Raw genomic sequence first — 69,373 nt, 5'->3', positions numbered from 1 at the left:
ACAGACCTTTGAGTATCGGAATTGGGATGTCATGTTGTGGTTGTACAGGACATTGGTGAGACATCTGTGTCCAGTCTGGTCATCCTGCCCGCTTACTCCATAAGCACACCACCCTCTGGGTGAAAAAGCTGCCCCTTAGGTTACTTTTAAATGTTTCCCGTCTCAGCTTAAGCCTATGTCCTCTAGTTTTGGACTCCCCGTACCCTTAGAAAATACCTTGACTATTCACTTTGATATTACTGACGTTGATATCATTAAACTGGAGAGGATTGAGAAGAGATTAACCTGATTATTGCTGGGAAAGGAGGGAGTGAGCTATAAGGAGAGGCTGGATAGGCTGGGACTTTTTTCATTGAAGAATATGAGATTAAGCAGTAACTTTACAGAGGTTTATAAAATAATGAGAGTTACAGAGATGCTGAAGGGCTGATGACTTTTCTCTAGATTTGGGGATTCAAAACTGAGGGATTCTTAAGGTGCAAGGAAAAAGATTTACAAAAGACATGAGAGGTAATTATTTTAGACAGAAGCTGGCTTGTGTGTGGAATGAACTTCCAGAGGAAGTGGTGAAAGTAGGGACAGTTACAACATTTAAAGGACATTTTGATCAGTACATGGATAAGACATCAGTTTGGATGGTGCTGTGAGCAGCTGCCCTCTCCCTCCCCCTCTCTGAATGAATCCCTGTTGGTTTTCACCCTTTGCCAATGCCTGTGCAGTGGCGTGTGGAGGCCAGCAGAGGGTGGCATTGCATCACTTTAAGCACCACAGAGACTGCCAGACCTGCCCCACACAGAGACACACAGATACACACACGGGGATGGTTAGGACACGGCGTGAAGCTCATCTGGTAACTTAAATGAAACATAAAGAAATGCTCAATTCGCCTCGTAAACTGTTAAAATATGTGGGACAGAGAACTCCCAAATTCCACTGTTTAAATAAAAACATCAATTTATTTTTTTCACTCTGAAAGTGAACAGTTGACATCAACTATTCACAACTCTGGGACCCTCTTTCTCTTTACTGCTTATTACCTGACTCCAGTTCTATAGCAATATACTGTTTCAGGGTCTGCCATCCTCTCGTATCACAGATGCTTGTAAGCTCTCAGTTCAGAACAGCATTCTCTCTTTCTTAAAGGTATAGTACACCCATTCAACTTCATCACATGATACCCTGATGAATATCGATAAGTGGGACCTATCCGGATTTCTCTTGCTCTGTGGTTTGTCAATATTTCATTCGCTCCGTCTGGTGTGTGTCAGGACTGCTGTTGTTCCATTGACAGCATGTCAATTCGACTCAGTCCGTGGGAATATATCAGTATTTCACTTGCTCACACTCGTGGATGTGGGGCAGGATTTCAGTTGTTCCATGGGGACTGTGACACTATCGCAATCTCAATGTTGGTAGGTGGCACCAAACTTGGAAGAACTCTGAAATCTATGGAGGAGAGTATGGAACTCTAACAGGACAATCACACATTGGTGTAGTGTTCAGGAGTAAGGCAGGTGGGGATCAATGCAGAGCAGTGTGAGGTGATGCACTTTGGTAGGAAGGACAATGAAAGACAGTTCAAAACAGGCTGTACCATTATAAAGGGGCTGCAGGAGCAGAGAGCGCTGGGTGTATATGAGCACAGATTGTTGAAGATGTCAGGACAAGTGGGGAGAGCAGTAACTATCACAGATTAGTTTCAGTATCTGAGCTGTTTACAGGGGGAGGTGTAGGAGGGAGTCTCCGTGCTCCCTTCCTGGGAGGTGGTGGTGATGACGTGTTGTGAGCCCACCCTCCTGCCCACCGAGACCGTGGGGATTCCATTTGTACCAGCTCGACACAAAAGGGAGATGGCATCAAGGCCACGGCTTCTAAGTTGTGCCGGGGGGAAACAGAGCTGCCAGTGGGTTTAAAGTGAGAATTGCCCTTCACTGAACATTGCTCCTTACTCGGTCGGTGGGACGTGGATGTTTCAGAATCTCCACACGAGGCGTCCTGGTCCTCTCCGGCTCCTACCAGGGTCCTCCCCACATGGCGGGGGGAGGGGGGTGAGGGAACGGATATCGGACACTCCACCACCCGGATAGGCCCTTTCTGTCCTATTCCAGGCTGTTTCTCCTGGAATGGGAGGAAGAGAGGGAGGAAGTGAGGGAGGGAGTGGTTGTGGTCCTACTGTTAGTGTTAGTGTAGGTGGGGAGGGGGTCATGGTGAGGGATCCAGAGAGAGTCAGTCCACAGTGTTGTATCCATGCAGTGTTATTAGTGTGGGGGTGAAGTGGAGGGAGGGAGGGAGAGTGGGAGAGACAGAGAGACAGAGACAGACGGACAGAGACAGAGAGAGAAGGTGCTGGATGCAGCAGTAAGAGTGGTGGACCATGAGCCTTGTTCGGGGGTCGGTGCTATAACAGATATACAGTGAGTGTGAGGGAGCAAAGAGAATACGGTGACCCTTATCCTGACAGAGCGGGGAAGGTTATTGATGCTTGTGCTGTATTGCTGGGCATTTCTTCAGACCACAGTTACTGCACTGAGCTGGGTGGTGAGCTCAGACCATGCTCGGTGGGTCTGGTGGTGTCGCCCTCTCTGGGAAGAGAATGGTCCCCCTCTGTACTAGCCCATCCACCAGGACCTCCGTACCCCTGTTGACAAACCGTGGAGTAATTGCCCCTTATCTGCCATGCTTGGGGTGAACTGTGCAGGGCAGCTCCAAACTGAGAAAACTCAACCGTGTGCCCATTGGGCTTTTAAAGATATCAGGGATCACGGAATATCCAGGGGCATCTGGGCGATGGAGTGTACCTCCAGCCATGAAGGACTCCATTTACAAAGCTGGAGAACAAATGCTCATCCAAAACTCTCCATCATCTGACCTCAAACCAATATCCCATTTTCCCATTTTTCCTGGGAAGACTGGCTCATGTTACAGGATGTTATCGAAGAGTCTAGCTTTCAGTATTCTGCAACCTGGGAACACATCCTTCCCTGACACTGTCTCTCAGTCTCCCCATCTCTGTCTATACCCCAAACCCCTCCCATGTGATGATATTAAACTGATTCCCCCACTATCTCTCTCTGGCAGTGATGTTCACACCCACAGCACCCCCTTGTCAGTGCACAATGGAGAGATGGAGCTGTAAATGGGTGGGAGCAACACATCCTGTCACTTATAGCTGCAACTTTCCCCACACTGGACAGGGGTCTAATACAGTGTAAGTGAGCAATACACTGGGGTGGTGTACACAGTCCTACCTACTGGGAGGGTAACTGCTACTGGGTTACAGATCAATGCACTGGGGTGGGGTATACAGTCCTACATGCTGGGAGGGTAACTGCTCCTGGGTTACAGATCAATGTACAGGGGTGGTGTACGCAGTCCTACATGCTGGGAGGGTAACTGCTCCTGGTTTACAGATCAATGTACTGGGGTGGTGTACACAGTCCTACATGCTGGGAGGGTAACTGCTCCTGGGTTACAGATCAATGCACTGGGGTAGTGTACACAGTCCTACATGCTGGGAGGGTAACTGCTCCTGGTTTACAGATCAATGTACTGGGGTGGTGTACACAGTCCTACATGCTGGGAGGGTAACTGCTCCTGGTGTACAGATCAATGTACTGGGGTGGTGTACACAGTCCTACATGCTGGGAGGGTAACTTCTCCTGGTGTACACAGTCCTACATTCTGGGAGGGTAACTGCTCCTGGGTTACAGATCAATGCACTGGGGTGGTGTACACAGTCCTACATGTTGGGAGGGTAACTGCTCCTGGGTTACAGATCAATGCACTGGGGTAGTGTACACAGTCCTACATGCTGCGAGGGTAACTGCCCCTGGGTTACAGATCAATGCACTGGGGTTGGGTACACAGTGCTACATGCTGGGAGGGTAACTGCTCCTGGGTTACAGATCAATGCACTGGGGTGGGGTACACAGTCCTACATGCTGGGAGGGTAACTGCTCCTGGGTTACAGATTAATTCACGGGTAATCACTGCACAGGTCGCTGAGCTGGTCAGACTATCTGGTTGAGGTTCATAGATTCTGCAATGATGTGGTCTGTGCAGCTCTCCATGCGGGATGGATATTTGTTTCAGGTTCACACATTTGTGCCCTGCTGTGGTCTGCACAGCTCCCCGTCCTGGACAGTTATCTAGTCCGGGTTTATAGATCAATGCACTGCTGTGGTCTGCACAGCTCCCCGTCCTGGACAGTTATCTAGTCCGGGTTTATAGATCAATGCACTGCTGTGGTCTGCACAGCTCCCCGTCCTGGACAGTTATCTAGTCCGGGTTTATAGATCAATGCACTGCTGTGGTCTGCCCAGCTCCCCGTCCTGGACAGTTATCTAGTCCGGGTTTATAGATCAATGCACTGCTGTGGACTGCACAGCTCCCCGTCCTGGACAGATATCTAGTCCGGGTTTATAGATCAATGCACTGCTGTGGTCTGCACAGCTCCCCGCCCTGGACAGATATCTAGCCCGGGTTTATAGATCAAAACACTGCTGTGGTCTGCACAGCTCCCCGTCCTGGACAGTTATCTAGTCCGGGTTTATAGATCAATGCACTGCTGTGGTCTGGGCAGTGTTCCACTCTGGACAGATTGCTGGATTGTATTGACCAGTGTAATGGATGAATATGCACAGATTGCTGGGTTGAACTGAGCAGTACACTGGCCTGGTCTGTACAGTTTTCCACAGTGAACAGATATCTCCTCTGGGTGTATGGTGTCTGGGCTGGTTCTGGGAGGTGGATTGAGAATGTGGTATTTCTAACCATTTCAGTTGATCTGGCAATGCCTTTAGTTCCCATTCCTGTGATGGGACCCTCTGTCTCTCACCCCATTAGTGTTACAGTGTGTCCAGGCACAGTACATCATGGTGGTGGGGTGGGTAAGGGAGAAAGGTCATGGACAGGTCAAGGAGTTCCCCGGAACGTTCTGTCCCTGACATTCTATAACCGACATTCCCCGGAACGTTCTGTCCCTGACATTGTTTGTGAACGGCCGGACGTCAGTGAATTGAACAAACGATACGATCCCGAGGGAAGAGATCCCGTTCCAGGGAGAAGGAGACACTGTTCCGAAGGCCCTTCAGGCAGTTAAAGGGGTGAATACGTTTTCCCTGCGTTTACATTTCTCCACGACACAGGATCGACCACCATTTTGACCAAAATACAGGAATTCCCAAACTCCGTTTGTCTTCAGGAAACTGGGAGAGAATCCTTCAGGACAGCAACGTTCCCACCCTCCGTATTAGGAACTGGGAAGGAGTGACCTGTGGCTGCTCTCGAGAGATCGAGTATGTGGGAATGTTCTAGAAACCATCTGTCCTTATGGATGTGTCTCTGTGTGTTTGGGGAGGGAGGGTTTCTTGTGGTTTATGTCCCATTTTTATCAGTAATTCCGACCTTCCCAATTGTTATTCCAGCTCCAATTATTTTAATAAATCCCTGAATACAGGGACACATTTGAAAATCTCACTGGGTCCCCGATCAAACGGGTCCCTTTGCCTCCAGGCTGATGGATAATGGGTTTGTTTTCCTTCCTCACAGTTAACGTAGTGACCATCTACGTCCTGCTTTATAAAGATTGTGGATTGTCTCCATGTGTCAGACGTTACCTGGGGGCCATGGCAGCGGCGGATGTCCTGGTCATTATCCTCGACCTGATCCTGAGACACATTCCCATTGTTTATTGGGAACAGTTTTATTTCCTGATGTACTCCGTCCCCGTGTGTAATATCCACGCCGTCCTGCTTTATGCAGCCACCGACTGCTCTGTCTGGTTTACCGTCACTTTCACCTTTGATCGGTTTGTGGCCATTTGTTGCCAGAAGCTGAAAAGTAAATATTGCAGCGAGAAAACGGCGGCTGTGGTTCTGGGAGCAGTGACTGTGCTGAGCTGTTTAAAGAACATTTTCTGGTATTTTATTCTCACGGCTTGGTATGGGCTGGAGAACAACCCCTGGTTTTGTGATGTAACACTCGCTGTTCAATTCTCCAGTGTCTGGGTCACAATCGAGTTCCTCCACCACATTCTAACCCCGGGTGTCCCATTTCTCCTGATTCTGCTGCTCAATGTTCTCACCGTCAGACACATTTTAGTGACCAGCAGAGCCCGCAGGAGACTCCGCGCTCACACCAATGGGGACGCTCAGTCTGACACTGAAATGAGAAACCGAAAAAAATCCATCATTTTACTGTTTGTGATCTCGGCCAATTTCATCCTGTTATGGTCAACGTTAATGTTATATTCTATATGGTACCGGATGTGGTATGTTGGGTATTACTCTGTGTATCTCCATGATTTTGTGCGGGAATTGGGCTTCATGCTGCAGCTCCTCAGTTGCTGCACAAACACCGCAATTTATGCCGTGACCCAGACTAAGTTCAGGCAGCAGCTGAAGAATGTGCTGAAATATCCCTTCACCCAAATCCATCCATCCATCAAATTCCCTCATTAATCAATCAATCCGGGATTTTCTCATTTCAGTTCAGTGTTTCAGCGATGGAGCAGCCTGTCGCTATGGTAACGCGCTGAGGGTAGCGCTGGTTTGTCCATCCTTATCCCACAGGGGGGTTAAAGGGAAACATTTCAATGTTTCTCACAACTCAGGGGCCAGTGAGAAAAGGCACCATCCCACTGACTGTATCCATCACTTCCATTTGTAACCAATAAAACTGTTGATTAAAGCATGCCGAGCAGCAGATTGACCGATTTTGTTGTGTGTCTTTGTGTTGGAGAATCTGAGCTGGAGAGAGACAGACTCAGCCCCAAGTCCTGGTCCTCAGGGGATTGGAGGGCACCGCGCCCTGAGCTCAGGAGCTGGGTTTAACTCCCTCTGTCCGCCCACTCCAACCTGCACTCCTCATTTCATCTTCCCCCCACTTTCTACTAAAATCTCTCCCTCTTTCTCACCACCTCTCCTCTTCACACTGCCTCTCTCCCCTCTCTCACACACACACCCAACCCCGGTTTCTCCACCTGCCTCCACTCTTCCCTTTCCCCTCACCCTCACTCTCTCTCTCCTGCCGTCTCTGCCTCCCTCCAGCAGTTCCATCTATACCCCATTATCCTCTTCTCCTAACTCCCACATCTACCACCACCCACCACAGGCAGCCTCACGACCAATCACCCCCCCATCCCCCAGTCTCTGGGTCAGAGGAAGAGGGAAGGACCAGGAAAACAGATTGTGACTGAGAGAGAGGGAGGGAGGGAGAGAGATTCAGTCAGAGACAAACAGAGGGAGGTGGGGACAGAGAGAGACACTGATTGAGGGGGTCAAGTGTGAGAGGGTGGAGCGAGAGTGAAGGAGCGGGGGAGAGAGAGAGGGGGCAAGGGAGAGATAGGTTTAGATACTGGATGGCGAGAGAGGGGAGGGAGGGAGGGGAGCGAGAGAGAGAGGGAGGGAGAGGGCGAGAGAGGGGATGGGAGAGAGGGGAGGGAGGGAGAGAGGGAGGGATGGGAGGGAGGGGAGGGAGAGAGAGGGAGAGAGAGGGAGGGAGGGGAGGGAGGGAGGGGAGGGAGAGAGAGAGGGAGGGAGAGTGTGAGAGAGGGGATGGGAGAGAGGGGAGGGAGGGAGGGAGACGGTGACAGAGGGGATGGGAGAGAGGGGGAGCGCGAGAGAGGGGAGAGTGGGAGGGAGAGAGAGAGGGAGGGAGAGGGCAAGAGAGGGGATGGGGAGAGGGGAGGGAGGGAGGGGAGGGCGAGAGAGCGGGAGGGAGAGGAGGGAGGGAGGTGAGGGAGAGTGCGAGGGATGGAGAAGGCGAGAGAAGGGATGGGAGAGAGGGGAGGGAGGGAGGGGAGGGAGAGAGAGAGGGAGAGAGAGGGCGAGAGAGGGGATGGGAGAGAGGGGAGGGAGGGAGGGGAGAGAGGGCAGAGAGTGGAAGGGAGAGGACGAGAGAGGGGAGGGAGGGTGGAAAGAGCAAGAGAGGGGAGAGGTTGAGAGAGGGGAGGACGAGGTAGGGGAGGGAAGGAGGGGAGGGCGAGAGAGGGGAGCATGAGAGAGGAGGAGGGTGAGAGAGAGGAGGGCGAGAGAGGGGAGTGTGATAGACGGTAGGGCGAGAGAGGGGAGGACGAGAGAGGGGAGACCGAGAGAGGAGAGGGAAGGGAGGGGAGGGCGAGACAGGGAGGAGGGCGAGAAAGGTGGAGGGAAAGAAAGGGGGAGGGTGAGAGACGTAGGTGCGAGAGGGGGGGATGGTGGGAGAGGTGGGGTGCAAGAGAGGGGGATCGAGTTGAAGGCGAGAGGAATGGAGAGGGCGAATGAGGGGGAGGGCGAGAGAGGGGAGGGAGGGGAGGGCAAGAGAAGGGTGAGGGTGAAGGGGGAGTGTGAGAGAGGGGGATGGCGAGAGAGGGGAGAGAAGGATGTGAGGGCGAGAGGGAAGGAGAGGGCGAGAGAAGGGAGGGTGAGACAGCAGGGAGGGTGTGAGAGATGAGGGATGGAGGGGAGGGCGAGAGGGAGGGAGCAAGAGAGAGTAGGGAGGGAGGGGAGGGCGAGAGAAGGGTGGGGTTGAGAGAGGGGAGGATGAGATAGGGGAGGGTGAGAGAGGGGGAGAGGGAGGGGAGGCGAGAGTGAGGGAGAGGGTGAGAGAGTGGAGTGAAGCAAGGGTGAGAGGAGGGGAGAGGGCGAGAGACGAGGGCGAGTGAGGGGAGGGAGAGGGTGGAGGGCAAGAGGGGGATGGAGGCAGGGGAGGGCGAGCGAAGGGTGGGAAGGGAGGGTGAGAGGAAGGGAGAGGGTGAGAAAGGTGAGGGAGCACAAGTGAGGGTGAAGGCAAGAGAGGGGGAGGGCGAGAGAGGTGGAGAGGGAGGCGAGGGCGAGAGGGAGGGAGAGTGCAAGAGAGGTGGGGGAAGGTGTGGAGTGCGAGAGAGGCAAGAGGGAGGGTGTGGAGGGCGAGAGAGGTGGAGCGGGAGGGGCGAGAGAGAGAGGGGAGAGGTTGAGGGAGGGGAGGATGAGACAGGGGCGGTAGGGAGGGGAGCGTGAGAGAGAGGGACAGGGTAAGAGGGAAGTCTAATAGAGGGGAGTGCGCGAGAGGAGGAGGGCGAGAGAGAGGAGGACCAGAGAGGGGAGGGCAAGAGAGAGGGGAGAACGAGAGAGGGGGACTGAGAGAGGGGGCACAGAGAGAGGGGGGACAGAGAAAGGGGGACAGAGAGAAGGGGTACAGAGAGAGAGGGATAAAGAAAGAAGGGGGACAGAGAGAAGGGGACAGAGAGACGGGGGACAGAGAGGAAGGGGGACGAGAGAAGGGGGACAGAGAGAAGGGGGACAGAGAGAAGGGGGACAGAGAGTGGGGACAGAGCGAGGGGGGGACAGAGAGAGAGGGGGACAGAGCGAGGTGGGCACAGAGCGAGGGGGGACAGAGCGAGGGGGGGACAGAGCGAGTGGGGGACAGAGAGAGGAGGACAGAGAGAAGGGGGCAGAGAGAGAGAGAGGGGGCTCAGAGAGAGGGGGACAGAGCGAGGGGGAAAGAGCGAGGGGGACAGAGCGGGGGGGACAGAGCGGGGGGGACAGAGCGAGGGGGGGGACAGAGCGAGGGGGGACAGAAAGAGGGGGGGACAGAGCGAGGGGGGACAGAAAGAGGGGGTCAGAGAGAAGGGGGTCAGAGAGAGGGGGACAGAGAGATGGGGGTACAGAGCGAGGGGGGCACAGAGCGAGGGAGGGACAGAGCGAGGGGGGGACAGAGCGAGGGGGGGACAGAGCGAGGGGGGAACAGAGCGAGGGGGGACAGAGCGAGGGGGGGAAAGAGCGAGGGGGGAAAGAGAGAGGGGGGACAGAGAGAGGGGGGACAGAGCGAGGGGGGACAGAGCGAGGGGGGACAGAGAGAGGGGGGACAGAGCGAGGGGGGCACAGAGCGAGGGTGGCACAGAGCGAGGGGGGCACAGAGCGAGGGGGTACAGAGCGAAGGGGGACAGAGAGAAGGTGGACAGAGACAGGGTGGTCAGACAGAGGGAGTCAGAGTGAGTGGGGTCAGAGAGGGGGGTCAGAGAGAGGGTGGACAGAGAGAGGGGTGACGGTGAGAGGCGGGACAGTGGGGGGTAGAGGGGGGATAGAGAGAGGGGAACAAAGAGGGGGTCAGAGAGAGGGGACAGAGAGAGAGGGGCCAGAGAGAGAGGGGGGAGAGAGAGAGGAGGGGACAGAGAGAGAGGGAGACAGATCGAGGGGGGCACAGAGCAAGGGGGGCACAGAGCGAGGGGGGGACAGAGCGAGGGGGGGACAGAGCGAGGGGGGACAGAGCGAGGGGGGGACAGAGCGAGGGGGGGACAGAGCGAGGGCGGACTGAGAGAGGGGAACACAGAGAGCGTGGACAGACAGAGGGGGTCAGAGAGAGGGTGGCAGAGTGAGAGGGGCAGAGAGAGAGGTTAGACAGAGAGAGACGGGGACAGAAAGAGGGGGGCCAGTGAGAGGGGGGACAGAGAGAAGGGGACAGAGGGGGGAACAGAGAGGGGGGTATAGAGAGAGGGGATAGAGAGGTGGGGGACAAAGAGTTAGGGACAGAAAGAGGGGTCAGAGAGAGGGGGGTTAGAGAGAGGGGGGTCAGAGAGTGGGGACAGAGAGAGGGCGACAGAGAGAGTGGGGTCCGAGAGAGGGGGACAGTGAGAGGGGGGACAGAGAGGGAGGGGACAGAGGGGTACAGAGAAGAGGGGGACAGGTGGGGAACAGAGAGTGGGGGACAGAGAGGTGGGGGACAAAGAGGTAGGGACAGAGACAGGGGTCAGAGAGAGGGGGGTTAGAGAGAAGGTGTCAGAGAGTGGGGGTCAGAGAGCGGGGGACAGAGAGAGGGGGATAGAGAGAGTGGGGTCAGAGAGAGTGGGGTCCGAGAGAGTGGGGTCCGAGAGAGTGGGGTCCGAGAGAGGGGGACAGAGAGAGGGGGACAGAGAGAGGGGGAACACAGAGAGTGGGGTCAGCGAGAGTGGGGTCAGAGAGAGGGTGGACAGGGAGAGGGTGGACAGGGAGATGGTGGACCGGGAGAGGGTGGACAGGGAGAGGGTGGACAGAGAGAGGGTGGACAGGGAGAGGGTGGACAGACAGAGGGGGACAGAGAGAGGGGCAGAGAGAAGGGGACAAGATGATTAGGGTACAAGATGATTAGGGGTTTAGATAGCGTTGACCATGAGAACCTTTTTCCATGTATGGAGTCAGCTATTACGAGGGGGCATAGCTTTAAATTAAGGGGTGGTAGGTATAGGACAGATGTTAGGGGTAGATTCTTTACTCAGCGACTCGTGAGTTCATGGAATGCCCTGCCGGTACCAGTGGTGGACAATCCCTCTTTATGGGCATTTAAACGGGCATTGGATAGGCATATGGAGGATAGTGGGCTAATGTAGGTTAGGTGGGCTTGCATCGGTGCAACATCGAGGGCCAAAGGGCCTGTACGGCGCTGTATTCTTCTATGTTCTATGTTCTATGGGACAGACAGCGCGTGAACAGAGAGAGGGGGTGCAGAGTTGGGGGAAAGAGAGATGGGGGACAGAGAGAGAGGGAGGGGGGCGCAGAGAGAGAGGAACAGAGAGAGGGGGATAGAGAGAGAGGGCTGACAGAGAGATGGGGGTCAGAGAGAGACGGACGGGGGGCAGAGAGCGCGGGACAGAGAGAGGGGGGATAGAGAGACGGGGAACAGTGAGAAGGGGGAGAGAGAGAGGGGGACAGGGAGAGAGAGATAGAGAGAGGGGGAACAGAGAGAAGGGGGACCGAGAGTAGGGTACAGAGAGAGGGTCGACAGAGAGAGGGGACAGAGAGAGGGGGCCGGGTGGTGGAGTGAGGGGGACAGTGAGGGGGGGACAGAGAAAGGGGTACAGTGAGTCGGGGAACAAATAGGCGGGACAGAGAGGTGTACAGAGAGTGGGGGGACAGAGAATTTTGGACAGAGACAGGAGAGACATTGAGAGGGGGGACAGAGGGGAGGAACAGAGAGGGGAAAAGGGAGGGGGACAGAGATGGGGTACAGAGAGATAGGGACATAGAGAGCGGTGACGGTGAGAGGCGGGACAGTGGGGGGCAGAGGGGGGATAGAGAGAGGGGAACAAAGAGGGGGCACAGAGAGTGGGGGACAGAGAGAGGGGTGACAGAGAAAAGGGGGAAGAGAGAGACGGACAGAGAGAGGGGGACAGAGAATTGGGACACAGGTAGGGGGACAGAGAGAGGGGGCAGAGAGAGGGGGATGCAGAGAGAGTGGGCAGAGAGAGACGGGGCAGAGAGAGAGGGGGCAGAGAGAGGGGGAACACAGAGAGTGGGGTCAGAGAGAGTGGGGTCAGAGAGAGGGTGGACAGGGAGAGGGTGGACAGGGAGATGGTGGACAGGGAGAGGGTGGACAGGGAGAGGGTGGACAGAGAGAGGGTGGACAGGGAGAGGGTGGACAGACAGAGGGGGACAGAGAGAGGGGCAGAGAGAAGGGGACAAGATGATTAGGGTACAAGATGATTAGGGGTTTAGATAGCGTTGACCATGAGAACCTTTTTCCATGTATGGAGTCAGCTATTACGAGGGGGCATAGCTTTAAATTAAGGGGTGGTAGGTATAGGACAGATGTTAGGGGTAGATTCTTTACTCAGCGACTCGTGAGTTCATGGAATGCCCTGCCGGTACCAGTGGTGGACAATCCCTCTTTATGGGCATTTAAACGGGCATTGGATAGGCATATGGAGGATAGTGGGCTAATGTAGGTTAGGTGGGCTTGCATCGGTGCAACATCGAGGGCCAAAGGGCCTGTACGGCGCTGTATTCTTCTATGTTCTATGTTCTATGGGACAGACAGCGCGTGAACAGAGAGAGGGGGTGCAGAGTTGGGGGAAAGAGAGATGGGGGACAGAGAGAGAGGGAGGGGGGCGCAGAGAGAGAGGAACAGAGAGAGGGGGATAGAGAGAGAGGGCTGACAGAGAGATGGGGGTCAGAGAGAGACGGACGGGGGGCAGAGAGCGCGGGACAGAGAGAGGGGGGATAGAGAGACGGGGAACAGTGAGAAGGGGGAGAGAGAGAGGGGGACAGGGAGAGAGAGATAGAGAGAGGGGGAACAGAGAGAAGGGGGACCGAGAGTAGGGTACAGAGAGAGGGTCGACAGAGAGAGGGGACAGAGAGAGGGGGCAGGGTGGTGGAGTGAGGGGGACAGTGAGGGGGGGGACAGAGAAAGGGGTACAGTGAGTCGGGGAACAAATAGGCGGGACAGAGAGGTGTACAGAGAGTGGGGGGACAGAGAATTTTGGACAGAGACAGGAGAGACATTGAGAGGGGGGACAGAGGGGAGGAACAGAGAGGGGAAAAGGGAGGGGGACAGAGATGGGGTACAGAGAGATAGGGACATAGAGAGCGGTGACGGTGAGAGGCGGGACAGTGGGGGGCAGAGGGGGGATAGAGAGAGGGGAACAAAGAGGGGGCACAGAGAGTGGGGGACAGAGAGAGGGGTGACAGAGAAAGGGGGACTGAGAGGGGGGTACAGAGAGGGAGGGGACAGAGAGACGGGGACAGATAGCGGGGGACTTGGGATGGAGACGGAGCGAGCGGTGGACAGAGAGGAGAGGGACAGAGAAAAGGGGGAAGAGAGAGACGGACAGAGAGAGGGGGACAGAGAATTGGGACACAGGTAGGGGGACAGAGAGAGGGGGCAGAGAGAGGGGGCTGCAGAGAGAGTGGGCAGAGAGAGACGGGGCAGAGAGAGAGGGGGCAGAGAGCAAGGAGTGACAAAACGAGGGGGGACAGAGACGGGGGGTACAGAGACATGGGGGGATAGAGAGAGGGGGGACAGAGAGGGGGGGCAGAGCAAGGGGGGTGCAGAGAGAGTGGGGTCAGAGAGGGAGGGGACAGAGGGGGGGCAGAGAAGAGGGGGACGGGGTGACAGAGAGGGGGTACAGAGAGAGGGGGACAGAGAGAGGGGGGGACGGAGCGAGGGGTGGACAGAGAGAGAGGGACAGATAGGAGGGGGACAGAGAGGAGTGGGAGAGAGAGAGGGGCAGAGAGAGGGAGGCAGAGAGACGGGGCAGAGAGTGGGGTCAAAGAGAGTGGGGACAGAGAGAGGGGGCAGAGAGAGAGGGGGCAGAGGAGGGGGCAGAGAGAGGAGGGGCAGGGAGAGAGAAGGGAACAGTGAGCATGGGACACTGAGTGTGTACAGAGAGAGGGGGACGGGGGGGGCAGAGAGAGGTGTTCAGGGAGACAGAGTGAGGGAGACAGAGAGGGGGGACAGAGAGATCGTGGACAGAGAGAGGGGACAGAGATGGGGGACAGAGAGAAAGGGACAGAGGGGGGGCAGAGAGACTGGGGACAGAGAGAGTGGGGACCGTGAGAGGGGGGACCCGGGTGTGGGCGACAGAGAGAGGGGCGACAGAGAGAGGGGGGACTGTGAGAGGCTGGACAGTGAGTGGGGGAACCGAGGGGGGGGGGCAAAGGGGGGAGCAGTGAGAGGGCGGACAGAGAAGGGGGGAACAGAGAGGCGGGACAGAGAGGCGGGACGGGGGGGGGGACAGAAAGTCGGGGACAGAGAGAGGGGAGACAGTGAGGGGGACAGAGGGGGGAACAGAGAAGGGGGACAGAGAGGGGGGGACAGATGGGGGGGACAGATAGGGGGGACAGAGAGAGTGGGACAGAGACACGGGGACAGAGAGGAGGGGGACAGAGAGTAGGGGGACAGAGAGGGGGACAGCGAGGGGGACACCGAGAGGGGGACAGTGAGAGGTAGACAGTGAGAGTGGGGACAGAGACAGGGGGACAGAGAGGGGGGACAGAGAGAGGGGGCACAGAGAGGGTGTACAGAGAGATGAGGGACATAGAGAGGGGGTCGTAGAAGGGCAGAGAGAGGGTTTCAGGGTAGGGACAGAGAGAGGGGCAAAGAGAGAGGGGGTACTGAGGGGGTATCAGAGAGAGGGCAGACAGAGAGGGGGAGACAGAGAGAGGGGGTCATGGTGGGCAGGGAGAGTGGTAACAGAGTGAGGGTCACAGAGAGGGTGGGGACAGAGAGAGGGGCACAGAGACGGGCACAGAGAGAAGGTCACAGAGAAAGTGGGGACAGAGAGAGGGGGAAAGAGAGAAGGGGACAGAGAGAGAAGGACAGATGGGGGGGCAAAGAAATGGGTAACAGAGCGAGTGGGGCCAGAAAGAGAGGGAACAGAGAGAGTTGGGAAAGAGAGAGTGGGGACAGAGGGGGGGGGTGAAGAGAGTTGGGGGACAGAGAGAGGGGGTCATGGGGGGCAGAGAGAGGGGGCACAGAGAGAAGGTCACAGAGAGAGGGGGACAGAGAAAGTGGGGACAGAGAGAGGGGGGCAGAGACAGGGGGGGAGAGAGCGAGGGGCACAGAGAGAGGGGGACAGATGGGGTGAGAGACTTGGGTTTCAGAGAGAGTGGGGACAGAGCAAGGGGGGACATTGGGAGGGGGACAGAGGGAGGGGGAACAGAGGGAGGGGGTTCAGAGAGAGGGGGTACAGAGAGAGAAGGGACAGAGAAGGGGGCAGAGAGAGGGGGGACAGAGAGAGGGGGACTGAGGGAGGTGGACAGGGAGGGTGGGATCAGAGAGGGGGGACAGAGAGCGTGGGAACAGAGAGATGGGAACAGAGAGACGGGGTACAGAGAGAGATGGGGTACAGAGCGAAGGGGGCAGAGAGAGAGGGGGGCAGAGAGTGGGGGACAGAGGGAGGGGGGGCAGAGACAGTAGGGGACTGAGGGACAGGGCCAAAGAGAGAGTGGGGCAGTGAGCGATGGACAGAGAGAGAGGGACAGAGAGAGCGGGGACGGGGGTGGGGGAGACAGAGAGGGGGGTCAGAGAAAGGGGGTACAAAGGGAGGGGGACAGGGAGAGGGCAGAGAGATGGCCGACAGAGAGCACGGGGACAGATAGCGTGGGGACGGGGGGGAGGACAGAGAGGGGGGGACAGAGAGGGGAGGACGGGGGGGTGCAGAGAAGCGGGACAGAGAGAGGAGGGACAGAGAGGTGGGGAGAGAGAGGGGGACAGAGAGACGGGGGACAGTGAGGGGAGGGATAGAGAGAGAAGTGTACAGTGAGAGGTGGACAGAGAGAGTGGGGACAGAGAGAGGGGGGACAGAGAGAGGGGGGACAGAGAGAGGGGGGACAGAGAGGGGCTGAAGAGAGAGGGGGGACAGAGAGGGGGGACAGTGAGTGGGGTTCAGGGGGGACAGAGAGGGGGGAAGGGGGGGCAGAGAGATTGGGGACAGAGAGATTGGGGACAGAGAGAGGGGGCACAGAGAGAGGAGAACACAGAGATGGGGACAGAGAGATGGGAACAGAGAGAGTGGGGGATAGAGAGAGGGTGACAGAGAGAAGGGGGACAGACTTAGTGGGACAGAAAAAGGTGGACAGAGAGAGCGGGGCAGAGTGAGGGGGGACAGAGAGATGGGGGACAGAGAGACAGGGTACAGAGAGACGGGGACTGAGGGACAGGGCCAAAGAGAGAGTGAGGCAGTGAGCGATGGACAGAGAGAGAGGGGTTGAGATAGAGGGGACAGAGAGTGGGCACAGAGAGAGGGGGTTGAGAGAGAAGGGGGACAGAGAGCGGGAGAGATGGAGGGGTACAGAGAGAGTGGGGACAGAGAGAGGGGGGCAGAGAGAGTGGGTACAGAGAGATGGGGGACAGAGAGAGTAGAGACAGAGAGAGTGGGGACAGAGAGGGGGGTAAAGAGAGAAGGGGGACAGAGAGAGGGCGGACCGAGAGGGCAGGACCAGAGAGAGGGGGACAGAGAGAGTGGGGACAGAGAAAGTCGGACAGAGAGAGGAGGGAAAGAGAGAGGAGGGACAGAGAGAGTGGGGACAGAGAGAGTGGGGACGGGGGGACAGAGAGAGGGGGACATAAAGAGGGGGAGAGAGAGAGGGGAGCAGAGAGAGGGGGGAACAGAGAGATGAGTGACAATGAGAGGAGGTCATCGGGGGCAGAGATAGGGTTTCAGGAAGGGGGATGAGAGAGGGTCACAGAGAGAGGGGCGGAGAGTTGGGGGGACAGAGAGAGGGGGGCACAGAGAGGGGGCAGTGAGAGGGAGTGCAGAGAGAGGGGGGAAGAGAGGGGTGTCAGAGAGAGGGAGGCAGAGAGAGGGGTGGCAGAGAGAGAGGAGCAGTGAGAGGGGGCAGAGAGGGGGGGTCAGAGAGAGGGAGGCAGAGAGAGGGGTGGCAGAGAGAGGGGGGGCGAGAGAGGGCGGGCAGAGAGAGGGCGGGAAGAGAGAGGGGCAGAGAGGGGGTGCATAGAGATATGGACAGAGAGAGAGGTGGACCGAGAGAGGGGGGTCAGGGAGAGGGGGGACAGAGAGAGAAGGGACAGAGAGAGGCGGAGAGTGAGAGGGGGACAGACAGAGTGGGGACAGAGAGAGTGGGGACAGAGAGAGCGGGACGGAGAGAGAGGTGGACAGCGGGTGAGGTGGACAGAGAGAGAGGGGGACAGAGCGAGTGGGGACAGAGAGAGGGGGGCAGAGGGAGACAGGGACAGAGAGTGAGGGACAGAGAGAGGGGAATAGAGGGGGACAGAGAGAGACGACAGAGAGACAGTGGGCCAGGAAGGGTGGACAGAGCGAGGGGGCAGAGATCGGGTGGCACAGAGAGAGGGATGGCAGAGAGAGAGGGGACAGACTTAGGGGGACAGAGAAACGTGAGGACGGGGGGCTGAGAGGGGAGACAGAGAGGTGGGGACAGAGAGAGTGGGACACAGAGGGGGACAGGGAGAGGGCGGAAGAGAGAGGGGGATAGAGAGAGGGGGGATAGAGAGCGCAGGGACAGAGAGAGTGGGTCAGAGATTGGGGAGACAGAGAGATGGGGGTCAGAGCGACGGGGACAGAGAGACGGGGGACAGAGAGAGGGAGGACAGAGAGTGGAGGGGACAGAGAGAGTACGGACAGAGAGAGGGGGTCAGAGAGAGGGGACAGAAGGAGGGGACAGAAAGAGGGTGCAGAAAGAGGGTGCAGAAAGAGGGGGCAGAAAGAGGGGGCAGAAAGAGGGGGCAGAAAGAGGGGGCAGAAAGATTGGTCAGAGATGTGGGGCAGACAGAGTGGCAGAGAGAGGGGCAGAGAGAGGGGGATATAGAGAGGAGAGACAGAGAGGGGGACAGAGAAACGGGGGACAGAGAGCGCGGGAACAGAGAGATGGGGATAGAGAGACGGGGACAGAGAGAGGGGTGCAGAGAGGGGGCAGAGAGAGGGGGGACAGATAGAGATTGACAGAGAGAGGAGGGACAGAGAGGGGGACAGAGAGAGGGTGGACATAGAGCGCGGGAACATAGAGATGGGGATATAGAAAGGGGGGCAGAGAGAAAGAGGGACAGAGAGCGGGGGACAGAGAGGAGCTGGACAGATAGAGGGGGACAGAGTGAGGGGGGCAGAGAGAGGGGTGCAGTGAGAGGGGGAAATAGAGAGGCGGAAATTGAGAGGGGGACAGAGAGGGGGGTCAGAGGAGTGTTGCGGAGAGGAGGGGACAGAGGGGGGACAGAGAGCGGGGGACAGAGAGGAGGGGGTCAGAGAGTAGCTGGACAGATAGAGGGGGACAGAGTGAGGGGGGCAGAGAGAGGGGGTCAGAGAGATGGGGCAGAGAGAGGGGGAAATAGGGAGGGAGAAATAGAGACGGGGACATAGAGAGGGGGATAGAGAGACGGGGGACAGAGAGAGGGAGGACAGAGAGTGGAGGGGACAGAGAGAGTACGGACAGAGAGAGGGGCGACAGAGAGCGGGGGATAGAGAGGAGCGATGGTGGGGATAGTGAAAGGGGGACAGAGAGAAAGGAGGGGCAGAGATAGGGGGACAGAGAGAGGGGGGACAGAGAGGGGTGTGGATGGGCGGCAGCGAGAGGGGGAACAGAGAGAGCGGGGGCAGAGAAAGGCCGACAGAGAGAGGGGACAGTGAGAGGTTGGTCAGAGAGAGGAGGGTCAGAGAGAGGGGGGACAGAAAGAGGGGGACAGAGAGAGGGGAACTGAGAGAGGGGGATATTGAAAGGGGGACAGAGAGAGAGGAGGAGCAGAGATAGGGGGACAGAGAGACGGGGACAGAGCAAGGGGTGGACAGAGAGGGGGTGGACGGGCGGACAGAGAGAGGGCGGACAGAGAGAGTGGGACAGAGAAAGGGGGACAGAAAGGGGTGGCAGAGAGGAGGGAACAGAGAGCATGGGAACAGAGAGATGGGAAGAGAGAGACGGGGTACAGAGAGACGGGGTACAGAGAGACAGAGGCAGAGAGAGAAGTTGGAAGAGAGAGGGAGACAGAGACGGGGACAGAGAGAGGGGGGACAGAGAGAGGGTAACAGAGAGGGGGGGAAGAGGGGGGGACAGAGAGAGGAGGGACAAAGAGAGGGTCACAGAGAGGGGGGACAGAGAGAGGGGGGATAGAGAGAGGGGGGATAGAGAGAGGGGGGACAGATGGGGGGACCGAGGGGGGACAGAGAGAGGGGGGACATATAAAGTGGGGACAGAGAGAGGGAGATGGGGGGGACAGAGAGAGGAGGGACAGAGAGAGGGGGCAGAGAGAGGGGGGCAGACAGAGGGGGACAGAGAGAATGGGCAGGGAGAGGTGGGCGGTGGGGGGGTCAGCGAGAGGGGGTGACAGAGAGGGGATGGTGAAAGGGGGACAGAGAGAGAGGAGGAGCAGGGATAGCAGGACATCGAGAAGGGGACAGAGCGAGGGGTGGATAGAGAGAGAGAGAGAGAGTGGGATGTCAGAGTGAGGGGGTCAGAGAAAGGGGGTTGAGAGAGGGAGACAGCGAGAGGGGGACAGCGAGAGGGGGCAGAGTGAGGGTGGACAGGCGGACAGAGGGAGGAATGATCAGAAACTGGGGGACAGAGAGAGGGGGCAAAGAGAGTGGGACAGCGAGAGGGGGGATGGGGAGAGTGAAAGTGGGACAGAGAGAGAGGAGGAGCAGAGATAGGGGGACAGAGAGAGCGGGGTCAGAGTGACAGGGTCAGAAAGAGGGGGTCAGAGAGTGCGGGACAGCGAGAGGGGGCAGCGAGAGGGGAACAGAATAAGCGGCACAGAGATAGTGGGTCAGAGAGAGGGAGTCAGAGAGAGGGGGACAGAGAGCAGGGGACAGAGAGAGGCGGGCAGAGAGAAGGGGACAGAGAGGTGTGGTCAGAGAGAGTGGGGGACAGAGAGGGGGTCAGAGAGAAAGGGACAGAGCGATAGAGAGAGGGGGGACAGAGAGAGGGGGACAGACAGTGGGAGACAGAGAGTGAGGGACAGAAACAGGGGGAGAGAGAGGGGGGAGAGAGAGGGTGGGCAGAGAGGGGGGGAACAGAGAGGGGGGGTCAGAGAGCGGGGACAGTGAGGGAGGTCAGGGGGGACAGAGAGGGGGGAATGAGATGGGGGGACAGAGAGATTGGGGACAGGGAGATAGGGAACAGAGAGAGGGGGCACAGAGAGAGGAGAACAGAGAGATGGGGACAGAGAGATGGGAACAGAGAGAGTGGGGGATAGAGAGAGAGGTGGCAGAGAGAGTTGGGAGGATAGAGAGAGGGTGACAGAGAGAAGGGGACAGACTTAGTGGGACAGAAAAAGGTGGACAGAGAGAGGGGGCAGAGAGAGGGGGACAGAGAGACAGGGTACAGAGAGACGGGGACAGAAGGACAGGGCCAAAGAGAGAGTGGGGCAGTGAGTGATGGACAGAGAGAGGGGGACAGAGTGAGAGGGGACAGAGAGAGTGGGCAAAGAGAGAGGGGGTAGAGAGAGAAGGGGGACAGAGAGGGGGATAGATGGAGGGGACAGAGAGAGTGGGGGCAGAGAGAGTGGGTACAGAGAGATGGGGACAGAGAGAGAAGGGACAGAGAGAGTGGGGACAGGGGGAGGGGCGACAGAGAGAGTGGGGACAGAGAGGGGGGTAGAGAGAGAAGGGGCACAGAGAGAGTAGGGACACAGAGAGTGGGGACAGGGGGAGGGGCGACAGAGAGAGTGGGCACAGAGAGAGGGGGTAGATAGAGAAGGGAGACAGAGAGGGGGACAGATGGAGGGGGACAGAGAGAGTGGGGACAGAGAGAGGGGGGACAGAGAGAGTGGGAACAGAGAGATGGGGGACAGAGAGATGGGGGACAGAGAGAGTGGGGACAGAGAGAGTGGGACAGGGAGAGGGGGGACAGCGAGAGTGGGGACAGAGAGGGGGAGAAGAGAGAAGTGGGGCAGAGAGAGGGCGGACAGAGAGAGAGGGACAGAGAGAGGGGGACAGAAAGATGGGGACAGAGAGAGGGGGGACGGGGGGGGACAGAGAGAAGGGGACAGAAAGAGGGGGATAGAGAGAGGGGGACAGAGAGAAGAGGGACAGAGAGAGTGGGGACAGAGTGAGTGGGGACGGGGGGACAGAGAGAGGGGGACATAAAGAAGGGAACAGGGAGAGGGGAACAGAGAGAGGGGGGGAACAGAGAGATGAGTGACAAAGAGAGGAGGTCATGCGGGCAGAGAGAGTGTTTCAGGGAGGGGGCAGAGAGAGGGTCACAGAGAGAGGGGCGGAGAGACGGGGGACAGAGAGAGGAGGGCAGTGAGAGGGAGGGCAGAGAGATGGAGGGCAGAGAGAAGGGGCAGAGAGAGGGGTGACCGAGAGAGGGGGGCAGAGAGAGCGCGGGCAAAGAGAGGGGGCAGAGAGAGGGGGTGTAGAGAGATGAGGCACTGAGTGAGACAGGGACAGAGAGAGGGGGACAGTGAGAGCGGGACAGAGAGAGTAGGGACAGAGAGTGGGGAGACAGAGAGACGGGGGTCAGAGAGACGGGGACAGAGATACGGGGACAGAGAGACGGGGACAGAGAGACGGGGGACAGACAGTGGGGACAGAAAGAGGGGATAGAAAGAGGGTGCAGAAAGAGGGGGCAGAAAGAAGGGACAGAAAGATGGGTCAGAGATGTGGGGTAGACAGAGGGGCACAGAGAGGGGCAGAGAGAGGTGGATTTTGAGAGGAGAGACAGAGAGGGGGACAGAGAAACGGGGCACAGAGAGCGCGGGAACAGAGAGATGTGGATAGAGAGACGGGGGACAGAGAGAGGGGTACAGAGAGGGAGACAGAGAGAGAAGAGACTGAGAGGAGGAGAGAGAGAGCAGGAATAGAGAGAGGGACAAAGAGAGGGGAGACAGAAAGAAGGGCGACAGAGAGGGGGGACAGAGAGAGGAGGGGCAGAGAGAGTTTGGACAGATGTGGAGGCAGAGAGATGGGTGACAGAGAGAGGGGGGACAGAGAGAGGGGGGAGAAAGAGAGAGGGGGCAGAGAGAGGGGGGACAGAGAGAGGGGCACATAGAGAGGGGGACAGATGTGGGGGCAGAGAGATGGGTGACAGAGAGAGGGGGGACAGAGAGAGGGGGGAGAAAGAGAGAGGGGGCAGAGAGAGGGGGGACAGAGCGGGTGGCAGAGTGAGTGTCACAGAGAGTGGGGACAGAGAGAGTGGGGACAGAGAGAGGGGGGACGGACAGAGGGCAGAGTGATGGCCGATAGAGAGAGCAGGGACAGAGAGCGGGGACGGGGGGGAGACCGGGGTGGGGGGGACAGAGAAAGGGGGGACAAAGAGAGGGAGACAGGGAGAGGGCAAAGAGATGGCCGACAGAGAGCACGGGGACAGAGAGCGTGGGGACGGTGGGGGAGGACAGAGAGGTGGGGACAGAGAGGGGGACAGAGAGACGGGGGAGAGAGAGAGGGGAGACAGAGAGAGAATTGGACAGTGAGAGATGGACAGAGAGAGTGGGGACAGAGAGAGGGGGACAGAGAGACGGGGGACAGAGAGACGGGGGACAGAGAGACGGGGGACAGAGAGACGGGGGACAGAGAGAGAAGGGAACAGAGAGAGGAGAACAGAGAGAGTGGGGACAGAGAGACAGGGGACAGAGAGTGGGGGACAGAGAGAGGGGGGCAGAGAGAGGAGGAGCAGAGATAGGGAGACCGAGAGAGGGGGGAACAGAGCGAGGGGTGGACAGAGAGCGGCTGGACGGGCCGACGGAGAGAGGATGGTCAGAGACTGGGGGACAGAGGGAGGGGGGGCAGAGACAGTAGGGGACTGAGGGACAGGGCCAAAGAGAGAGTGGGGCAGTGAGCGATGGACAGAGAGAGAGGGACAGAGAGAGCGGGGACGGGGGTGGGGGAGACAGAGAGGGGGGTCAGAGAAAGGGAGTACAAAGGGAGGGGGACAGGGAGAGGGCAGAGAGATGGCCGACAGAGAGCACGGGGACAGATAGCGTGGGGACGGGGGGGAGGACAGAGAGGGGGGGACAGAGAGGGGAGGACGGGGGGCGGGGCAGAGAAGCGGGGACAGAGAGAGGAGGGAAAGAGAGAAGAGGGACAGAGTGGTGGGGAGAGAGAGGGGACAGAGAGACGGGGACAGTGAGGGGAGGGATAGAGAGAGAAGTGTACAGTGAGAGGTGGACAGAGAGAGTGGGGACAGAGAGAGGGGGGACAGAGAGAGAGGGGACAGAGAGAGGGGGGACAGAGAGAGGGGGGACAGAGAGGGGCTGAAGAGAGAGGGGGGACAGAGAGGGGGGACAGTGAGTGGGGTTCAGGGGGGACAGAGAGGGGGGAAGGGGGGGCAGAGAGATTGGGGACAGAGAGATTGGGGACAGAGAGAGGGGGCACAGAGAGAGGAGAACACAGAGATGGGGACAGAGAGATGGGAACAGAGAGAGTGGGGGATAGAGAGAGGGTGACAGAGAGAAGGGGGACAGACTTAGTGGGACAGAAAAAGGTGGACAGAGAGAGAGGGGCAGAGTGAGGGAGGACAGAGAGATGGGGGACAGAGAGACAGGGTACAGAGAGACGGGGACTGAGGGACAGGGCCAAAGAGAGAGTGAGGCAGTGAGCGATGGACAGAGAGAGAGGGACTGAGAGAGAGGGGACAGAGAGTGGGCACAGAGAGAGGGGGTTGAGAGAGAAGGGGGACAGAGAGCGGGAGAGATGGAGGGGTACAGCGAGAGTGGGGACAGAGAGATGGGGGACAGAGAGAGTAGGGACAGAGAGAGTGGGGACACAGAGGGGGGTAAAGAGAGAAGGGGGACAGAGAGAGGGCGGACCGAGAGGGCAGGACCAGAGAGAGGGTGACAGAGAGAAGGGGGACAGACTTAGTGGGACAGAAAAAGGTGGACAGAGAGAGCGGGGCAGAGTGAGGGAGGACAGAGAGATGGGGGACAGAGAGACAGGGTACAGAGAGACGGGGACTGAGGGACAGGGCCAAAGAGAGAGTGAGGCAGTGAGCGATGGACAGAGAGAGAGGGACTGAGAGAGAGGGGACAGAGAGTGGGCACAGAGAGAGGGGGTTGAGAGAGAAGGGGGACAGAGAGCGGGAGAGATGGAGGGGTACAGAGAGAGTGGGGACAGAGAGATGGGGGACAGAGAGAGTAGGGACAGAGAGAGTGGGGACAGAGAGGGGGGTAAAGAGAGAAGGGGGACAGAGAGAGGGCGGACCGAGAGGGCAGGACCAGAGAGAGGGGGACAGAGAGAGTGGGGACAGAGAGAGTCGGACAGAGAGAGGAGGGAAAGAGAGAGGAGGGACAGAGAGAGTGGGGACAGAGAGAGTGGGGACGGGAGGACAGAGAGAGGGGGACATAAAGAGGGGGAGAGAGAGAGGGGAGCAGAGAGAGGGGGGAACAGAGAGATGAGTGACAATGAGAGGAGGTCATCGGGGGCAGAGATAGGGTTTCAGGAAGGGGGATGAGAGAGAGGCACAGAGAGAGGGGCGGAGAGATGGGGGGACAGAGAGAGGGGGGCACAGAGAGGGGGCAGTGAGAGGGAGTGCAGAGAGAGGGGGGAAGAGAGGGGTGTCAGAGAGAGGGAGGCAGAGAGAGGGGTGGAAGAGAGAGAGGAGCAGTGAGAGGGGGCAGAGAGGGGGGGTCAGAGAGAGGGAGGCAGAGAGAGGGGAGGCAGAGAGAGGGGGGATAGAGAGGGCGGGCAGAGAGAGGGCGGGCAGAGAGAGTGGCAGAGAGGGGGTGCATAGAGATATGGACAGAGAGAGAGGTGGACCGAGAGAGGGGGGTCAGGGAGAGGGGGGACAGAGAGAGAAGGGATAGAGAGAGCGGGACGGAGAGAGAGGTGGACAGAGAGTGAGGTGGACAGAGAGAGAGGGGGACAGAGAGAGTGGGGACAGAGAGAGGGGGGCAGAGGGAGACAGGGACAGAGAGTGAGGGACAGAGAGAGGGGAATAGAGGGGGACAGAGAGAGGCGACAGAGAGACAGTGGGCCAGGAAGGGTGGACAGAGCGAGGGGGCAGAGATCGGGTGTCACAGAGAGAGGGATGGCAGAGAGAGAGGGGACAGACTTAGGGGGACAGAGAAACGTGAGGACGGGGGCTGAGAGGGGAGACAGAGAGGTGGGGACAGAGAGAGTGGGACACAGAGGGGGACAGGGAGAGGGCGGAAGAGAGAGGGGGATAGAGAGAGGGGGGATAGAGAGCGCAGGGTCAGAGAGAGTGGGTCAGAGATTGGGGAGACAGAGAGATGGGGTTCAGAGCGACGGGGACAGAGAGACGGGGGACAGAGAGAGGGAGGACAGAGAGTGGAGGGGACAGAGAGAGTACGGACAGAGAGAGGGGGTCAGAGAGAGGGGACAGAAGGAGGGGACAGAAAGAGGGTGCAGAAAGAGGGGGCAGAAAGAGGGGGCAGAAAGAGGGAGCAGAAAGAGGGGGCAGAAAGATGGGTCAGAGATGTGGGGCAGACAGAGTGGCAGAGAGAGGGGCAGAGAGAGGGGGATATGGAGAGGAGAGACAGAGAGGGGGACAGAGAAACGGGGGACAGAGAGCGCGGGAACAGAAAGATGGGGATAGAGAGACGGGGACAGAGAGAGGGGTGCAGAGAGGGGGCAGAGAGAGAGGGGACAGATAGAGATTGACAGAGAGAGGAGGGACAGAGAGGGGGACAGAGAGAGGGTGGACATAGAGCGCGGGAACATAGAGATGGGGATATAGAAAGGGGGGCAGAGAGAAAGAGGGACAGAGAGCGGGGGACAGAGAGGAGGGGGCCAGAGAGGAGCTGGACAGATAGAGGGGGACAGAGTGAGGGGGGGAGAGAGAGGGGTGCAGTGAGAGGGGGAAATAGAGAGGCGGAAATTGAGAGGGGGACAGAGAGGGGGGTCAGAGGAGTGTTGCGGAGAGGAGGGGACAGAGGGGGGACAGAGAGCGGGGGACAGAGAGGAGGGGGTCAGAGAGTAGCTGGACAGATAGAGGGGGACAGAGTGAGGGGGGCAGAGAGAGGGGGTCAGAGAGATGGGGCAGAGAGAGGGGGATAGAGAGACGGGGGACAGAGAGGGGGAACAGAGAGGGGCGACAGAGAGAGGTGGACAGAGAGAGGGGGACAGAGAGAGAAGGGACTCAGAGAGAAGGGACAGAGAGAGGAGGAGAGAGAGAGCAGGAATAGAGAGAGGGACAAAGAGAGGGGAGACAGAAAGAGGGGCAGCAGAGAGGGGGGATAGAGAGAGGGGGACAGAGAGAGGTGGACAGAGAGAGGAGAGACAGAGAGAGTGGGGAAAGAGAGGGGGACAGAGAGGGGGCAGAGAGAACGGAGACAGGAAGAGCGGTAGCAGAGAGTGGGGGACAGAGACGGGGGCGGGACAGAGAGGGGGGACAGAGAGAGGGTGGCAGAGAGTTGGGGGGACATATAAAGTGAGGACAGAGAGAGTGGGACAGAGAGGGGTGACAGAGAGAGGGGGAACGGAGAGAGGGGGACAGATGTGGGGGCAGAGAGATGGGTGACAGAGAGAAGGGTGACAGAGAAAGGGGGACAGAGAGAGGTGGAGAGAGAGAGAGGGGGATAGAGAGAGGGGCACATAAAGAGGGGGACAGATGTGCGGGCAGAGAGACGGGTGACAGAGAGAGGGGGGACAGAGAGAGAGGGAAAGAGAGAGGGGGGCAGAGAGAGGGGGACAGAGAGAGGGGGGACAGAGAGAGGGCAGCGGGCAGAGAGATGGCCGACAGAGAGAGCGGGGACGGGGGTGGGAGACAGAGAGGGGGGGCAGAGAAAGGGGGTACAAAGGGAGGGGGACAGGGAGAGGGCAGAGAGATGGCCGACAGAGAGCACGGGGACAGAGAGCGTGGGGACGGGGGGGAGGACAGAGAGGGGGGTCGGAGAGGGGAGGCCGGGGGGGGCAGAGAAGGGGGGACAGATAGAGGAGGGACAGAGCGAGGAGGGACAGAGAGGTGGGGAGAGAGAGGGGGACAGAGAGACGGGGGACAGTAAGGGGAGGGACAGAGAGAGAAGTGTACAGTGAGAGGTGGACAGAGAGAGTGGGGACAGAGAGAGGAGGACAGAGAGAGGGGGGACAGAGGGGGGGGGGGGGGGGGGGGGGGGGGGGGGGGGGGGGGGGGGAGGGGGCGGGGGAGAGAGAGGTGGGGACAGAGAGAGTGGGACAGAGAGAGGGGGACAGAGAGACAGGGGACAGAGAGAGGGGGACAGGGAGACAGGGGACAGAGAGGAGGGGACAGAGAGGAGGGGGACAGAGAGAGTGGGGACAGAGAGAGTGGGGACAGAGAGGGGGGTAGACAGAGAAGGGGGACAGAGAGAGACAAGTGGACAGAGAGAGGAGAACAGAGAGAATGGGGACAGAGACAGAGGCACAGAGAGAGAAGGGGACAGTGAGAGGTTAACAGAGAGAGTGGGGACAGAGATTGGGGGACAGAGAACAGGAATAGAGAGAGGGACAAAGAAAGGGGCGACAGACAGAGGGGCGACAGAGAGCGGTGGACAGAGAGGGGGACGGGGGGATAGTGAAAAGGGACAGAGAGAAAGGAGGGGCAGAGAGGGGGGGACAGAGAGAGAGGGACAGAGCGCGGGGTGGACAGAGAGAGGGGTGGACAGGCGGACAGAGAGAGGGATGGGCAGAGACTGGGGGACGGGGAGGCAGCGAGAGGGGGGACAGAGAGGTGGGGGGACAGAGAAAGGCCGACAGAGAGAGGGGGACAGTGAGAGGGCGGTCAGAGAGAGAGGGGGGACAGAGAGAGGAGGACAGAGAGAGAGGGGTCAGAGAGAGAGGGGGTACAGAGAGAGGAGGACAGAGAGTGGGGGTCAGAGAGAGGGGGACATAGAGGAGGGGACAGAGAGGAGGGGACAGAAAGAGGGGGACAGAGAGAATGGGGCAGACTGAGGAAGGCAGGGAGAGGTGGATGGTGGGGGGAACAGCGAGGGGGGGACAGAGAGGAGGATGGTGAAAGGGGGACAGAGAGAGAAGAGGAGCAGAGATAGCGGGACATAGAGAGGGGGACAGAGCAAGGGGTGGACTGAAGAGAGAGAGTGGGGTGTCAGAGTGAGGGGGTCAGAGAGAGAGGGTCAGAGAGAGCTGGACAGCGAGACGGGGACAACGAGAGGGGAGCAGAGTGAGGGGTGGACAGAGAGGGGGTGGACGGGCGGACAGAGGGAGGAATGGTCAGAAACAGAGAGATGGGGGCAAAGAGAGTGGGACAGGGAGACGGGGAGAGTGAAAGGGGAACAGAGAGAGGAGGAGGAGCAGAGATAGGGGACAGAGAGGGGGGACCAGAGGGACAGGGTCAGAGAGAGAGGGTCAGAGAGTGGGGGACAGCAAGAGCGGGACAGAGTGAGGTGGTCAGAGAGAGAGGGTCAGAGAGAGGGGGACAGAGAGCGGGGGACAGAGAGGGGGGACAGAGAGAAGGGGACAGAGAGGTGTGGTCAGAGAGAGTGGGGGACAGAGAGGGGGGACAGAGAGAAAGGGACAGAGAGCTACAGAGAGAGGGGGAACAGAGAGAGAGGGGGACAGACAGAGGGGGGACAGAGAGAGGGGAACAGAGAGAGGGAGAGAGGGAGGGGGAAAGAGGGGGGGACAGAGAGGGGGGTTAGTGAGGGGATGACGGGGGGGACAGAGAAGTGGGAAAGAGAGGGGGTGACAGAGAGATTGGGTACAGAATGATAGGGGACAGAGAGAGGGGGCACAGAGAGCGTAGAACAAAGAGATGGGGACAGAGAGATGGGAACAGAGAGAGTAGGGGACAGAGAAACAGGTGGCAGAGAGAGTTGGGAGGATAGAGAGAGGGTGACAGAGAGAAGGGGGACAGAATTAGTGGGACAGAAAAAGGTGTACAGAGAGAGCGGGGCATAGAGAGGGGGAACAGAGAGAAGGGGGGGGGACAGAGAGACAGGGTACAGAGAGACGGGGACAGAGGGACAGGGCCAAAGAGAGAGTGGGGCAGTGAGCGATGGACAGAGAGAGGGGGACTGATAGAGAGGGGACAGAGAGAGTGGGCACAGAGAGAGGGGGTAGAGAGAGAAGGGGGACAGAGAGGGGGAAAGATGGAGGGTTACAGAGAGAGTGGGGACAGAGAGAGGGTGCAGAGAGAGTGGGTACAGAGAGATGGGGGACAGAGAGATGGGGGACAGAGAGAGTAGGGACAGAGAGAGTAGGGACAGAGAGAGTGGGGACAGGGGGAGGGGCGACAGAGAGAGTGGGGACAGAGAGGGGGGTAGACAGAGAAGGGGGACAGAGAGATGGCGGACAGAAAGAGGTGGGGCCAGAGAGAGCGGGACAGAAAGAAGGGGATAGAGCAAGGGGTGGACTGAAGAGAGACAGTGGGGTGTCAGAGTGAGGGGGTCAGAGAGAGAGGGTCAGAGAGAGGTGGACAGCGAGAGGGGGACAGAGTGAGCGGGACGGAGTGAGGGGGGACAGAGAGAGGGGGCAGAGAGAGGGGGACAGAGAGAGGGGGACAGAGAGAGGGTGTGAGAGAGGGTGGTCAGAGGGAGGAATGGTCAGAAGCAGAGAGAGGGGGGCAAAGAGAGTGTGACAGGGAGACGGGGGAGAGTGAAAGGGGAACAGAGAGAGGAGGAGGAGCAGAGATAGGGGACAGAGAGAGGGGGGTCAGAGTGACAGGGTCAGAGAGAGGGGGTCAGAGAGTGGGGGACAGCGAGAGGGGGACAGCGAGAGCGGGACAGAGTGAGAGGGGTCAGAGAGAGTGGGTCAGAGAGAGGGAGACAGAGAGCGGGGGACAGAGGGGGGGACAGAGAGAAGGGGACAGAGAGGTGTGGTCAGAGAGAGTGGGGGACAGAGAGGGGGGCAGAGAGAAAGGGACAGAGAGCTACAGAGAGCTACAGAGAGAGGGGGAACACAGAGAGAGGGGGGCAGACAGAGGGGGGACAGAGAGAGGGGGGACAGTGAAACAGGGTACAGAGAGATGGGGACAGAGGGACAGCGCCAAAGAGAGTGTGGGGTAGTGAGCGATGAACAGAGAGAGGGGGACTGAAAGAGAGGGGACAGAGAGAGTGGGCACAGAGAGAGGGGGTAGAGAGAGAAGGGGGACAGAGAGGGGGACAGATAGAGGGTTACAGAGAGAGTGGGGACAGAGAGAGGGGGGCAGAGAGAGTGGGTACAGAGAGATGGGGGACAGAAAGATGGGGGACAGAGAGAGTAGGGACAGAGAGAGTGGGGACAGGGGGAGGGGCGACAGAGAGAGTGGGGACAGAGAGTGGGGTAGACAGAGAAGGGGACAGAGAGAGGGCGGACAGAGAGAGGTGGGGCCAGAGAGAGGGGGACAGAAAGAGGGGGACAGAGAGAGGGGGGACAGAGAGAGGGGGACAGAGAGAGGAGGGACAGAGAGAGTGGGGACAGAGAGAGTGGGGACGGGGGGTACAGAGAGAGGGGGACATAAAGAGGGGGACAGAGAGAGGGGAACAGAGGAAGGGGGGAACAGAGAGATGAGTGACAAAGAGAGGAGGTCATAGGGGTGCAGAGAAAGGGTTTCAGGGAGGGGGCAGAGAGAGGTCACAGAGAGAGGGGCTGAGAGAGGGGGGACAGAGAGAGGGGGGCAGAGCGAGGGAGGCAGAGAGAGAGGTAGACAGAGAGAGAGGTGGACAGAGAGAGAGGGGGACAGAGAGAGAGGGGGACAGAGAGAGTGGGGACAGAGAGAGGGGGGCAGAGTGAGACAGGGACAGAGAGTGATGGACAGAGAGAGGGGAAGAGCGGGGGACAGAGAGAGGCGACAGAGAGACAGTGGGACTGGAAGGGTGGACAGAGCGAGGGGGCAGAGATCGGGTGGCACAGAGAGAGGGATGGCAGAGAGAGAGGGGACAGACTTAGGGGGACAGAGAAACGTGAGGACGGGGGGCTGAGAGGGGAGACAGAGAGGTGGGGACAGAGAGAGTGGGACACAGAGGGGGACAGGGAGAGGGCGGACAGAGAGAGAGGGATAGAGAGGGGGGATAGAGAGCGCAGCGACAAAGAGAGTGGGGACAGAGAGTGGGGAGACAGAGAGATGGGGGTCAGAGAGACGGGGACAGAGAGACGGGGGACGGACAGAGGGAGGACAGAGAGTGGAGGGGACAGAGAGAGTACGGACAGAGAGAGGGGGGCAGAGAGAGGAGACAGAAAGGGGGACAGAAAGAGGGTGCAGAAAGAGGGGGCAGAAAGAGGGGACTGAAAAATGGGTCAGAGATGTGGGGCAGACAGAGGGGCAGAGAGAGGTGCAGAGAGAGGGGAATATAGAAAGGAGAGAGAGAGAGCGGGACAGAGAAACGGGGGACAGAGAGCGCGGGAACAGTGAGATGGGGATAGAGAGACGGGGGACAGAGAGAGGGGTGCAGAGAGGGGGCAGAGAGAGGGGGGACAGAGAGAGGGGCAGAGAGAGGACCGACAGAGAGGGGGACTGAGAAACGGGGGACAGAGAGTGCGGGAAAAGAGAGATGGGGATAGGGAGACGGGGGACAGAGAGAGCGGTGCAGAGAGGTGGACAGAGAGAGGGGGACAGAGAGAGATTGACAGAGAGAGGAGGGACAGAGAGGGGGACAGATAGGAGGGGGTCAGAGAGGAGCTGGACAGATAGAGGGGGACAGAGTGAGGGGGACAGAGTGAGGGGGGCAGAGAGAGGGGGGCAGTGAGAGGGGGAAATAGAGAGGGGAAATAGAGAGGGGGACAGAGAGGGGGGTCAGAGGAGTGGTGTGGAGAGGAGGGGACAGAGAGCGGGGGACAAAGAGAGGGGGACAGAGGCAGGGTGACAGAGGAAGGGGACAGAGAGAGGGGGTAGAGTGAGGGGTGCAGAGAAAGCGGGGCAGAGAGATGGGGCAGAGAGAGGGGGAAATAGGGAGGGAGAAATAGAGAGGGGGAAATAGAGAGGGGGACAGAGAGAAGGGGGCCCGAGAGGGGGTAACAGAGAGGGGGGACAGAGAGAGCGGGACAGAGAGAGGGGGACAGAGAGAGAAGGGGGGGGGGGGGGGGGGGGGGGGGGGGGGGGGGGGGGGGGGGGGGGGGGGGGGGGGGGGGGGGGGGGGGGGGGGGGGGGGGGGGACAGAGAGAGAAGGGACAGAGAGAGAGGAGAGAGAGAGAGCAGGAATAGAGAGCGAGACAAAGAGAGGGGAGACAGAAAGAGGGGCAACAGAGAGGGGGGACACAGAGCGAGGGACAGAGAGGCGGGGACGGAGAAAGATGGGACTGAGAGAGAGGGGAAAGAGAGAGTGGGCACAGAGAGAGGGAGGGTAGAGAGAGAGTAGGGGGACAGAGAGGGCGAGAGATGGACAGGTACAGAGAGAGTGGGGACAGAGAGAGGGGGGCAGAGAGAGTGGGTACAGAGAGATGGGGGAAGAGAGATGGGGGACAGGAAGTAGGGACAGAGAGAGTGGGGACAGGGGGAGGGGCGACAGAGAGAGTGGGGACAGAGAGGGGGGTAGAGAGATAAGGGGGACAGAGAAAACGCGGACAGAGAGAGGTGGGGCCAGAGAGAGGGGGACAGAAAGAGTGGGACAGAGAGAGGGGGACAGAGAGAGGAGGGACAGAGAGAGTGGGGACAGAGAGAGTGGGGACGGGGGGGGGCACAGAGAGAGGGGGACATAAAGAGGGGGACAGAGAGAGGGGAACAGAGAAAGGCGGGAACAGAGAGATGAATGACAAAGAGAGGAGGTCATAGGGGGGCAGAGAGAGGGTTTCAGGGAGGGGGCAGAGAGAGGTCACAGAGAGAGGGGCGGAGAGAGGGGGGACAGAGAGAGGGGGGCAGAGAGAGGGGGCAGTGAGAGGGAGGGCAGAGAGAGGGGGCAGAGAGTGGGGGCAGAGAGAGGGAGGCAGAGAGAGGGGGCAGAGAGGGGGTGCAGAGAGAGGTGGACAGAGAGAGAGGTGTCAGAGAGATGGGGGACAGACTGAGACAGGGACAGAGAGAGGGGGGCAGAGAGAGTGGGGACAGAGAGAGTGGGGACAGAGAGAGTGGGGACAGAGAGAGGTAAACAGAGAGTGAGGTGGACAGAGAGAGAGGGGACAGAGAGTGAGGGACAGAGAGAGGGGAAGAGCGGGGCACAGAGAGAGCCTACAGAGAGACAGTGGGCCAGGAAGGGTGGACAGAGCGATGGGGCAGAGATCGGGTGAGACAGAGCGAGGGATGGCATAGAGAGAGGGGACAGACTTAGGGGGACAGAGAGACGTGAGGACGGGGGGCAGAGAGGGGAGACATAGAGGTGGGGACAGAGAGAGTGGGAGACAGAGGGGGACAGGGAGAGGGCGGACAGAGACAGGGGGATAGAGAGAGGGGGGATAGAGAGCGCAGGGACAGAGAGAGTGGGGACAGAGAGTGGGGGACAGAGAGAGGGGGGACAGAGAGAGGGGGGACAGAGAGAGGGGGACAGAGAGTGGGGGACAGAGAGAGGGGGGCAGAGAGAGGGGCAGGAGAGAGAGGGGGGACAGAGAGAGAGGGGGACAGAGAGAGGGGGACAGAGAGGGGGGGACAGAGAGAGGGGCAGTAAAGATAGGGGGGACAGTGAGACGGGGACAGAGAGAGAGGGGACAGAGAGAGGGGGGATAGAGAGAGGGGGACAGAGAGAGGGGCAGGAGAGAGAGAGGGGGGGACAGAAGGGTGGAAGAGAGGGGGAGACGGGGGTACAGGGAGAGAGTGACAGAGAGAGTGGGAGTCAAAGATTGGGGACAGAGAGAGGTGGACAGAGGGGGGTGGAGAATAAGAAGGAGGTGGCAAAGAGAGGCGGGTCAGAGAGAGAGGATCAGAGAGAGGGAGACTGGGGGGACAGAGGGAGACAGAAAGAGAGGGACAAAGAGAGTGAGACAGAGAGACAGGGGGACAGAGAGAAGGGGAGAGTGAGAGGGGGACAGATAGAGGGGCGAACAGAGAGGAAGGGGGACAGAGAGGAGGGGAGCCGAGAGCAGGGGGACAGAGCTAGGGGAGACCTAGTGAGAGGGGGCAGACATGGGGAAAAGAGATAGTGGGCGACAGAGAGGGAGGGAAAAGTGGGGTGTGGGGGAAAGAAATAGGGCAGAGAAAGAGGGACAGAAAGGGGCAGAGATAGGGAATAGAAAGTGGGGGAGTGAGATTGGGGGAGAGAGTGGGGAGCAATTGAGAGAGAGAGAGAGGGAGAGTGAGAGGGTGAGAGAGGGAGGGGGAGAAAGAGGGTGGAGAGAGGGGGAAAAAGAGGGGGAGAGAGAAAGAGGGAGAGGGAGAGAGGGGAGTGAGATGGCGGTGAGAGTGGGGGAAGATACTGGGAAGAGATTGGGGAAAGACAGCGGGGAGAGAGGGGAGAGTAAGAGGGGGAGAGAGGGAGGGAGTGAGAGAGGGAGGGTAAGAGAGGGGAGAGATTTGGTGACAGAGTGAGGGAGAGAGTTAGTGAAGAGAGAGAGTGGAGAAAGTGATTGAGGTGTAGAGAGAGGGAGTGAGCGGGGTGGAGAGAGAGGGTAGAGAGAGGGAGTGATGGAGGCGTTTCGAGAGAGAGGGGAGAGAGGGGGAGAGAGAGGGGGGAGTAAGTGAGATAGAGAGAGTGGAGTGAGTGGGGGTGAGAGAGGGGAGAGTGAGATGGGGTGAGAGAGGGGATAGTGAGAGGGAGGGAGGGAGTGAGAGCCGGAGGGAGAGTGAGGTGACAGAGTCAGTGGATGGAGCTAGTGAAGCGAGAGAGATGGAGAGAAAGGGGTCGAGAGAGAAGGTGAGAAAGAGAGGGGAGGGAAAGGGGAGAGATAGAAAAAGGTGAGAGAGAGGGTGAGATGGGGGACAGAGGGGGAGAGACAGAGGGTGTGAAAGAGGGGGACAAGAGAGAGTGGGCGAGATAGAGGGGGTGAGCGAAGCAGGGGGCGGGAGAGGGGAGTTAGAGTGGGGCAAGATAGAGGGGAGACGGAGATCAGAGGGGGGAAGAAAGAGGAGCTAGAGAGAGGGGGCGAGAGAGATTGGGTAGAGAGAGGGGAGAGAGTGAGAGAGGAGGTGAGAGGGGGAGAGAGAGAGGGGGAGAGAGAGGGGGAGAGAGAGGGGAGAAAGAGGGGGAGAGTGTGGGGATAGAGAGGGGGAGGGAGAGAGAGTTGGGTAGAGGGGGGAGAGAGGGGGGTTGAGAGGGGGAGAGGGGGCAGAGAGAGGAGAGAGCGGGGGAGAATGTGGGAGGAGAGAGAGGGTGAGAGAGAGAGGCGAGAGAGAGGAGGCTAGAGCGGGGAGAGAAAGGGGAGAGAAGGGGTGTGAAAGGGGGAGAGAAAGAAGGAGAGAGAGTTTTGGGACAGAGAGGAGGGGAGAGGGGGAGAGAGAGAGGGTGAGAGAGGTTGAGTGCAGAGAGAGTGGGGGCAGAGAGAGTGGGGGGAAAAGTGGGTGTGAGACTGGGGGAGAGAGAGAGTGTGGGGAGAGTGGGGAGACAGAGTGGGGGGACAGAGTGGGGAGAGAGTGGGGGGAGAGTGGGGGGAGAATGGGGAGGGAGAGTGTTAGGGAGGGAGGAAGAAAGAGGGAGCAAGTTAGGTGACAGAGTGAGGGAGGGAGTTAGTGAAGAGAGAGGGGAGAGAAAGAGAGAGAGGGTAGAGAGGGGGGTGAGAGAAAGGTGTCGAGAGAGACGGTAGAGAGAGAGGGGAGAGAGATGGGGAGAGAGAGGGGGAGAAAGGGGGCAAGAGAGAGTGGGAGAGAGGAGGGGAAAGATGGTGAGAGAGAGGGCGAGAGAGGGGTGTGGAGAGACGGCGGAGCGAGAACGAGTCATGGAGAGAGGGGGAAGAGAGAGGACGTAGACCGAGATAGAGACTGGGGAAGAGAGATGGGGAGAGGGGAGGGGGGAGAGTGAGGGGGAGAGAGGGTGAAGACAGATGGGGAGAGAGAAGGGGAGAGAGGGGGAGAGAGGGGGAGAAAGAGAGGGGGTGGAAGGAGGGAAGTGGAGAGGGGGAGTGTGGGTGTGAGCGAGGGGAGAGAGAGAGAGAGTGAGAGGTAGAGAGTGGGTGAGAGAGAGAGGTGTAGAGAGAGTGGTTGAGAAAGAGACGGTAGGGAGAGAGAGTGGGAGAGAGGAGGGGAAACATGGTGAGAGAGGGGGCGAGAGACGGGTGAGGAGAGAGCGGGGAGTGAGAGAGAGAGCCGTGGAGAGGGGGTAGAGAGAGGTGGTAGAGCGAGATAGATACTGGGCAAGAGAGATAGGGAGAGGGGAGAGGGGGAAGAGAGACGCGGTAGAGCGAGATAGATACTGGGGAAGAGAGTTAGGGAGAGGGGAGGGGGAAGAGAGAGGAGGAGAGAGGGTGAAGAGAGAGGGGGCGAGAAGGGGAGAAAGAGAGGGGGTGGAGGGAAGGAAGTGGAGAGGGGGAGTGTGGGTGTGAGCGAGGGGGAGAGAGAGGGGAGTGAGTGGGGGAAATAGAGGATCGTGAGTGACAGGGTGAGAGAGAGGGAGGAAGAGAGGGAGGGAGTGAGAGAGGGAGGCAGAGTGAGGTGACAGAGTGAGGGGAGAGAGAGAAGACAGAGAGAGGTGCAGAGAGAGAGGGACGAGAGAGGGAGGGTGAAAGAAGGGATGGAGATGAGGCAAGGGAGAAGGCGCAAGGGAGAGGGGAAAGTGTCAAAGAGAGAGGGGGAGAGAGACAGCGACAGAGAGGGGGCAAGGGAGGGGAAGAGAGAGTGGACAGGGGAGGGGGGAGAGAGAGATGGGGAGATAGAGAGGCAGTAGAGAGTGAGGTGGAGAGGTGGGCAGAGAGCGGGCGAGAAAGAGGGGGAAGAGAAATGGGGAGAGTGAGGAGTGTGAGAGAGCGGAGGTGAGAGAGCAGGGGAGAGTGAGGGGGTGAGAGAGCATGGGAGAATGAGGGGGTGAGAGAGAGAGGGGGAGAGAGTTGGGAGAGTGAAGGGGTGACAGACTGGGGGAAAGAACGGGAGAGGGGGGAGATAGAGTGGGAGAGGGGGCAGAGAACTGGATGAGAAAGAGGGGGAGAGAGTGAGCGGAAGAGAGTGAGGGGGAGAGAGGCAGAGGGAGAGAGGAATGGGGAGAAAGGGATGGGGAGAGAGGGAAGGGGAGAGAGGGAAGGGGAGAGAGGTGGGGAGAGAGGTGGGGAGAGAGATGGGGAGATAGACGGGGAGAGACATGGGGAGAGAGATGGGGAGAGAGATGGGGAGAGTGGGGAGAGAGTGGGGCAAGAGAATGCTGAGAGAGATTGGGAGAGAAAGTGGGGGTGAGTGTGGCCGGTGAGAGTCGGGGGGAGACAGTGGGGAGGAAGAGGGTTAGGGAGGGAGTGAGTGAGAGAGAGAGAGGGGAGACAGTTAGGTGACAGGGTGTGGGCGAGAGTTAGTGAAGAGAAAGAGAGAGGGGGAGAGAGAGTGAGGGGTAGAGAGACGGGGTGAGAGAGACAGTATAGAGAGGTGAGGAAAGAGGCGGTGAGAGAAGGAGAGAGGGAGAAAAGGGTAGAGAGGGGGACAGAGCGGGAGAGCGATGGGGAGATTGAAAGGGATGAGAAGATAGAGAGAGTGTAGAGCGAGAGAAGTAAAGAGACGGGGGAGTGTGTGTTTGAGAAAGGGGAGAGAGAGGGGGCAGTGATTGGTGGAGAAGAACGATAGTGAATGACAGGGTGAGAGAGGGAGGAAGGGAGAGAGGGAGGGAGTGAGAGAGGGAAGGAAAGCGAGGTGACAGAGTGAGGTGAGAGAGAGGGGCAGAGAGAGGGTCAGAGAGAGAGGCGAAAGAGAGGAGGGAGAGGAGGCAAGAGAGAAGGGTAGTGAGGGAAGAGAGAGGTGGAGAGAGAGAGGGGGGAGACAGAGGGGGGAAAGAGAGTGGGGAGAGAGAGGGAGAGAGTGTGCAGGAGAGAGGGGCAGAGAGCGGGGGAGAAAGAGGGGGAGAGAGAGGTGGAGAGTTGGGGGGAGAGTGAGGGGGAGAGTGAGGGGGGCTGAGAGAGAGAGAGGGAGAGAGTGGCGAGAGAGAGAGGGGGAGACAGACTGGGAGAAAGAGGGGGAGAGAGGTGGGACAGACTGGGAGAAAGAGGGGGGGAAAGGGGGCAGAGAACCGGGCGAGAAAGAGGGGGAGAGAGTGAGGGGGAGAGAGTGAAGGGGTAAGAGAGTGAGGGGGAGAGGGAGGGGGAGAGGGGGAGAGAGAGAGGGGAGAAAGAGAGAGGGAGAGAGAGGGGGGCAGAGAGAGTGGGAGAGAGAGAGGAGAGAGAGGTGGGAGAGAGAGGGGGGACTGAGAGAGGGAGAGAGAGAGTAGGAGAGAGAGGGGGGACTGAGAGAGGGGGAGAGAGGGGGAGACGGGGAAGTGAGAGGGGAGGGTGAGGAAGGGGCAGACGGTGTGGGGAGAGAGGGGGAAAGAAAGGGGGTGAGGGAAAGAGAGCGTGAAGAGAGAGAGGGAGAGCGGGGGGTCAAGTGAGGGGGTCCAGTGAGGGGTTAGATTGAGAGGGTTGAATGAGGGGGATTAAGAGGGGGAGAGAGAGGAGGAGAAAGAGGAGGAGAGAGACGGGGTGTGAGGGGGAGAGAGAAGTGAGAGAGGGGAGGGGGAGAGAAGGGGAGAAAGGGGGGAGAGAGTGGGGAGAGAGAGGGCGAGGGTAGGGTAGAGGAGGGAGAGAATGGGAGAGAGGGGAGAGTGGGGGAGAGAGGCAGGAGAGACGCGGGAGAGAGAGGGTATAGACAATGGGATGTCGAGAGAGTGGGTCGAGTGAGGGGGACCACGTGAGACGGGGTTGAGTGAGGGGTTCGAGTGAAGGGCTCGAGTGAGGGGGTTTGAGTGAGGGGGGTCGAGTGAGGGAACTGAGAGAGGGGGTTTCAGAGAGGGGGAAAAGAGGGGGAGAGAGGGGATCAAGAGAGGGGGAAAGAGAGGGGGAGAGAGGGGATCAAGTGAGAGAGAGGTCGAGGGCGTGGGAGAGAGAGGGGGTTCAAGTGAGGCAGTTTGAGTGAATGGGCCGTGAGGTGGGGTCGAAAGAGGTGGGTCGTGAGAGGGTGTCGAGAGATGGTGTAAAGTGAGGGGGTTTGAAAGAGGGGAGGTCGAGAGAGGGGTATAAAGAGAGAGGGATGTCAAGTGAGAGGGAGAGGTGGGTAGAGGGGGGCAGAGAAAGGGGGAGAGAGGGGAGGAGAGAGACTGGGAGAGCGATGGGGGTGATAGAGGGAGAGACAGGATTAGTGAGAGGGGGAGGGGGAGGAAGGGGAGAGGGAGTATGGAGAGAGGGGAACAGAAAGTGGGTGAGTGGGGAGAGAGTGTGTTTTCTGAGAGGGGGAAGAGAGAAGGGGAGAGAGGGGTGAGAGAGGGAGTCGAGAGAGGGGGAGTCGAGAGAGGGGGTGGAGTGAGGGGGTTGAGAGGGGGGAGAGATGGAGGAGGGGGAAAGGGGGTGGAGGGGGGATAGAGGGGTTAGGAGAGTGAGAGGGAGGCGAGAGAGGGTGTCGAGAGAGGGAGTTGAGAGAGGGGGTCGAGTGAGGGGTTTGAGAGGGGGAGAGATGGGGAGGGGGAGAGAGAGTGGGGAGAGAGGGGGTGGAGAAAGGTGGGTAGAGAGAGAAGAGTTGAGAGCGCGGGGTCGAGAGAGGGAGTCGAGAGAGGGGGTTGATTGAAGGGGTCAAGTGAGGGTGTCGAGAGAGTGGATCGAGAATGTGGGTGAGAGAGAGGGAGAGAGGGATGAGAGAGAGGGGTGAGGTGAGGAGAGAGAGAGGAAAGAGAGGGGGGTTGAGAGAAGGGGTCGAGAGAGGGAGGTCGAGAGAGGATGTCGAGAAAGGGGGTCGAGAGACGTTGTGACAGAGGGTGTCACAGAGGGGGTGAGAGAGGGGGTGAGAGAGAGGTGTGAGAGAGGGGTGAGAGAATGGGGTAAGGCGGGGAGAGAGCGGAGAAAGTGGGGAGAGAGCGCGGAGAGAGAGAGGGGGCAGAGAGAGGGGGAGAAAGTGATAGAGAAGGGAGAGAGATTGAAGGGAGAAAGAGTGTAGGGGGTAGTGTAATTTTTATACGGTTAGCTGCATTTTAGTCTTTTCTACCTTATAGTAAACACAAGCAGACACTCGAAACTGTTGCCGGACCTCCCCCATGTTTTTTATGAACGAAACAATTGTAACAGCTTTCCTCGATAGTTGAGAGACCGCCCTTAACCACAGTTGTACAACATCATCCATATAAGGAAAGAACGGGAAGCTCAAACACTGATTGGCCAAGTGAATAACAAAATAATCGCAGGCACCAGAACCCAAATAAGGAAAACAGTGGGGAACCCTAGCACCCATTGATCAAGACAGCAGTAGGAGACCCAGCCCACATATACATGTGTATAATGCGTGGAGATTACTATGCTTGTGTGTGTTTACCTTTGGGAACAACTCCCGACTTTGCAAAGTTGAATGAAAAAGTTTTGGACAGACTCCTCCGTGTCTTTGTTCCTGGGAAGGGAAATAAAAAGTGCCGGAGATGGGGCCGGACAGCCACTTATCTCGCACAATTGGGGGCTCGTCCGGGATGAAATAATTATTGCCGGGGGGGGGGGCAGTATCTTCGGCTCACGGATCAAGCCTGATTACAACAAAGACGCGTCTAGTATATATTTATACTTCTCACTGATCAGCTTGGTCCGTCGGCCGTCGACCAAGAGAGGACGTGACCCGGCTCATTTAAAAATAATTTTGAATCCTGGAAAAGGAACACACGGACGAGTGCTGGGACGACCGGTTAGTGACTATACACGGGGGTACACACATTTAAAAAGGCCAGACAACTCCGTGCACGGATCAAGGTAAGAGATTCTTTTGTTCTTCCTTGTTGGCCGCGTGGTTTTGATGGTCATCTGTGAAAACGCTTTGGGCGTTTAAGACCAGGACCGAAGATAAACCACGGGAAATTGTGGTTTTGACAGTCATCTGTGAAAACGCTTTGGGCGTTTAAGACCAGGACCGAAGATAGACCATGGGAAATCGGACTTCTAGATTTACTAAGGAAAAGTCAGGGAAGACTGCAAATGGGAAAGAAATACCCCCCGATAGTCCATTAGGTCGGAAGTTAAGTCTATGGACGGACAGTAGTAGAACGAAGGACTTAAAGAAAGAGACCATGATAAAATATTGTTGTTTTATATGGACCAAAGAACCTATCCGCGCCCCCTCGGTAGTTTGGCCCGAGTATGGGTCTGATGAAGACTGGGTGAGTCAAATCCTAAATGTATATGTTAACAGAAAACAACCGTTTGACCCAGAGGAGAGCAAATATGCTGCCGCCTGGTTGGCGGGCGACGGCGAGAGTCCCACGCGTCTCTATCCTCTGATTCCACAAACAGACCCGAGGAAGCCCCAGAAGTCTTGGGACATCCTCACCGACGGTTTGCCAACGTCTGTCCCGCCCCCGTATATACCACCCGCGCACAACCAGGCGTCCAGCGCGGACCTCCCTCCTGCGACGGATAATTCCGAGTCCCAGCAGGCTACGACCAGTGAGGAAGGGACTGCTGGGGGGGGCACAGGAGGGGGCGCAGAACTCACCCCAGGCACTAGGAAATCAGTCCGACTCGAGATGCGGAAAGGTCGAGAAGAGGGATTGAGAGCTGGGAGGAGTGACAATATTGAACGGCTGAACCCCTTACGAGAGGTGCCGTTTGGGAACGAATGGACCGGGTTCGTAGTACAACCTTTAAATTCTGTGGATATCCGGCAACTCCGTAATGAACTACCCCGTCTACTGGACGACCCCGTCAGTGTGGGAATACAACTGGACCAATTTCTGGGGCCCAGTATATACACACGGGCTGAACTGCAGGCCATGATGAGAATACTATTTAATTACGATGAAATTGTTATGATCCGGAATAGTGCAATGGCCATTTGGGATAGGGAGCATCAGGACGGCCCTCAGCGTGGAGAGCAGAAGTACCCCTTAGAGGACCCCCGGTGGGATCATAACGACGCGGGGGGACGAGCCAATATGGCAGACCTCAGAAGCCTTAAAATCAGGGGGATCCAAACCTGCGTGCCCAAAACAGCGGAATTTAGCGAAAGCATTCGAAGTTGGACAGAAAAAGGATGAATCCCCGAGTGAGTTTCTCGACCGTTTGCGGGAGTCCATGCGAAAGTATTCAGGTTTAGACCCCGATGGGGAAATAGGCAAGGGCATGCTTAAGGTGCACTTTGTGACTAAGTCATGGCCTGACATTCAGAAGAAATTACAGAAAGTGGAGGATTGGGCTGAAAAGGATGTTGCAGAATTATTACGGGAAGCACAGAAGGTGTACGTTCAGAGGGATGTAATAAGGGAGAAACATAAATCAAAAATGATGGTGGCAGCCATACGGGAAGCTTGTAAGTCCACCGGAATGGGGGAGGGAGGTTATGGGGTGGAAAGAGGAACGTCGAAGAAAAGTTGGAGAGGGAGAGAAGCGAGACGGGACAGAAGTGAGAGAGGAGGATCTTATGGAATTGAGCGGCCTCAGAAGGCCGGATGTTACTATTGCGGGAAACTGGGACACTTCAAAAGGGATTGTCCCGAGTTTAAAAGGGAAAGAGAAGGGATGTATGAAATGGAGCGTGAACAAATGGATTAGGGAAGTCAGGGGTGGATCGGAACACGGGCCAACCAAGAACCCCTGGTAAATTTACGGGTGGGCCCATTTCGACAAGATGTTACCTTCTTAGTTGACACAGGCGCCGGCAGGTCCTCAATTCCCCTCCATCCTAGGGGGGTTGGCTTCCAAGCTAAAACATTAAACATTTCAGGAGTTAAGGGTGGGGTTTTTAGTGCGAAAATATTCGAACCACAACCCTTGTGGCTGGAGGAGGAGGAACTCCAGGTGGAACTCCTTCACCTCCCCCATCTTCCCTATAGGTTGTTGGGACGGGATTTGATAGTCCGTTTCGGATTGCGAATAGAAGTGGGAGAAGAGGAAGAATTAGTCGTTACCATGTCATACCTTAGTGAGTCACGATTGACAGAGATAGACCCTAGGGTTTGGGTCGCCAAAGGGAACCGGGGGGGACTCGCAATTCGACCTGTGGAGGTAAAATTAAAGCCCCAGAGCCCCGACGTCAGAGTGCGCCAATACCCCATCTCTTGGGAAGGGAGGCAGGGCCTGAGGACAGTTATGGAAGACCTAATAAAAGATGGATTGGTAGAGCCCTGTATGTCACGATACAATTCCCCCATCCTGCCGGTCCGGAAGTCGGACAGGAGCTACCGAATGGTCCAAGACCCAAGGGAAGTAAATAAAATTGTCCAAGTAAGGCACCCTGTGGTACCGAACCCATACACTATTCTGGGGCGAATACCCCCGGATCACGGCTGGTTTAGTGTTATCGACTTAAAGGATGCCTTCTGGGCGTGTGCCCTGGACAAGGACAGTAGGGATCTTTTTGCTTTTGAATGGGAGGATCCTGATACTGGCAGAAAACAGCAGTACAGGTGGACCGTGCTCCCCCAAGGATTCACTGAGTCCCCGACTCTGTTCGGGCAGATTCTGGAACAATTATTGTAGGGACTAACCTTGTCCCCGGCCCTTAAGCTTATACAATACGTGGACGATCTCCTTTTATCCGGACCCGCGGAGGAGGACGTCCTACTTGGGACTAATGCCTTGTTAAATTACCGAGCTGAGAAGGGGTTAAGAGTGAGTCAGAAGAAGCTCCAATATGTCGAGAAAGAGGTTAAGTACCTGGGACACTTGATAAGCCAGGGACAGAAACGAATAAGTCTGGAAAGAGTGCGGGCAATAATCGAACTAGGCCTCCCAACGACCAAAAGGGAGTTGCGGAAGTTCTTGGGACTCTTAGGCTATTGTCGGTTATGGATAGACGACTATGCCCCCTTACTAAAGACTTGTACCTAAAACTCATTGAGGAGGCACCCAACAGAATAGAATGGGAGGAGGAGGAGAAAAAGTTAATTGAAATCCTAAAAGGAAAATTGATGGCCGCACCTGTTTTAAGCTTGCCGGAGTTTAGTAAGACATTTCGTCTCTTTGTGAACTCCAGAAAGGGAACCGCTCTTGGAGTATTGACCCAGGATTGGGGGGGAAAAAGGAAGCCCGTGGCTTTCCTGTCAAAAATTCTGGATCCAGTCTCCCGAGGGTGGCAGGAGTGTGTCCAAGCGGTAGCAGCCACGGCAAAGCTGGTAGAGGAAAGCAGGAAGTTGACTTTCGGGGCCCCCTTGACAGTCACTACTCCCCACCAGGTTAGAACTATCCTGAATCAGAAGGCCGGGAGGTGGCTGACTGACTCGAAAATTCTGAAATATGAAACCATATTGTTAGACCGAGAAGACCTCCGAATAGAAGTCGGGGGCTGCCAGAACCTGGCGGACTTTCTTTGGAAAGGGGAAGGGGAGGAGGAACTGGAACACTGCTGTTCAGACATAATAGAGTACCAGAGTAAAGTGAGGGAAGATCTGAGGGATACCCCCTTACATGCAGGAAGGCGGTGGTACATTGACGGGTCCTCTCGAGTGATAGATGGGAAGAGACACAACGGTTATGCAGTCATTAGTGAGACTGGTTGGGAATTAGTGGAAAGTGGACGGCTACCGAATGCCTGGTCCTCACAAACGTGCGAATTGTACGCCTTGCACCGGGCCCTGAGGAATTTAGAGGGAATAGCCGGGACAATTTACACTGACTCTAAGTATGCCTTTGGGGTAGTACACACCTTTGGGAAGATCTGGAAAGAAAGGGGAATGATAAATAGTAGAGGAAAGGAGTTGGTCCACGAGGAACTAGTAGCCATGATCTTGGAGGATTTGTTGCTATCACAAGAGATTTCTGTAGTACATGTGAAAGGACACCAGAAAGACGATAAAATAGAGACCCTGGGGAATCAATTGGCAGATGAACAGGCAAAATTGGCTGGGATGGGGAAGGAAGTAATAAACTGCCTGGTAAGGATTCCCCAGATATCCGAAATTAGCGAAGTGCCCACGTTTACTGACAAAGAAGAAACTCTTCTTGCGTCTCTGGGGGGTACAAAGGATAGGGAAGGCAAGTGGACCTTACCCGATGGCCACCAGCTACTAAATCGACCGTTGACGCGGGACATTATTGCCCGTCTACACCAAGGGGGTCACTGGGGCACCCAGGCACTGTGTGATGCCTTCCTGCGCTGATATGCTCACCCTGGTCTGTACACGGTAGCCAAGCAGGTCACAGGAGATTGCATAACATGTCGAAAGATTAACAAAAGGGGGCTGAGGCAGCATGCAAGACAAGGGGGTAGGAGTCTGGCCTATAGGCTGTTTGAGTATGTCCAGGTAGATTACACTGAGCTCCCCCCCATAGGTCGCCTGAAGTATCTATTAGTAGTAGTAGATCACCTGACAGGATGGGTGGAAGCTTTCCCCACTACCACGGCAACGGCAACTCAGGTTAGCAAGATTCTACTCGAGCAAATCATCCCACGATTTGGGCTAGCCCGCGCTATTGACTCTGACCAGGGGAGCCACTTCACCTCGACAGTCCTCCAGAATGTAGTGCAAGCAATGGGGATTGACTGGGATTTGCACACCCCCTGGCATCCCCCCTCCTCGGGCAAGGTCGAAAGAATGAACCAGACCATCAAAAAGCAGCTAAATAAACTCACTAGTGAAATTGGCCTGCCTTGGACCAAATGCCTACCCCTTGCCCTATTGCAAATTCGCACCCAGCCAAGGCGGGATTTGGGCGTCTCCCCTTTCGAAATGCTGTTTGGCCTCCCGTTCCATGGGCCGAAGGGGGAACCTCCTGTATTCGAGTCTCGGGATATGTTTGTGCAAAAATATGTGGTGGCTCTGGGGTCTGCTCTATCTCATTTATGCCAACAGGGACTTTTGGCCCAGACGCCGCCCCTCGAGTTTGCGGTGCACACCGTCAAGCCGGGTCAGTGGGTCCTGATTAAAAGCTGGAAGCAACGTACCCTCGAACCAACTTGGGACGGTCCCTTCCTGGTACTTTTGACGACCGAAACGGCTGTCCGTACGGCCGAAAAGGGCTGGACACATTACACTCGAGTCAAGGGACCAGTGCCACAACCGACGGAGGATGAACGAACCTCTCTGACAAAGGCATCTAAGGAACAGAGACCCTGAGAACAAACTAATCGGACTTTGGCGAGTCTAAAGGAACTGTGCCCTCGGGCTACGGGTGTCGCGACAAAATGCGGTCAATCGTATTGTTAACTTGCTATGCCATTATCCTTGGGCTGGGTCATACTGTACGTCTTACCCAATTTGGCCTCTGGAAAAAACAAGCAGAGGACCGATGGTGGTTCTCCATCTCCGTGCTTGCCAACCAATCAACACAGACATTTAGCTTAGATCTGTAGGACTAAAAGTGAACGGAATCAAACTAAGCGGAACCTGGAGAGAGAAAGGGGATTCCAGGGTCAGACGTTAGTATTACAATTGCATGGTAGGGAAGGCATAAATAGGCCTCCAGCCCCCGGGGTCCAGGCTATGGTGTCAGTTGTCCGTGATCCCATCACCCCTGGACGGGATTGTGGGCAGAATCAGTGCAATCCGCTCTATCTGACCATAAAGAACTTGGAAAAAAACGGGGCAAGCCTTAATGGAACAATACTGGGTATTAGAGTTAGGGGCCAGGCAGGATGTGGGGGGATGCAGCTGTGCTGCACGTATATCACGGTCATTGAAGCTGAGTCTGGGGACTCATCCGCCACTGATAAGCAGGAAAAGATTAGAATAATTGAGGTGACGGATTTGGAAAAGACCTTTGAAATAGAAACGGGATACGGGGAGGCGAATGCCTGGATGGAATGGGTCAAATATACTGTGAGGAGCATGAAAAAGAGTGATTGCTACGCATGCACGAGTGCCCGCCCTAACCCTCAGGTGGTCCCATTCCCGCTGGGATGGGAGAAACACCCACGAGCCATGGACTGCATGATAAGGCTGTACCAGGACCGAGAGGCCTGGAATGACCCCACTTGTCGACCCTTGAGTTTGAAGTTTCCCCCCTCAGGTCTGAGGGGGCGCCCCGCCCGCCATCATTCTCAGGGGTAACGGGTACGCACCAGGCCTGCGTCTCTCGGACGGGACTACAGTGGGACGGCGATGTGGGGACATTTGACAAGTGCAGCGGTTCAATTTGGCTGGTCAATGAAACTACCGGGGGCGGGAATTACTCCCACATTCATGTGCCTAGGGCAGACCTCTGGTGGTACTGTGGTGGGAGGGTTCTGCGACCGACCCTGCCCCAAAAATGGACGGGCACTTGTGCAATCGTTCAATTGGTCATCCCATTCACTCTGGTATTCGAAAAACAAGAGCGACCCCGTTCTAGTGGAAGAACTGAGAGAGCTTTGGAGACCTCTTCCGATGATAACATATATTTAGATGCCATAGGGGTCCCCAGGGGTGTTCCTGACGAATACAAGGCTAGGAACCAGATAGCACCGGGTTTTGAGTCGTCACTGTTCTGGTGGGTGACCATCAATAAGAATGTGGATTGGATTAATTATATTTACTACAATCAGCAGAGGTTCATTAATTATACCCGGGATGCAGTGAAAGGAATAGCAGAACAACTGGATGCCACTAGTAGGATGGCGTGGGAAAATAGGTTGGCCTTAGACATGATGTTGGCAGAGAAGGGGGGTGTTTGCGTCATGATAGGCACTCAGTGCTGCACTTTCATCCCCAACAACACAGCCCCTGATGGGTCCATCACCCGCGCCCTGGATGGACTCACCACATTGGCGGACGAACTGGCCGAAAACTCGGGCATCGACTCTGGCCTCACGGACTGGTTGGAAGCTTGGTTCGGTAAATGGACGGGGGTGGTCGTTCCCTTTCTTGTCTCATGTATAGTGGTGGCAGGGGTACTCACTGCCCTTGGATGTTGCGTTATTCCCTGTGTCGGGGGATTAACTCAACGACTGATCGAAACCGCCCTTACTAAGAGGGATGTTCCCTATAGGCAGGTTGAACGAATAAATCTCGAGATGGAACAACGTGAATCCCTCTTGGGCGGTGATACTATTAGAGACGGGCAGTTTGATGAACAAGCTCGGGAGTTATTAATTGCCCTGGAGAAGAAACTTACGGTTGAATAATTACAGGCCGTAAGAAAAGACACGGGGGATTTGTAGGGGGTAGTGTAATTTTTAAATGGTTAGCTGCCTTTTAGTCTTTTCTACCTTATAGTAAACACAAGCAGACACTCGAAACTGTTGCCGGACCTCCCCCATGTTTATATGAATGAAATAGTTGTAACAGCTTTCCTCGATAGTTGAGAGACCGCCCTTAACCACATCATCCATATAAGGAAAGAACGGGGAGCTCGAACACTGATTGGCCAAGTGAATGATAAAATAATCGCAGGCACCAGAACCCAAATAAGGAAAACAGTGGGGAATCCGAGCACTCGTTTGTCAAGACAGCAGTAGTAGACCCAGCCCACATATACATGTATATAATGCGTGGAGATTACAATGCTTGTGTGTGTGTACCTTTGGGAACAACACCCGACTTTGCAAAGTTGAATGAAATAGTTTTGGACAGACTCCTCCGTGTCTTTGTTCCTGGGAAGGGAAATAAAAGTGCCGTAGATAGGGCCGGACAGCCACTTATCTCGCACATTCCCGTCTGTCTCTGTACCCCCGCTCTCTGCTCCCCTCTGTCTGTCACCGTCTCTCTCTCTCTCTGCACCCTTCACTCTCTGCCCCCTCACTCTCTGCACCCCCCTCTCACTGCCCCCTCTTTCTCTGTCCCCCCCTCTCTGCCCCCTCACTCTCTGCACCCCCCTCTCTCTGCCCCCTCTTTCTCTGTCCCCCTTTCTCTCTGTGCCCCCTCTCTCTCTCTGTCCCCCTCTCTCTGTACCCCTCTCAAACGGTCCCCCTCTCTCTCTGCCCCCCTCTCTCTCTGTCCCCTCTCTCTCTGCCCCCCTCTATCTGTACCCTACTCTCTGTCCCCCCATCTCTGTCCCCCCTATCTCTGTCCCCCTCTCTCTGTCCCCCCCTCTGTCCCCCCTTTCCCCCCTCTCTCTCCCCCCGTCCCCCCCTCTCTCTGTCCCCCCTCTCTCTGTCCCCCCTCTCTCTGTCCACCTGCCTCTCTCTATCCCCCCTCTTTGTCCCCTCTCTCTCTGTCCTGCTCTCACTGTTCCCCCTCTCTCTGACCCCCTCTCTGTGCCCCTCTCTCTGTCCCCCACTCTCTGTCCCCCCTCCCTCTAACCCACTCAATCTCCTCCATTCTGTACCCCTCTTTCTGTCCCCCACACTCTGTCCCCCACTCTCTCCATCCCCCCATTCTCTGTCCCCTTTTCTCTGTCCCCCTCTCTCTGTTGCCCTCTATCTGCCCCCTCTCTGTCACCACTCCCTCTGTCCCCCTACTCTGTACCCCCCCGTCCCCGTCTCTCTGTTTCCGTGCTCTCTCTGTCCCCATCTCTTACTGTCCCCCCTCTGTCCCTCCTCTCTCTGTCCTCTCCCTCTCCGTCCCCCCCGCCCGCCCTCTGTTCCCACTCTCTCCATCCCCCTTCTCTCGTCCCCTTCTCTCTGTCCCCGTCTCTCTGTCCCCCTCTCTCTGACCCTCTCTCTTTCCCCCACTTTGTACCCCTCTCTCTGTCCCCACTCCCTTTGACCCCATATCTCCTTCCCCCTCTCCCTGTCCTCCTCTCTCTGACACCCTCTATCTCCCCCACTCTCTGTGGCACTCTCTCTGTCCTCCCTTCTCTGTCCTCCCTTCTCTGTCTCCCACTCTTTGTCCCCCTCTCTCTGTCCCCCTCTCTCTCTGTCCCCCTCTCTCTCTCTCTGTCCCCCTCTCTCTGTCCCCGTCTCTCTGTCCCCGTGCTCTCTCTGTCCCCATCTGTTACTGTCCAGCCTCTGTCCCTCCTCTCTCTGTCCTCTCGCTCTCCGTCCTCCCGCCCACCCTCTATCCCCTTCTCTCTGTCCCCCCTCAATCTGTCCCCCTCTCTCTGTTGCCCTCTCTCTTCCCGCTCTCTGTCACCACTCCCTCTGTCCCCCCAACTCTGTCTCCCTCCTCTGTCCCCGTCTCTCTGTCCCCGTGCTCTCTCTGTCCCCATCTCTTACTGTAGCCCCCTCTGTCCCTCCTCTCTCTGTCCTCTCCCTCTCCGTCCGTCCCCGCCCACCATCTGTCCCTCACTCTCTCCATCCCACCACTCTCTGTCCCCTTCTCACTGACTCCGTCTCTCTGTCCCCGTCTCTCTGTCCCCTTCTCTTTCTTTCCCCTCTCTCTCTGTCCCCCTCTGTCACCCCCACTCTCTGTAGACCCTCCCTCTGACCCCTCTACGTCCCCCTCTCTCTGTCGCCCTCTCTCTGACCCACTCTATCTAACCCCACTCTCTGTCCCCTCTCTCTCTGTTCCCCTCTCTCTGACCCCCTCTATATCCCCCTCTATCTGTCCCCCCTCTCTCTGTCCCCCCTTTCTCCCACTCTCTCTCTCTGTCCCCTCTCTCTCTTTCCCCCTCTCTCTCTGTCCCCCTCTTTCTCTTTTGCCCCCCTCTCTGTACCCACCTCCCTGTCCACCCTCTCTGTTCCCCCCCTCTGTCCCCGCCTCTCTGTCCCCCCCTCCCTCCCTGTCACCCCCTCCCTCTATCCCCCTCCCTCTGTTCCCCCTCCCGTCCCCGTCTCTCTCTCCCCCCTCTCTCTCTCCCCCCTCTCTGTCCCCCCTCTCTCCTCCCCCCTCTTTGTCCCCCTCTCTGTCCCCCTCTCTCTCTGCCCCCCTCTCTCTCTGTTCCCCCTCTCTCCTCACCCCTCTCTGTCCCCCCTCTCTGTCCCCCTCTCTCTCTGTACGCCTCTCTCTCTGACCCCCCCCCTCCCACCCGCCTCTCTCTGCCCCTCTCTCTCCCACCCGCCTCTCTCTATCCCTCCCTCTCTCTGTGCCCCTCTCTCTGTCGCGGTCTCTCTGTCCCCTCTCTGTCGCCTCTCCCTGTGTCCCAGTCTCTCTGTCCCCACTCTCTCTGTTCCCTTTCTCTATCTGTCCCTATGCTCTCTGTCCCCATCTCTTTCTGTCCTCCCTCTCTACCCCTCCTCTCGCTGTCCACTCCCTCTCTGTCCATCCCTGCTCCCCCCTCTGTCCCCCACTCAGTCCATCCCCCCCTCTCTGACACCCCCTCTCTGTCACCCCTCTCTCTGTTCCCCCATCTATATCCCCCTCTCGCTGTCCCACCGCACTCTGTCCCAACCTCTCTGTGTTCACCCCGTCCCCCCTCTCTCTGTCCCCCTCTCTCTGTCCCCCCTCTCTTCCCCCCCTCTCTGTCCCCCCTCTCTCTGTCCCCCCACTCTCTGTCCCAACCTCTCTCTGTCCCCCCTTCACTCTGTTCCCCTCTCTCTCTGTCCCCTCTCTCTATGATCCCCTCCACCTTCCCCTCTTTCTGACCCCTCTCTCTGCCCCCCTCTACCTCCCCCTCTTTCTGACCCCTCTCTCTGTCCCCCTCTATCTCTCCCACTCTGTGAACATCTCTCTCTATCCCCTCTCTCTCTGTCCCCCCCTCTCCCTCTCTCTCTCCCTCACTCTCTGTCCCCCTCCGTTTCACCAACTCTCTGTCACCCTCTCTCTGTCACCCACCTCTCTTGGACCCCCTCTCTCTCCCACCCGCCTCTCTCTCTGTACCCCTCTCTCTGTCCCCCCTCTCTCTACGCCCCAGTCTGTCCCCCTCTCTCTGTCCCCCTCTCTCTGTCCCCCTCTCTGTCCCCCTCACTCTGTCCCCCTCTACATCGCCCTCTCTCTGACCACCTCTATCTCCCCCACTCTCTGTTCCCCTCTCTCTGTCGCCCTCTCTCTGGCCCCCTCTCCCTTCCACCCCTCTCTCTCTCACCCCCCCCCTCTGTTCCCCCTCTCTCTCTACCCCCGTCCCCCTTTCTCTGTCCCGCTCTCTCTGACCCCTGTTCCCTTCCACCCGCCTCTCTCTTTCTCCTCTCTCTCTGTCCCCTTCTCTTCTCTCTCTGTCCCCCTCTATCTCCCCCACACTCTGTACCCATCTATCTCTGTCCCCCTCTCTCTGTCCCCCTCTCTCTGTCTCCCCCTCTCTCTGCCCTCTCTCTGCCCCCCCGCCATCCCCTCTCTCTGCCCCCCCTCTCTGCCCCCTCTCTCGCTGCCCCCCTCACTCACTGTCCCCCCTCTCTCTGTCCCCCCTTCTGCTCCCCCCTCTCTGCCCCCCTGCCCCTCTCTGCCCCCTCTGTCCCCCTCTCTCTCTGACCCCCCACTTTCTGTCGCCCACTCTCTGTACACCTCTCTCTGACTCCCTCCCTCACTGCCCCCTTCTCTCTGTCCCCATCCCTCTCTGCTCCTTCTCTCTGTGTACCCCCCTCTGTCGCCCTCTCTCTGCCCCCCTCTCTCTCTGTCCCCCTCTCTCTCTGTCCCCCCCTGTCTGTCTCCCTCTCCCTGCCTCCTCTCTCTCTGTCCTCCTCTCTCTCTATCCCTCTCTCTCAGACGCCTCTTTCTGCCCCCCTTTCTCTCTGTCTCCCCCCTCTCTGTCTCCCTCTCTATCTGTCACCCTCTCTCTCTGTCGCCATCTCTCTGCCCCCCTCTCTCACTGTCCCCCCTATATCACCCTCTCTGTCCCCCCCTCTCTGTCCCCCCTCTCTCTGTGCCCCTCTCTCTGTCCCCCTCCCTCTGACCCCCACTACCTCCCCCTCTTTTTGACCCCCCTCTCTGTCCCCCTCTATCTCTCCCACTCTGTGAACCCCACTCTCTGTCCCCTCTCTCTCTGTCCCACACTCCCTCTCTCTGTCCCCCCCTCTCCCTCTCTCTGTCCCCCTCTCTCTGTCCCCCCTCTCTTCCCCCCCTCTCTGTCCCCCCTCTCACTGTCCCCCCACTCTCTGTCCCAACCTCTCTCTGTCCCCCCTTCACTCTGCCCCCCTCTCTCTCTGTCCCCTCTCTCTATGATCCCCTCCACCTTCCCCTCTTTCTGACCCCTCTCTCTGCCCCCCTCTATCTCCCCCACTCTCTGTGCCCCTCTCTCTGTCCCCCTCCCTCTGACCCCCTCTACCTCCCCCTCTTTTTGACCCCCCTCTCTGTCCCCCTCTATCTCTCCCACTCTGTGAACATCTCTCTCTGTCCCCTCTCTCTCTGTCCCCCCCTCTCCCTCTCTCTGTCCCTCACTCTCTGTCCCCCTCCGTTTCACCAACTCTCTGTCACCCGCTCTCTGTCACCCTCTCTCTGTCACCCACCTCTCTTGGACCCCCTCTCTCTCCCATCCGCCTCTCTCTCTGTACCCCTCTATCTGTCCCCCCTCTCTCTACCCCCCGTCTGTCCCCCTCTCTCTGTCCCCCTCTCTCTGTCCCCCCTCTCTGTCCCTCTCACTCTGTCCCCCTCTACATCGCCCTCTCTCTGACCACCTCTGTCTCCCCCACTCTCTGTGCCCCTCTCTCTGTCACCCTCTCTCTGGCCCCCTCTCCCTTCCACCCCTCTCTCTCGCCCCCCCCCCCTCTGTTCCCCCTCTCTCTCTACCCCCGTCCCCCTTTCTCTGTCCCCCTCTCTCTGTTCCCCCGTCTCTGACCCCTGTTCCCTTCCACCCGCCTCTCTCTTTCTCCTCTCTCTCTGTCCCCTTCTCTTCTCTCTCTGTCCCCCTCTATCTCCCCCACACTTTGTACCCCTCTATCTCTGTCCCCCTCTCTCTGTCCCCCTCTCTCTGTCTCCCCCTCTCTCTGCCCCCCCCGCCATCCCCTCTCTCTGCCCCCCCTCTCTGCCCCCCTCTCTCTCTGCCCCCCTCTCTCACTGTCCCCCCTCTCTCTGTCTCCCCTTCTGCTCCCCCCTCTCTGCCCCCCTGCCCCCCTCTCTGCCCCCCTCTGTCCCCCTCTCTCTCTGACCCCCCACTTTCTGTCGCCCACTCTCTGTACACCTCTCTCTGACTCCCTCTCTCACGGCCCCCTTCTCTCTGTCCCCATCCCTCTCTGCTCCTTCTCTCAGTGTACCCCCCTCTGTCGCCCTCTCTCTGCCCCCCTCTCTCTCTGTCCCCCTCTCTCTCTGTCCCCCCCTGTCTGTCGCCCTCTCCCTGCCCCCCTCTCTCTCTGTCCTCCTCTCTCTCTATCCCTCTCTCTCTGACGCCTCTTTCTGCCCCCCTCTCTCTCTGTCTCCCCCCTCTCTGTCCCCCTCTCTATCTGTCACCCTCTCTCTCTGTCGCCATCTCTCTGCCCCCCTCTCTCACTGTCCCCTCTATATCACCCTCGCTGTCCCCCCCTCTCTGTCCCCCCTCTCTCTGTGCCACCTCTCTGTCCCCCTCCCTCTGACCCCCTCTACCTCCCCCTCTTTTTGACCTCCCTCTCTGTCCCCCTCTATCTCTCCCACTCTGTGAACCCCTCTTTCTGTCCCCTCTCTCTGTCCCCCTCTCTCTGTCCCCCCACTCTCTGCCCCCCCACCATCCCCTCTCTCTGCCCCCCCTCTGCCCCCCTCTCTCTCTGCCCCCCTCTCTCACTGCCCCCACTCTCTGTCCCCCCTTCTGCTCCCCCTCTCTGCCCCACTGCCCCCCTCTCTGCCCCCCTCTGTCCCCCTCTCTCTCTGACCACCCACTTTCTGTCGCCCATTATCTGTACACCTCTCTCTGACTCCCTCTTTCACTGCCCCCTTCTCTCTGTCCCCATCCCTCTCTGCTCCTTCTCTCTGTGTACCTCCCGCTGTCACCCTCTCTCTGCCCCCCTCTCTCTGTGTCCCCCTCTCTCTGTCCCCCTTCTCTGTCGCCCTCTCCCTGCACCCCTCTCTCTCTGTCCTCCTCTCTCTCTATCCCTCTCTCTCCGACGCCTCTTTCTGCCCCCCTCTCTCTGTCTCCCCCCTCTCTGTCCCCCTCTCTATCTGTCACCCTCTCTCTCTGTCGCCATCTCTCTGCCCCCCTCTCTCACTGTCCCCTCTATATCACCCTCTCTGTCTCCCCCCTCTGTCCCCCCTCTCTCTGTCCCCCCTCTCTGTCCTCCTCTCTCTCTCTGTGCCCATCTCTCTCTGTCCCCCCTCTCTCTGATCCCCTCTCTCTGTCCTCCCCTCTCTCTGTCCCCCCTCTCTCTCTCTGTCCCCGTCTCTCCCTGCCCCCCTCACTCTGTCCCACCTCTCTCTCTCTCTCTCTCTGTCTGTCCCCTCTCCTCTTTCCCCTCTCTCTCTGCCCCTTCTCTCTCTGCCCCTCTCACTCTGTCCCCCTCCGTCTGCCCCCATCTCTCTCTGCTCCTCTCTCTCTCTGTCCCACTCTCTCTCTCTGTGCCCCTCTCTCTCTCCCCCAGCTCTCTCTGTCCCCCCTCTCTGTAACCCCCCCGTACCCCCTCTCTGTACCCACCTCTCTGTACCCCCTTCTCTGTCCCCCCTTCTCTGTCCCCCCACCCTCTGTCTCCCCCCTGTACCCCCAACACCCCTGCTGCTCCCCCGTCACACCCTCACTCTGTCCCCACTCTCTCTGTCCCCCGTTTCTTTGTCCCACCTCTCTGTACCCCCCATCTCTGTACCCCCCTCTCTGTACCCCCCACTCTGTACCCCCCACTCTGCCCCCCTCTGTCCCCCACTGCCCCCCGTCCCCCTCTCTCTGTCCCCCCTTCTCTGCCCCCTTCTCTGTCCCCCCTTCTCTGTCGCCCCTCTATCCCCCCTCTGTCCCCCCTGTCTACCCGTGTCCCCACTGACTCCCCTCCTGTCACCCCCTCTGTCGCCCGTCTCTCTCTGTCGCCCCCTCTCTCTGGCCCCCTCTCTCTGTCACCCCTCTTTCTCTCCCCCTCTCTCTCTCCCCACTCTCTCCCACCCGCCTCTCTCTGTACCCCCTCACTGCGCCCACCCCTCTGTCCCCCTCTCTCTGGTCCTCTCTCTCTGGCCCCCCTCTCTGTTCCCCCTCTCTCTGACCCCCTCTCTCTGACTGCCTCTATCTCCTCTACACTCTGTCCCGTCTCTCTCTGTCCCTCCCTCCCTGTCCCCTCCTCTCTCTGTCCCCCTCTCTCTCTCCGCCCCCCCTCTCTGTCCCCTCTCTCTCTGTCCCCCTCTATCTCCCCCACACTCTGTGCCCCTGTATGTGTCCCCCTCCCCTGACCCCCTCTACCCCCCCCTCTTTTTGACCCCTCTTTTTGTCCCCCTCTATCTCCCCCAATCTCTGTACGCCCCTCTCTCTACCCCTCCCTCTGACCCCCTCTACCTCCCCCTCTTTTTGTCCCCCTCTATCTCCCCCCTTCTGCCCCCCCATCTGTCCCCCTCAATCTCCCCCTCCCTGTGACCCCCTCTACCTCCCCCTCTTTTTGTTCCCATCTTTTTGTCCTCCTCTATCTCCCCCACTCTCAGTACCCCACTCTCATTCCCCCCTCCCTCTGACCCCCTCTACCTCCTCCTCTTTTTGTTCCCATCTTTTTGTCCCCCTCTATCTCTCCCACTCTCAGTAGCCCCCTCTCTGTCACACTCTCTGTCCCCCTCTCTGTGCCCCCTCTCTGTGCCCCGTCTCTGTGCCCCTCTTCCTGTGCCCCTCTCTCTCTACCCTCTCTCTCTGTCTCGCTCTCTCTGTCCCCCCCCTCTCTCTGTCCCCCTCTCTCTCTGTCCCCCTCTCTCTCTGCCCCCTCTCTCTGTCCCCTCTCTCTGTCCCCCTCTCTCTCTGCCCCCTCTCTCTCTGTCCCCCCACCTCTCTCTGTCACCCTCTCTCTCTGAACCCCTCTCACTCTCTGTACCCCCCTCTCTCTACCCCTCCCTCTGACCCCCTCTATCTCCCCTCTTTTTTGTCCCCCTCTATCCCTTCCACTCTCAGTAGCCCCATCTCTGTCATACTCACTGTCCCCCTCTGTGTGCCCCCCTCTCTGTGCCCCCCTCTCTGTGCCTCCTCTCTGTGCCCCTCTTTCTGTGCCCCCTCTCTGTGCCCCTCTTTCTGTGCCCCTCTCTCTCTGCCCTCTCTCTCTGTCCCCCTCTCTCTCTGTCACCCCCTTTCTCTGTCCCCCCACCTCTCTCTTCCCCTCTCTCTTTCCCCTATCTCTCTGCCCCGTCTCTCTCTGCCCCTCTCACTCTGTCCATCTCCGTCTGCCCCATCTCTCTTTGCCCCTCTATCTCTCTGTCCCGCTCTCTCTCTGTCCCGCTCTCTCTCTCTCTGTCCCACTCTCTCTCTGCCCCTTTCTCTCTGTCCTCCTCTCTCTGTCCCACCTCTCTCTCTGTCCCCCCTCTCTCTGCCCCCCTGTACCCCCCCTCTCTGTCCCCCCTTATCTGTGTCCCCACCCTCTGTCCCCCCCTGTTCCCCCCCGTCTCCCCTCTCTCTTTCCCCCCTCTCTCTGTCACCCTCTCTCTCTCCCCCCTCTCTCTCTGTTCTCCTCTCTCTCTCTGTGCCCCTCTCTCTCTGTCCCCCCTCTCTCTGACCCCCTTCTCTCTGTCCCTCCCCCTCTCTGTCCCCCCTCTCTCTCTAACTCCTTCTCTCACTGTCCCCCTCTCTCTCTGTCCCCCTCTCTCTCTGCCCCCTCACTCTGTCACCCCCCCTCTCTCTGTCTGTCCCCTCTCCTCTTTCCCCTCTCTCTCTGCCCCTCTCTCTTTGCCCCTCTCTCTCTGTCCCGCTCTCTCTGTCCCGCTCTCTCTCTCTCTCTGTCCCCCCCTCTCTCTCTTTGTCCCCGCCTCTCTCTGTCCCCCCTCTCTCTCTGCCCCTCTCACTCTCTCTGTCCCGCTCTCTCTCTGTTCCGCTCTCTCTCTCTGTGCCCCACTATCTCTGTCACCCCTCTCTCTTTGTCCCCCTCTCTGTGCCCCCCTCTATGTACCCCCCTCTCTGCCCCCTTCTCTGTCCCCCCTTCTCTGTTCCCCCCTTCTGTTTCCCCCTCCTCTGTCCACCCAACACCCCACCTGTCCCGCCAGTCCCCCCTCTCTCTGTCCCACCTCTCTCTCTGTCCATCCTATCTCTGTCTCCCTCTCTCTGTCGCCCCCTCTCTGTCCCCCCTCTCTGTACTCCCCTCTCTGAACCCCCTCTCTCTGTACCCCCCTCTCTGTACCCCCCTCTCTGCCCCATCTGTTCCCCCCTCTGTCCCCCCCCTCTGTCCCCCCTTCTCTGCCCCCCTTCTCTGTCTCCCCTTCTCTGTCCCCCCTTTGTCCTCCACTCTGTCCCCCCTCTCTGTCTACCCCTGCCCCCCCAAACCCCCTCCTGTCTCCCCCTCTGTCGCCCCTCTCTCTCTGTCGCCCCCCTCTCTCCCACGCCCCTCTCTCTGTCGCCGCCCCTCTCTCTCTGTCTCTCTCTCTCTGCCCCCACTCTCTCTCCCACCCGCCTCTCTCTTTACCCTCTCACTGCGCACCCCCCCCCCCGTGTCCCCCTCTCGCTGCCCCCCTCTCACTGGCCCCCCTTTGTTCCTCCTCTCTCTGACCTCCCTGTCTCTGACTCCCTCTATCTCCTCTACACTCTATCCCGTCTCTCTCTGTCCCCCCTCTCTCTGTCCCCCCTCTCTCTGTCCCCCTCTCTCTCTCTGTCCCTCTCTCTCTGTCCCCCCTCTCTCTGTCCCCCTCTCTCTCTGCCGCCCCGTCCCCCTCTCTCTCTGTCCCCTCTCTCTCTCTCTGTCCCCCCCCTCTCTCTGCCCCTCTCTATCTGTCCCCTTCTATCTCCCCCACTCTCTGTAACCCCCTCTCTCTACCCCTCCCTCTGACCTTCTCTATCTCCCCTGTTTTTGTCCCCCTCTATCTCTTCCACTCTCAGTACCCCACTCCCTGTCCCCCTCCCTCTGACCCCCTCTACCTCCGCCTCTTTTTGTCCCCCTCTATCTCCCCCACTCTCAGTACCCCCCTCTCCGTGCCCCTCTCTCTGAGCCACTCTCACTGTCGCCCTCTCTCTGCCCCGTCTCCCTTCCACCCGCCTCTCTCTGTCCCCCTCTCTCTGTCCCCCCTCTATCTGTCAACCCTCTCTCTGTCCCCTCCCGTTCCCCCCCTCTCTGTCCCCCCCTCTGTCCCCCCTCTCTGTCGCCCCCCTCTCTGTCCCCCATCCTCTGTCCCCCCTCTCTGTACCCCCCTCTCTGTCCCCCTCTATCTCCCCCACTCGCTTTGCCCCTCTCTCTGTCCCCCTCTCTCTGACCCCCTCTACCGCCCCCTCTTTTTGTCCCCCTCTCTGTCCCCCTCTATCTCCCCCACTCTCTGTACCACTCTCTCTGTACCATTCGCTCTGACCCCCTCTATCTCTCTCACTCTCTGTGCCCCTCTCTCTGTCCCCCTCCCTTTGACCACATCTATCTCCCCCTCTCTCTGTTCCCCCTATCTCTGTCCCCCTCTCTCTCCCACCAGCCGCTCTCGGACATCATCTCTCTCCCAACGGCCTCTCTTTCTCTCTGCCCCCCCTCTCTCTCTCTGTACCCTCTCTCTCTGTCTCCTTCTATGTCCCCCACTCTCTGTGCCTCTCTATCTGTCGACCTCCCTCTGACTCCCTCTACCTCCCCCTCTTTTTGACCCCCCTCTCTGTCCCCCTCTATCTCTCCCACTCTGTGAACATCTCTCTCTGTCCCCTCTCTCTCTGTCCCCCCCTCTCCCTCTCTCTGTCCCTCACTCTCTGTCCCCCTCCGTTTCACCAACTCTCTGTCACCCGCTCTCTGTCACCCTCTCTCTGTCACCCACCTCTCTTGGACCCCCTCTCTCTCCCACCCGCCTCTCTCTCTGTACCCCTCTATCTGTCCCCCCTCTCTCTACCCCCCATCTGTCCCCCTCTCTCTGTCCCCCTCTCTCAGTCCCCCCACTCTGTCCCGCTCACTCTGTCCCCCTCTACATCGCCCTCTCTCTGACCACCTCTGTCTCCCCCACTCTCTGTGCCCCTCTCTCTGTCGCCCTCTCTCTGGCCCCCTCTCCCTTCCACCCCTCTCTCTCTGTCCCCCCCCCCTCTGTTCCCCCTCTCTCTCTACCCCCCGTCCCCCTTTCTCTGTCCCCCTCTCTCTGTCCCCGTCTCTGACCCCTGTTCCCTTCCACCCGCCTCTCTCTTTCTCCTCTCTCTCTGTCCCCCTCTATCTCCCCCACACTTTGTACCCCTCTAACTCTGTCCCCCACTCTCTGTCCCCCTCTCTCTGTCTCCCCCTCTCTCTGCCCCCCCCGCCATCCCCTCTCTCTGCCCCCACCTGCCCCCCTCTCTCTCTGCCCCCCTCTCTCACTGTCCCCCCTCTCTCTGTCCCCCCTTCTTCTCCCCCCTCTCTGCCCCCTGCCCCCCTCTCTGCCCCCCTCTGTCCCCCTCTCTCTCTGACCCCCCACTTTCTGTCGCCCACTCTCTGTACACCTCTCTCAGACTCCCTCTCTCACGGCCCCCATCTCTCTGTCCCCATCACTCTCTGCTCCTTCTCTCAGTGTACCCACCTCTGTCGCCCTCTCTCTGCCCCCCTCTCTCTCTGTCCCCCTCTCTCTCTGACCCCCCCTGTCTGTCACCCTCTCCCTGCCCCCCTCTCTCTCTGTCCTCCTCTCTCTCTATCCCTCTCTCTGACGCTTCTTTCTGCCCCCCTCTCTCTCTGTCTCCCCCCTCTCTGTCCCCCTCTCTATCTGTCACCCTGTCTCTCTGTCGCCATCTCTCTGCCCCCCTCTCTCACTGTCCCCTCTATATCATCCTCGCTGTCCCCCCCTCTCTGTCCCCCCTCTCTCTGTGCCCCTCTCTCTGTCCCCCTCCCCCACTTTTTGACCTCCCTCTCTGTCCCCTCTATCTCTCCCACTCTGTGAACCCCTCTTTCTGTCCCCTCTCTCTGTCCCCCTCTCTCTGTCCCCCCCTCTCTCTGCCCCCTCTCTCTGCCCCCCCCCCACCATCCCCTCTCTCTGCCCCCCCCTCTGCCCCCCCTCTCTCTCTGCCCCCCTCTCTCACTGCCCCCTCTCTCTGTCCCCCCTTCTGCTCCCCCTCTCTGCCCCACTGCCCCCCTCTCTGCCCCCTCTGTCCCCCTCTCTCTCTGACAACCCACTTTCTGTCGCCCATTATCTGTACACCTCTCTCTGACTCCCTCTCTCACTGCCCCCTTCTCTCTGTCCCCATCCCTCTCTGCTCCTTCTCTCTGTGTACCCCCCTCTGTCACCCTCTCTCTGCCCCTCTCTCTCTCTGTCCCCCTCTCTCTCTGTCCCCCCCTCTCTGTCGCCCTCTCCCTGCACCCCTCTCTCTGTCCTCCTCTCTCTCTATCCCTCTCTCTCCGACGCCTCTTTCTGCCCCCCTCTCTCTCTGTCTCACCCTCTCTGTCCCCCTCTCTATCTGTCACCCTCTCTCTCTGTCGCCATCTCTCTGCCCCCCTCTCTCACTGTCCCCTCTATATCACCCTCTCTGTCCCACCCCTCTGTCCCCCCTCTCTCTGTCCCCCCTCTCTGTCCTCCTCTCTCTCTCTGTGCCCATCTCTCTCTGCCCCCCTCTCTCTGATCCCCTCTCTCTGTCCTCCCCTCTCTCTGTCCCCCCTCTCTCTCTCTGTCCCCGTCTCTCCCTGCCCCCCTCACTCTGTCCCACCTCTCTCTCTCTCTCTCTGTCCCCTCTCCTCTTTCCCCTCTCTCTCTGCCCCTTCTCTCTCTGCCCCTCTCACTCTGTCCCCCTCCGTCTGCCCCCATCTCTCTCTGCTCCTCTCTCTCTCTGTCCCACTCTCTCTCTCTGTGCCCCTCTCTCTCTCCCCCAGCTCTCTCTGTCCCCCCTCTCTGTAACCCCCCCCCGTACCCCCTCTCTGTACCCACCTCTCTGTACCCCCTTCTCTGTCCCCCCTTCTCTGTCCCCCCACCCTCTGTCTCCCCCCTGTACCCCCGACACCCCTGCTGCTCCCCCGTCACACCCTCACTCTGTCCCTACTCTCTCTGTCCCCCGTTTCTTTGTCCCACCTCTCTGTACCCCCATCTCTGTACCCCCCTCTCTGTACCCCCCACTCTGTACCCCCCACTCTGCCCCCCTCTGTCCCCCCCTGCCCCCCGTCCCCCTCTCTCTGTCCCCCCTTCCTAGCCCCCCTTCTCTGTCCCCCTTCTCTTTCGCCCCTCTATCCCCCCTCTGTCCCCCCTGTCTACCCGTGTCCCCACTGACTCCCCTCCTGTCACCCCCTCTGTCGCCCGTCTCTCTCTGTCGCCCCCTCTCTCTGGCCCCCTCTCTCTGTCCCACCTCTTTCTCTCCCCCTCTCTCTCTCCCCACTCTCTCCCACCCGCCTCTCTCTGTACCCCCTCACTGCGCCCACCCCTCTGTCCCCCTCTCTCTGGCCCCCTCTCTCTGGCCCCCCTCTCTGTTTCCCCTCTCTCTGACCCCCCTCTCTCTGACTGCCTCTATCTCCTCTACACTCTGTCCCGTCTCTCTCTGTCCCTCCCTCCCTGTCCCCTCCTCTCTCTGTTCCCCTCTCTCTCTCCGCCCCCCCCTCTCTGTCCCCTCTCTCTCTGTCCCCCTCTATCTCCCCCACACTCTGTGCCCCTCTATGTGTCCACCTCTCTCTGACCCCCTCTACCTACTCCGATTTCTGTTCCCCTCTATCTCCCCAACTCTCTGTGCCCCTCTCTCTGTCCCCCTCCCCCTGACCCCCTCTACCTCCCCTCTTTTTGACCCCTCTTTTTGTCCCCCTCTATCTCCCCCAATCTCTGTATGCCCCTCTCTCTACCCCTCCCTCTGACCCCCTCTACCTCCCCCTCTTTTTGTCCACCTCTATCTCCCCCCTTCTGTCCCCCCCTATCTGTCCCCCTCAATCTCCCCCTCCCTCTGACCCCCTCTACCTCCCCCTCTTTTTGTTCCCATCTTTTTGTCCTCCTCTATCTCCCCAACTCTCAGTACCCCACTCTCATTCCCCCCTCCCTCTGACCCCCTCTACCTCCCCCTCTTTTTGTTCCCATCTTTTTGTCCCCCTCTATCTAGACCACTCTCAGTAGCCCCCTCTCTGTCACACTCTCTGTCCCCCTCTCTGTGCCCCCCTCTCTGTGCCCCGTCTCTGTGCCCCTCTTTCTGTGCCCCTCTCTCTCTACCCTCTCTCTCTGTCTCGCTCTCTCTGTCCCCCCCTCTCTCTGTCCCCCTCTCTCTCTGTCCCCCTCTCTCTCTGCCCCCTCTCTCTGTCCCCTCTCTCTGTCCCCCTCTCTCTCTGCCCCCTCTCTCTCTGTCCCCCCACCTCTCTCTTCCCCCCTCTCTTTCCCCTCTCTCTCTGCCCCGTCTCTCTCTGCCCCTCTCACTCTGTCCCTCTCCGTCTGTCCCATCTCTCTGCCCCTCTCTCTCTCTGTCCCCCTCTCTCTCTGTCCCCCTCTCTCTCTGCCCCATCACTCTGTCCCCCCTCTCTCTCTCTGTCTGTCCCCTCTCCTCTTTCCCCTCTTTCTCTGTCCCCCTCTCTCTCTGTCCCGCTCTCTCTCTGTCCCGCTCTCTCTCTCTCTCTGTCCCACCTCTCTCTCTGTCCCCCCTCTCTCTGCCCCCCTGTACTCCCCTCTCTTTCCCCCCCTTCTCTGTCCCCCCTTCTCTGTCCCCCGCTTTTCTGACCCCCTTCTCTGTCCCCCCACCCTCTGTCCCCCCTCTGTCCCCCCCCTCTGAATCCCCTCTCTCTGTCCCTCCCCTCTCTCTGTCACCCTCTCTCTCTGAACCCCTCTCACTCTCTGTACCCCCCTCTCTCTACCCCTCCCTCTGACCCTCTCCATCTCCCCTCTTTTTGTCCCCCTCTATCCCTTCCACTCTCAGTAGCCCCATCTCTGTCATACTCACTTTCCCCCTCTGTGTGCCCCCCTCTCTGTGCCCCCCTCTCTGTGCCTCCTCTCTGTGCCCCTCTTTCTGTGCCCCCTCTCTGTGCCCCTCTTTCTGTGCCCCTCTCTCTCTGCCCTCTCTCTCTGTCCCCCTCTCTCTCTGTCACCCCCATTCTCTGTCCCCCCACCTCTCTCTTCCCCTCTCTCTTTCCCCTATCTCTCTGCCCCGTCTCTCTCTGCCCCTCTCACTCTGTCCATCTCCGTCTGCCCCATCTCTCTTTGCCCCTCTATCTCTCTGTCCCGCTCTCTCTCTGTCCCGCTCTCTCTCTCTCTGTCCCACTCTCTCTCTGCCCCTTTCTCTCTGTCCTCCTCTCTCTGTCCCACCTCTCTCTCTGTCCCCCTCTCTCTGCCCCCCTGTACCCCCCCTCTCTGTCCCCCCTTATCTGTCTCCCCACCCTCTGTCCCCCCCTGTTCCCCCCCTGTCTCCCCTCTCTCTTTCCCCCCTCTCTCTGTCACCCTCTCTCTCTCCCCCCCTCTCTCTCTGTTCTCCTCTCTCTCTCTGTGCCCCTCTCTCTCTGTCCCCCCTCTCTCTGACCCCCTTCTCTCTGTCCCTCCACCTCTCTGTCCCCCCTCTCTCTCTAACTCCTTCTCTCACTGTCCCCCTCTCTCTCTGTCCCCCTCTCTCTCTACCCCCTCACACTGTCCCCCCCTCTCTCTCTGTCTGACCCTCTCCTCTTTCCCCTCTCTCTCTGCCCCTCTCTCTTTGCCCCTCTCTCTCTGTCCCGCTCTCTCTGTCCCGCTCTCTCTCTCTCTGTCCCCCCCTCTCTCTCTTTGTCCCCGCCTCTCTCTGTCCCCCCTCTCTCTCTGCCCCTCTCACTCTCTCTGTCCCGCTCTCTCTCTGTTCCGCTCTCTCTCTCTGTGCCCCACTATCTCTGTCACTCCTCTCTCTTTGTCCCCCTCTCTGTGCCCCCCCTCTATGTACCCCCCTCTCTGCCCCCTTCTCTGTCCCCCCTTCTCTGTTCCCCCCTTCTGTTTCCCCCTCCTCTGTCCACCCAACACCCCACCTGTCCCGCCAGTCCACCCTCTCTCTGTCCCACCTCTCTTTCTGTCCATCCTATCACTGTCTCCCTCTCTCTGTCGCCCCCTCTCTGTCCCCCCTCTCTGTACTCCCCTCTCTCAACCCCCCTCTCTGTACCCCCCTCTCTGTACCCCCCTCTCTGCCCCATCTGTTCTCCCCTCTGTCCCCCTCTCTGTCCCCCCTTCTCTGCCCCCCTTCTCTGTCTCCCCTTCTCTGTCCCCCCCTTTGTCCTCCACTCTGTCCCCCCTCTCTGTCTACCCCTGCCCCCCCAAACCCCCTCCTGTCTCCCCCTCTGTCGCCCCTCTCTCTCTGTCGCCCCCCTCTCTCCCACGCCCCTCTCTCTGTCGCCGCCCCTCTCTCTCTGTCTCTCTCTGTCCATCTCCCCTCTCTTTGTCCCCCTCTCTCTGTGCCTCTCTCTCTGTGCCCCTCTCTCTTTCCCCCTCTCACTGTCCCCTCTATCTCCCCCCTCTCTGTGCCCCTCTCTCTGTCGCCCTCTCTCTGCCCCCCCTCTGTCTGTCCCCCGCCCTCTGTCCCCCCCTCTGTACGCACCTCTCTGTCCCCCTCTATCTCCCCCACTCGCATTGCCCCTCTCTCTGTCCCTCTCTCTCTGTCCCCCTCTATCTGACCCTCTCTACCTCCCCCTCTTTTTGTCCCCCTCTTTTTGTCCCTGTCTATCACCCCACTCTCAGTATCCCCCTCTTTGACCCCCTCACTCTCTCTGTCCACCACTCTCTCCATCTCCCCACTCTTTGTCCCCCACTATTTGTCCCCCCTCTCTGTCCCCTCTATCTCCCCCCTCTCTGTGCCCCTCTCTCTGTCGCCCTCTCTCTGCCCCCCTCTCCCGTCCACCCGCCTCTCTCTGTCCCCCCCTCTCTCTCACCCCCTCTATCTGTCCCCCCTCTGTCTGTCCCCCCCTCTGTCCCCCTTCTCTGACCCCCTCTCTGTCCCCCACTCTGTCCCACCCCCTCTGTAACCCCCTCTCTGTCCCCCTCTATGTCCCCCACTCGCTTTGCCCCTCTCTCTGTCCCCCTCTCTCTTCCCCCCTCCCATCTACCCGCCTCTCTCTGTCCCCCCTCTATCTGTCCCCCCTCTGTCTGTCCCCCCCTCTGTCCCCCCTCTCTGACCCCCCTCTCTGTTCCCCCATCCGTACACCCCTCTCTGTCCCCCTCTATTTCCCCCACTCGCTTTGCCCCTCTCTCTGTCCCCCTCTCTCTGACACCCTCTACTTCCCCCTCTTTTTGTCCCCCTCTCTGTCCCACTCTATATCCCCCGCTCTCAGTACCACTCTCTCTGTACCATTCACTCTGACCCCGTCTATCTCCCCCACTCTCTGTGCACCTCTCTATGCCCCCCTCGCTCTGACCCCCTCTACCTCCCACTCTTTTTGTCCCTCTCTATCTCCCCAACTCTCTGTACCCCCCTCTCTCTACCTCTCCCTCTGACCCCCTCTACCTCCCCCTCTTTTTGTCCCCCTCTTTTTGTCCCCGTCTATCTCCCCACTCTCAGTATCCCCCTCTCTGACCCCCTCACTCTCTCTGTCCCCCACACTCTCCATCTCCCCACTTTTTGTCCGCCTCTGTCTGTGCCCCTCTCTCTGTTCCCCACTCTCTTTCCCTCCCTCTGACCCCCTCTACCTCCCCCTCTTTTTGTCCCCCTCTATCTCCCCCACTCTCAGTACCCCACTCTCTGTCCCACTCTCTGTCCCCCTCTCACGGCCCCCCTCTCCCTTCCACCTGCCTCTCTCTGTCCCCCTCTCTCTCTCCCCCCCGTGTCCCCCCTCTGTCTCCCCTCTGTCCCTCCCTCTGTCCCCCCTCTCTCTCTGTCCCCCTCAATCTCCCCCTCCCTATGACCCCCTCTACCTCCCCCTCTTTTCGACCCCCTCTATCTCCCCCACTCACTTTGCCCCTCTCTCTGTCCCCCTCTCTCTGACCCCCTCTACCGCCCCCTCTTTTTGTCCCCCTCTCTGTCCCCCTCTATCTCCCCCTCTCTCTGTTCCCCCTATCTCTGTCCCTCTCTCTCTCCCACCAGCCGCTCTCGGACATCCTCTCTCTCGCAAAGGCCTCTCTCTCTCTCTGTCCCCCCTCTCTCTCTCTGTACCCTCTCTCTCTGTCCCCTTCTATGTCCCCCACTCTCTGTGCCTCTCTATCTGTCGAACTCTCTCTGACCCCCTCTACATACCCCTCTTCCTGTCCCCCTCTATCTCCCCCACTCTCTGTACCCCCCTCTCTCTACCCCTCCCTCTGACCCCCTCTACTCCCCCTCTTTTTGTCCCCCGCTTTTTTGCCCCCGTCTATCTCCCCACTCTCAGTATCCCTCTCTCTGACCCCCTCACTCTCTCTGTCCCCCACTCTCTCCATCTCCCCACTCTTTGTCTCCCACACTTTGTCCGTCTCTCTCTGTGCCTCTCTCTCTGTCCCCCTCTCTCTGTCCCCTCTATCTCTACCCCGCTTTCTGCCCCACTCCCTGTCGCCCTCTCTCTGCTCCGTCTCTCTCTGCCCCCCTCTCTGACCCCCTCTCTCTCTCAATCCCTCACTCTCTCCATCTCCCCACTCTTTGTCCCCCTCTCTCTGTGCCTCTCTCTCTGTGCCCCTCTCTCTTTCCCCCTCTCTCTGTCCCCTCTATCTCCCCCCTCTCTGTCACCCTCTCTCTGCCCCCCTCTCCCATCCACCCGCCTCTCTCTGTCCCCCCTCTGTCTGTCCCCCCCCGTCCCCCCTCTCTGTACCCACCTCTCTGTCCCCCTCTATCTCCTCCACTCGCATTGCCCCTCTCTCTGTCCCCCTCTCTCTGTCCCCCTCTATCTGACCCTCTCTACCTCCCCCTCTTTTTGTCCCCGTCTATCACCCCACTCTCAGTATCCCCCTCTCTGACCCCCTCACTCTCTCTGTCCACCACTCTCTCCATCTCCCCACTCTTTGTCCCCCTCTCTCTGTCCCCTCTATCTCCCCCCTCTCTGTGCCCCTCTCTCTGTCGCCCTCTCTCTGCCCCCCTCTCCCATCCACCCGCCTCTCTCTTTCCCCCCTCTCTCTGTCCCCCCTCTATCTGTCCCCCCTCTGTCTGTCCCCCCCTCTGTCCCCCCTCTCTGACCCCCTCTCTGTCCCCCCTCTCTGTCCCACCCCCTCTGTACCCCCCTCTCTGTCCCCCTCTATTTCCCCCACTTGCTTTGCCCCTCTCTCTGTCCCCCTCTCTCTGCCCCCCCTCCCATCTACCCGCCTCTCTCTGTCCCCCCTCTATCTGTCCCCCCTCTGTCTGTCCCCCCCTCTGTCTCCCCTCTCTGACCCCCCTCTCTGTCCCCCCCTCCGTACACCCCTCTCTGTCCCCCTCTATTTCCCCCACTCGCTTTGCCCCTCTCTCTGTCCCCCTCTCTCTGACACCCTCTACTTCCCCCTCTATTTGTCCCCCTCTCTGTCCCACTCTATATCCCCCGCTCTCAGTACCACTCTCTCTGTACCATTCACTCTGTCCCCCTCTATCTCCCCCACTCTCTGTGCACCTCTGTCTGTCCCCCTCGCTCTGACCCCCTTTACCTCCCACTCTTTTTGTCCCCCTCTATCTCCCCAACTCTCTGTACTCCCCTCTCTCTACCTCTCCCTCTGACCCCCTCTACTTCCCCCTCTTTTTGTCCCCCTCTTTTTGTCCCCGTCTATCTCCCCACTCTCAGTATCCCCCTCTCTGACCCCCTCACTCTCTCTGTCCCCCACACTCTCCATCTCCCCACTTTTTGTCCCCCTCTGTCTGTGCCCCTCTCTCTGTTCCCCACTCTCTCCCCCCCCCTCTTTGTCCCCCTCTCTCTCTGTCCCTCACTCTCTCCATCTCCCCACTCTTTGTCCCCCACTCTCTGTCCCCCTCTCTCGGCCCCCCTCTCTCTTCCACCCGCCTCTCTCTGTCCCCCCCTCTCTCTCCCCCCCCCCCCCGGTTCCCCCTCTGTCCCCCCCGTCCCCCCTCTCTCTCTGTCCCCCCAATCTCCCCCTCCCTCTGACCCCCTCTACCTCCCCCTCTTTTTGTCCCCCTCTATCTCCCCCACTCTCAGTACCCCCCTCTCTGTCCCACTCTCTGTCCCCCTCTCTAGGCCCCCCTCTCCCTTCCACCCGCCTCTCTCTGTCCCCCCTCTCTCTTCCCCCCGTGTCCCCCCTCTGTCTCCCCTTTGTCCCTCCCTCTGTCCCCCCTCTCTCTCTGTCCCCCTCAATCTCCCCCTCCCTCTGACCCCCTCTACCTCCCCCTCTTTTCGACCCCCTCTATCTCCCCCACTCTCAGTACCCCTCTATCTGTCCCCCTCCCTCTGACCATCTCTACCTCCCCCTCTTTTCCCCCCTCTTTTTGTCCACCTCTATCTCCCCGACTATCAGTACCCCCCTCTCTGTCCCACTCTCTGCCCCCTCTCCGTGCCCCCCTCTCCGTGACTCCTCTCTTTGCCCCCCTCTCCGTGCCCCCCTCTCCGTGACTCCTCTCTGTCCCCCTCTCCGTGCCCCCCTCTCCGTGACCACTCTCTGCCCCCTCTTCGTGCCCCCCTCTCCGTGGCCCCCTCTCTGTCCACCTCTCTCTGTCTCCCTCTGTCTGTCCCCCTCTCTCTCCGTCCGGCTCTCTCTGTTCCCCCTATCTCTGTCGCTCTCTCTCTCCCACCGCCTCTCTCTCTGTCCATCTCTCTCTGTCCCCTTCTCTCTGTCCCCTCTATCTCTACCCAGCTCTCTGCCCCTCTCTCTGCCGCCTCTTTGACCCCCTCTCTCTCTCTGTCCCCCACTCTCACCTTCTCCCCACTCTTTGTCCCCCTCTCTCTGACCCTCTCTATCTCCCGCACTCTCTTTGCCTCTCTCTCTGTCGCCCTCTCTCTGCCCCCCTCCCCCATCCACCCGCCTCTCTCTTTCCCCTCTCTCTCTCTGTCCCCCTCTCTTTCTGTCCCCTCTCTCT

The sequence above is a fragment of the Chiloscyllium punctatum genome, chromosome 6 (assembly GCF_047496795.1).
Source record: "Chiloscyllium punctatum isolate Juve2018m chromosome 6, sChiPun1.3, whole genome shotgun sequence".
Lineage (NCBI taxonomy): Eukaryota > Metazoa > Chordata > Chondrichthyes > Orectolobiformes > Hemiscylliidae > Chiloscyllium > Chiloscyllium punctatum.
Note: the sequence above shows the minus strand (reverse complement) of the source record.